Consider the following 72,089-nt stretch of genomic DNA (forward strand, 5'->3'; position numbering starts at 1 on the left):
TTCTGGGTCAAATGGTAATTCTATTTTTAGTTTTTTAAGGAACCTCCATACTGTTCTCCATAGTGGCTCTATCAATTTACATCCCACCAACAGTGCAAGAGGGTTCCCTTTTCTCCACACCCTCTCCAGCATTTGTTGTTTGTAGATTTTCTGATGATGGCCATTCTAACTGGCATGAGGTGATACCTCATTGTAGTTTTGATTTGCAGTTCTCTGATAGTTAGTGATGTTGAGCAGCTTTTCATGTGCCTCTTGGCCATCTGTATGTCTTCTTTAGAAAGATGTCTTTTTATGTCTTCTGCCCATTTTTTGATTGGGCTCTGTTTTTTTAATATTGAGCTGCATGAGCTGTTTATATATTTTGGAGATTAATCCTTTGTCTGTTGATTCATTTGCAAATATTTTCTCCCATTCTGAGGGTTGTCTTTTCATCTTGTTTATAGACTCCTTTGCTGTGCAGAAGCTTTTAAGTTTCATTAGGTCCCATTTGTTTGTTTTTATTTCAATTACTCTAGGAGGTGGATCAAAAAAGATCTTGCTGTGATTTATGTCAAAGAGTGTTCTTCCTATGTTTTCCTCTAAGAGTTTAATAGTGTCCAGTCTTACATTTAGGTTTTTAATCCATTTTGAGTTTATTTTTGTGTATGGTGTCAGGGAGTGTTCTAATTTCATTCTTTTACATGTAGCTGTCCAGTTTTCTCAGCACCACTTATTGAAGAGACTGTCTTTTCTCCATTGTATATCCTTGCCTCCTTTGTCATAGATTAGTTGACCATAGGTGCGTGGGTTTACCTCTGGGCTTTCTACCCTGTTCTGTTGATCTATATTTTTGTTTTTGTGCTAATACTATATTGTCTTGATTATTGTAGCTTTGTAGTATAGTCTGAAGTCAGGGAGTCTCATTCCTCAAGCTCCATTTTTTTCCCTCAAGATTGATTTGGCTATTCAGGGTCTTTTGTGTTTCCATACTAATTGTGAAATTTTTTGTTCTAGTTCTGTAAAAAGCACCATTGGTAATTTGATAGGTATTGCATTGAATCTGTAGATTGCTTTGGGTAGTATAGTCATTTTCACAATATTGATTCTTCCAATCCAAGAACATGGTGTATCTCTCCATCTGTTTTTGTCATCTCTGATTTCTTTTATCAGTGTCTTATTGTTTTCTGAGTACAGGTCTTTTACCTCCTTAAGTAGGTTTATTCCTAGATATTTTATTCTTTTTGTTGCAGTGATGAATGGGATTGTTTCCTTAATTTGTCTTTCTGATCTTTCATTGTTAGTGTATAGGGATGCAAGAGATTTCTGTGCATTAATTTTGTATCCTGCACCTTTACCAAATTCATTGATTAGCTCTAGTAGTTTTCTGGTGGCATCTTTATGATTCTCTATGTATAATATCATGTCATCTGCAAACAGTGACAGTTTTATTTCTTCCTTTCCAATTTGGATTCCTTTTATTTCTGTTTCTTCTGTTATTGCCATGGGTAAAACTTCCAAAACTATGTTGAATAATAGTGGTGAGAGTGGACATCCTTGTCTTGTTCCTGATTTAGAGGAAATGCTTTCAGTTTTTTTACCATTGAGAATGATGTTTGCTGTGGGTTCGTCATATATGGCCTTTATTATGTTGAGGTAGTTTCCCTCTATGCTCCCTTTCTGGAGAATTTTTTATCATAAATGGGTGTTGAATTTTGTCAAAAGCTTTTTCTGCATCTATTGACATGATCATATGGTTTTATTCTTCAATCTGTTAATATGGTGTATCACATTGATTGATTTGCATATATTGAAGAATCCTTGCATTCCTGGGATAAACCCCACTTGATCATGGTGTATGATCCTTTTAATGTGTTGTTAGATTCCATTTGGTAGTATTTTGTTGAGGATTTTTGCATCTATATTCATCAGTGATATTGGTTGGTAATTTTCTTTTTTTGTAGTATCTCTGTCTGGTTTTGGTATCAGGGTGATGGTGGCCTCGTAGATGAGTTTGGAAGTGTTCCTTCCTTTGTAATTTTTTGGAAGAGTTTGAGAAGGTTGGGTGTTAGCTCTTCTCTAAATGTTTAATAGAATTCACCTGTGAAGCCATCTGGAATTCACCTGTGAAGTCATCTGGTCCTGGACTTTTCTTTGTTGGAAGATTTTAAATCACAGTGTCAATTTCATTACTTGTGATTGGTCTGTTCATATTTTCTATTTCTTCCTGGTTCAGTCTTGGAAGGTTATACCTTTCTAAGAATTTGTCCACTTCTTCCAGGTTGTCCATTTTATTGGCATAGCGTTGTTTGTAGTAGTTTCTTATGATGCTTTGTATTTTTGTAGTGTCCATTGTAATTTCTCCTTTTTATTTCTAATTGTATTGATTTGAGTCCTCTCCCTGTTTTCCTTGATGAGTCTGCCTAAAGTTTTATCAATTTTGTTTATCTTCTCAACGAACCAGCTTTTAGTTTTATTGATCTTTGCTATTGCTTTCTTTGTTTCTATTTCATTTATTTCTGTTCTGATCTTTATGATTTCTTTCCTTCTACCAACTTTGCATTTTGTTTGTTCTTCTCCCTGTAGGTGTAAGCTTAGATTGTTTATTTGAGATTTTTCTTATTTCTTGATGTAGGATTGTATTGTTATAAAATTCCCTCTTAGAACTGCTTTTGCTGCATCCCGTAGGTTTTGGATTGTTGTGTTTTCGTTGTCATTTTTCTCTAGGTACTTTTTGATTTCCTCTTTGATTTCTTCAGTTATCTCCTGGTTATTTAGTAATGTATTGTTTAGCCTCCATGTGTTTGTGCATTTTACATTTTTCTTCCCAGTAATTGTTTTCTAATCTCATAGAGTTGTGGTAGGAAAAGATGCTTGATATGATTTTAATTTTCTTAAATTTGCCGAGGCTTGATTTGTGACCCAAGATGTGATCTATCCTGGAGAATGTTCCATGTGCCCTTGAGAAGAAAGTGTAATCTTCTGTTTTCGGATGGAATGTCCTATAAATATCAATTAAATCTATGTGGTCTATTGTGTCATTTAAAGCTTGTGTTTCCTTATTAATTTTCTGTCTGGATGATCTGTCCATTGGTGTAAGTGAGGTGTTAAAGTCCCCCACTATTATTGTGTTACTGTTGATTTCCTCTTTTATAAGCTGTTAGCATCTGCCTTATGTATTGAGGTTCTCCTATGTTGGGTGCATATATATTTATAATTGTTATATCTTCTTCTTGGATTGATTCCTTGATCATTATGTAGTGTCCTTCCTTGTCTCTTATAACATTCTTTATTTTAAAGTCTATTTTATCTGATATGAGTATTGCTACTCCATCTTTCTTTTGATTTCCATTTGCATGGAATATCTTTTTCCATCCCATCACTTTCAGTCTGTATGTGTCCCTAGGTCTGATGTGGGTCTCTTGTAGACAGCATATATATGGGCCTTGTTTTTGTATCCATTCAGTGAGCCTGTGTCTTTTGGTTGGAGCATTTAATCCATTCATGTTTAAGGTAATTATCGATATGTATGTTCCTATGACCATTTTCTTAATTGTTTTGGGTTTCTTTTTGTAGGTCCTTTTCTTCTGTTGTGTTTCCCACTTAGAGAAGTTCGTTTAGCATTTGTTGTAGAGCTGGTTTGGTGGTGCTGAATTCTCTTAGTTTTTGCTTGTATGTAAAGCTTTTGATTTCTCTGTCAAATCTGAATGAGATCCTTGCTGGGTAGTAATCTTGGTTGTAGCTTCTTCCCTTTCATCACTTTAAATATATTGTGCCACTCCCTTCTGGCTTGTAGAGTTCTGCTGAGAAATCAGCTGTTAATCTTTTGGGAGTTCCCTTGTATGTTATTTGTGTATTTTTCCCTTGTTGCTTTTAATAATTTTTCTTTGCCTTTAATTTTTGTTAATTTGATTACTATGTGTTTCAACGTGTTTCTCCTTGGGTTTATCCTGTATGGGACTCTCTACCCTTCCTGGACTTGGGTGGCTATTTCCTTTTCTAAGTTAGGGAAGTTTTCGAGTATAATCTCTTCAAATATTTTCTTGGGTCCTTTCTCTCTCTCTTCTCTTTCTGGGACCTCTATAATGTGAATGTTGGTGCATTTAATGTTTTCCCAGAGGTCTCTTAGGCTATCTTCATTTCTTTTTATTCTTTTTTCTTCATTGTGTTCCATGGCAGTGAATTCCACCATTCTGTCTTCCAGGTCACTTATCCGTTCTTCTGCCTCAGTTATCCTGCTATTGATTCCTTCTAGTGTGTTCTTGATTTCAGTTATTGTTCATCTCTGTTTGTTTGCTCTTTAATTCTTCTAGGTCTTTGTTAAACATTTCTTGCATTTTCTCAATCTTTGCCTCCATACTTTCTCCAAGGTCCTGGATCATCATCACTATCATTATTCTGAATTCTTTTACTGGAATGTTGCCTATCTCCACTTCATTTAGTTGCTTTTCTGGGGTTTTATCTTGTTCCTTTATCTGGTACATAGTCCTCTGCCTTTTCATTTTGTCTATCTTTCTATGAATGTGGTTTTTGTTCTGCAGGCTGCAGAATTGTAGTTCTTCTTGCTTGTGCTGTCTGCCCTCTGGTGGATGAGGCTATCTAAGAAGCTTGTGCAAGCTTCCTGATGGGAGGGCCTGGTTGTTGGTAAAGCTGGTCGTTGCTCTGGTGGGCAGAGCTCAGTAAAACTTTAATCTGCTTATCTGCTGATGGGTGCAACTGGGTTCCCTCCCTGTTGGTCGTTTGGCCCGAGCCGAGCCACCAGTGGAGCCTACCTTCTCTTTGGTGGGGATAATGGCGGATTCTAGGAGGGCTCATGCCAAGGAGTACTTTCCAGAACTTCTGCTGCCAGTGTCCCTGTCCCCGCGGTGAGCCATAGCCACCTGCTGCCTCTGCAGGAGACCCTCCAACACTAGCAGATATGTCTGTTTTTGTCTTCTATAGGGTCACTGCTCCTTCCCCTGTGTCCTGATGTGCACGCTACTTTGTGTGTGCCCTCCAAGAGTGAGGTCTCTTTTTCCCCCAATCCTGTTGAAATCCTGCAATCAAATCCCGCTAGCCTTCAAATTCTGAGGAGGAATTCCTCCTCCCATTGCTGGACCCCCAGGTTGGGAAGCCTGACATGGGGCTCAGAACCTTCACTTCACTCCAGTGGGTGGACTTCTGTGGTGTAGGCGTTCTCCAGTTTATGAGTCACCCACCCAGCAGTGATGGGATTTGATTTTATTGTGATTGCACTCCTCCTACCATCTCATTGTGGCTTCCCCTTTGTCTTTGAATGTGGAGTATCTTTTTTAGTGAGTTCCAGTGTCTCCTTGTCGATGATTATTCAGCAGTTAGTTGTGGTTCTGGTACTCTCGTAAGAGGGAGTGAGTGCACGTCCTTTTACTCCACCATCTTCGGAAGTCACCCCACTCCTTTTGTCTTTTAACCTTCCTACTAGCTTTATACATGCTTGATTAACTACCTTTACTGAATATTTGCTTTACCAATGATATTTTTCCTTTCATAATTTTAATTTTTCTAGTTTTGGCCTTTTCTTTTTCACTTAGAGAAGTCCTTTTAACATTTATTGTAAAGCTGGTTTGGTGGTGGTGTACTCTTTTAGGTTTTGCTTGTCTTTAAAACTTTTGATCTCTCTATCAAATCTAAATGAAAACCTTGCCAGGTAGAGTATTCTTGGTTGTAGTTTTTCCCTTTCATCCCTTTAAATATATTGTGCCACTCCCTTCTGGCCTGCAGGATTTCTGCTGAAAAGTCAGCTGATAACTTTATGGGTGTTTCCTTGTATGTAACTTGTTGCTTTTCCCTTGCCACTTTAATATTCTCTCTTTATCTTTAATATTTGCCATTTTAGTTATAATGTATCTTGGTGTGGATCTCCTTATGTTGATTCTGTCTGGGACTCTCTGTGCATCCTGGACCTGGATGTCTGCTGCTTTTCCTAGTTAGGGAAGTTTTCAGTTATTATGTCTTCAGATATATTCTATGTGCCTTTATTTCTCTGTTCTCCTTCTGGGACACCTATAATGTGAATATTAGTACACTTGATGTTGTCTCACAGGTCTCTTAAAGAGCCCTCATTTCTTTTTATTCTTTTTTCTTCAGCTTTAGTGCTTTCCACTGATTTGTCTTCTCGCTCACTGATCTGTTCCTCTGTATCATCTAATCTACTTTTGATTCCTTCTAGTGTATTTTTAATTTCAGTTATTCTTCATCTCTGTTTGGTTCTTTTTTAATAGTTTCTGTTTGTTAAAAACTTCTAACTTCTCAGTCTGTTCAGCCTATCTTCTCCCAAGTTCTTTGTACATCTTTTTGATCATTACCTTTATGAACTCTTTATCAGATAGATTGCCTGTCTCCACTTAGATTTTCCTCTGTAGTTTTATCTTGTTTGTTTTGAAAATATTCTTCTTTTGCCTCATGTTGCCTAATTTTCTATTTTTATTTCTATGTATTTGGTAAGTTGGTTACATTTCCCACCTTTGCAGTGGCCTTTTGTAGGAGATGTTCTATGCATTACAGCAGCACACTCCCCTCTGGTCACCAGAGCTATATTCTCTAGGGGTTCCCCCTGTGTGGGCTGTGTGGGTCCTTCTATTGTGGCAGACTACTCTGGGCAGTCTGGTAGGTGTAGCTGGCCCCTGATCCAGTTGTTTGCCAGTCCCTGTCTTGTGTGCAGGCTGCTGGCTGCTAGTGGGCAGGGCCAGGCCATGAAGTAACTGATTGCTGAGACCCCAGGGCTTCCAGGGCTAGTCCTGGCCCGCTGGTGGGCAGAGCCAGGTCCCAGGATCTCTGGTTGCAGAGCCCTGGGGATCCCAGCACTGGTGTTGACCTGGTGGTAGGCAGGTTCATTTTCTGACCCAGCTGGCTGTAAGGTCCAGGGTGTCCCAAAGCTTGTGTTGCACCGATGGTGTGTGGGGCTGGGTCCTGGTGCTAATAAGTTAGAGAAAGGGTTCCAAAGTGGCACTTGCCAGCACCAATGTCCTCATTTTATAGTGAGCTCCCCAAAATGGCTACCACTAGTGTCTGTGTCCCCAGAGTGAGCTCCAGTTGCCTCCTGAATCTCCAGGAGGCTCTCCAAGTAGGTGTTTCTGACCCAGGATCCTTTCAAATTACTGCTTCTCTCCTGAGTCCCAGAGCATGTGAGATTTTATGTGCAGCTTTAAGTGTGGTGTCTCCATTTCCTACAGCCATATGGCTCTCCTGAAAGTAAGCCTTGCTGGCCTTCAAAGACAAACATTCTGTGGGCTCATCTTCCTGGTGGAGGACCGGAGGCTGGGGAGCACGATGGGGAGCTCAAACCCCTTGCTCCTTGAGGAGAACCTCTGCAACCGTAATTATCCTCCCATTTGTGGGTTGCCCACCCAGAGGTATGGGTCTTAATTATACTGTGTTTCTGTTCCTCCTACCCATCTTATTGTGGTTCCTTCTTTATATCTTAAGTTGTATAAGATTTTTTCTGATAGTCTTCTGGTCTTATCAGTCGTTGCCCTGTAAATATTTGTAATTTTGGTGTTCTGGGGGCAGAGGTGAGCTCAGGGTTTTCTTACTCTGCCATCTTGGCCACCCCCTTTGGGGAAACATATTAATTTAAGAGTACTATATACTTGTAAGATAATATGATTAGAGACCATAAAGGCATTTTGGACAGAAAACATGATTTCAACATTTTAAATAGTAACAGAGGAATCAAAAAATAAAGATGACAACCAAGTTCATTTTCTGGAATAATTTAAGAAATGTAAAATCTTAACAAAGTACACAAGTACAAGGAAATAAAATTGTGATTATATTGATAAAAAAAGAGAATGATCTAGAAGAACGTATATTCCAATGGTAAGATTGTCATAAGGAGAAATAGATTATATGGAAACATATGTTGGTCAAGCTTCTTCCTGCAAACAACAGAATTCACTCTGGCTAGCTGAAGTAAGAGCAGTTATTAAAACATTTGGCAGAATCTGTGCAATATTGCTGGAGAGCTAGCCTGTGAAGCTACGGGGGTAAACATAGTGCCCAGGGAAAACTTGGGAGCTTCTTTAGCAAAAATGTAACTGCATTAACCACTGGCAACTTTGCCACTCATGACCATTTTCTGAAGCTCCACAGCTAAGCATCATGCTTAAACACAAAGGGGCTTCTGTGGTACAAATGGCACCACTACTTAAGACTGGGAGTAAAAGAAGCTCTGCCTTACTATTCCCTGAGTATGTGACGTCTCTAATACCATGTCTGCCAGATCAATTCCCTCTCTGAATATTTTGGTTTCTAACTTGGAGGGTGGAAATCACACTGTGAAGAATTACCAATATTCAGTGATAGTGTTACAAGATGTTAAACAGCTACAAGTGACCAATATCTACTGGAAGATAAAATATTACAAAAAAGGAAAGAGCTTATTTGAGATTAAAGGAAATTTTACATGGAAGGTGCATGTCACATCCCAGAAAGGATTAATTCAAAAAACATAGACAAAACCATACAGAGATATAATTCCTTTGCTTCATTGCCAGTTATATCATGCCCTGTAAGTTGAAAGTGATTGTGGGGTCATAATATCCTTTTTGTAGACCCATAAATAATCCCCCCATTTTTTGTCCTCATTTCTGCTTACTTGTATGTTTCTCCCTCTCTCTCTCTGACTTGTTGGTTCTGAGTTTCCACCTTCTCTGGGTCACTTTCCAGACCTTGGCTCATTTTCCAGACTGTAACTTCTGCTCTGCCTTGGTGGTCAGTATGCAGTCATTCACTTTTTATATTATTAAAATCACTTTTGATCTCATGGGCCCATTTCTCAATCTTTATTGCTGTTGTCAGTTTATACTATATTTATTCCTTTACTATTATTTCAGTGAGACTTCAGGAGGTAAGGGATATAAATCTGTTTTTAAGACTACCATCTTAACCTGTAAATCTGCTATAAGTGTTTTGTAAAAATTATCTTGTCGTTATGGTATAATCATAGTATTAAAAATCCATGTGAAATTATTTACTATTCTTTTTCTTGCATTAAATTAAAAATGATAATCTGTCCTTTTTAAGATAATAATGAAGCCCATCCAGTAGAGTGTTTAACACCTGTCACTATTTTTTATGCAATCTCATTCAGTTATTTCATTCATTTCCTTGGTTCATGTTGTTGTTTGAAAGGGAAAATAGCTGGCCACCCACAGAAAAAGGAAGAGAATTATAAAAGGTTTGTTCTGTAATTTTAGTGGTTTCATACCTTAAAGGCGTTACCTGGTCCAAGTATGTTTAAATAAGTAATGCAGACAGTGTAAAATAGGACCAGCCCACTGGGCTCCCCTCTTTCAGCTGAGTTCACCTGCAGCAAAGCAGGATCATTCATGTGTGTATTTCAGTCACCCCCTATTCACCCCATAGTTGGAGGATTCCAGCCCTAGGGTTATGGCAAAAGCTGAACACATGACGCCCGACACTGCACAAATCACAGCAGTTTACTGTCAAGTGTACTCACAACCTGGGGGAGAAGGACACGGCACACTGTGCTGGGCCACATGAGGGTTATCCTTGGGGACAGAGTGAACAACGAGGAGCTGTGTTAGGCAGGTTTCATGATAACAGTAGCAAAGGTGCTCCCTGGTTCCCACAGGAGGGTGTGATTTCTTCTTTGAATAATTCTGCAGGCTGTTAGGGAACTGAAACTGCTACTCAGGGATAAACAAGGACTGTACTTGGTCTGTTTGATAAGGAAGATTGTTTGGGTAGGGGAACTTATCCTTGGGAGCAGAGTGAGGAGGAGCCCCCTCGTGTAGGCCATTTGAGGCCCTCCCAACTTCACCAGGTATCAAGGCAACACATAACCTTAGACCTTAATTTTAGTCCTTTAACCATAGTGTGCTCCATATGTGAATAAATATTTTTTAGTTAAGAACACTGAGTATGATATTGGTTTGTTTACTTTTCCTCCTGTTAATTAAGTTTATTAGATTTGTTTTCTAAGTAGGCATAGTCTTCACATTCTTGAGAAGTCTTCAATCTGTAGTAGTTGATCCTGTGAAGAGGTGTAGTTTCCTAAAATCTCTTATCAAAGGTTTTCTGGGCTGAATGACTTGCCTTAGGGTTGACCATATATAAAATTAATTTATGGAGTTAAATAGATTAAGTGATGCAAGTAACCTGTCCTGACTACTCTCTCAGTTGAAATCAGGGTAATTGAACTCAGGCTCTTTGAGGAATAGAATTTCCAGTTCTCCTTAAGGAGATAATTGTTGATAGAAATCTCACATCTTTAGTTACTTATTGATGTCTTAGTTATGCACTAATAAATTTTGGAGACAGTCTATTATAAATCTTATAAGTAACTTGGAGTTCTGACTTTTGAAAGGAAGGGAGATTAGTTAGGAAAATGCAAAATAGTTTAAACAGTAACATTTGGATTAAGTCTCAATCAACTATTTTCAGTGATTAATGGAAACACTTCTGAATGAAAGTCTGTTTGAGCCATGGAAAAGTAAATTCAGCTGCAAGCTTAGGAACTATATTCAGGGAAGGAAAATCAACAAGAGAGGAAAACTAGCGTATGGGGGAAAAAAAATTGGACTGTGAGTCAAGAGGCCTAAGAACTTGTTTTGAGATCTGACTTTGAATAAGCTACTGAACTTCTCTTTGCCTTGGTTTCTTTCCACACCTGTAAAATGAGGAATAAGCAAAAACAACCTCATAGATATGGTCCAGCTACAAAATTTTATAATCCAAGAAATCTCTGGACTCTAACATTTTATGATCATGCCAGAGGCAGCATTTCCACAGTGCTCAGGACATCTGCATTCTATTAAAATACATATCAGTTTCCTTTGCCACTCACATTATCTGTTTATATGGAACCTTTCTCCCAATCATTATCCCTCTTGGAAATTAAAGTCTAGAAGGAGTGCCAAAGCATAAACACACTAATAAACATTTTAATGTAGTCACCTTGTTAATTTTCAGAGAACACCATAAAGAAGTCATAAAATACACTCCTCAGCTAGGAATACTCTCAGCCGCTGGCTAGGACATTTCTAACATAAGGGGAAGTATTCTCCTTACCAGCAGCTGAAAAAAACATGCAGTATTCTTGTACTGATACTTAGTAGAAAAGGGATGCAAGATGTCTTTGAAAATTAAGAAAAAACATGGGGAAAGGCTGTTTGTTAGTTAGCCAACTAGCCAACTAAATGGCTCCAAAAATGATTTCAGTTGTACTATCAATAGCCTTTCCCTTGGTGTCACAAAATTACCAAGGGTTTGTTTGCCCTTTGATCAGGATTAATAATAGTAATAGTAATAGTATTGGTAGCTAATGTGTACCTAGTATTTACTATTCAAAATCCTACATAGGCATTAAGTCATTTAATCTTCATAACTCTAGGATGAAAATAATACTGACAAAATTGTACTTATTTTACACGTGAGAAGTCCAGAACAAAGAGTGTTTACTCAAAGTGACACAACTAAGGGTTAAGTGGTAAGGCCATGATTTGAACCTGGCAGTCTCACTTCAGAGATGTCAGTTCTACCCATTACGTGGTGAAGCATTGAGGATAATTGTAGAAGACATTGTCAAAAGGCAAGCCAATGCTACCAAATTATTAAACAAATTGAGAAAGGTAAAAGAGAGAACCCTAATATAAATAGAAAAGTCAGACAATACTATCCCATTTTGGGCTTGGGTAGAGAGTAATCATTTTCTTCTTTCCTTTCTCCTTGTTTCTCCTAAATATTGGGTTGGCCAAAAAGTTTGTTTGGGTTTTCCATAAGATGTTACGGAAAAACCCGAACGAACTTTCTGGCCAACCTAATATATACATTGCAATATAGGCAAGGGGGCTTTTGAAAGGCAGAGGAAAGATTTTAGGGAGATTTGATGTTGAGTATCGTGGGGGAGATATGGCAACACACTATTGGTTGCCCCTCAGCAACCATCTTCTGTTCCTTTCTTCATTGCTGGCAGAGTCTGCCTCCCATGAGAGAAGTTGAGAAGGCCAAAAAGGGTGAAAGGGAACATTTTTAAACTACAGGTTCTATTCTCTAATTGACATAAGACCATGTCGATATCTATTTTTAGTTCAGTGTGCTTTGATAGTTTTTATCTTTCATGGAATTTGTTTATTTCATTTAAACTTTATAGTTTATTGACATAAAGTTGTACATAATACTCCCTTATTATCCTCTTAATGTCCATAGGATATATAGTCATGTTCCTCTTTTACTCCTGATATTAGGAATTTGTGTGTCCTCTCTCTCTCACTTTCTTCAATCTGGCTAAACGTTGATTAAATGTATTAATCTTTTCAAAGGATGAATTTTGGGTTTCATTGATTTTCTTTATTGTCTTTATATTTTACTTATTTCTGCCCATATTTTTATTTTCTTCTACTTATTTTGAATTTAATTTACCATTCCTTTTCCAATTTCATAGATTGAAAATTTTAATACTGGATTTGAGAACTTTCTTGTTTTCTAATATAATCAATTAATAATGCTTTAAGTACCTCTCTAAGTACTACTTTAGCTACATCCCACAAATTTTGATATGTGATGCTTTAAATATCATTTAGTTCAAAATATTTTCTAGTTTTCTTCATAATTTTTTGATTCATAGGTTCAAAGAGGTGATTTATTTAATTTCTATATAATTGGTGCTTTTGTTTTTGTTGATTCTAGTTTAATTTGTTGTGGTCAGAGAATATTCTCTGTAAGGTTTTAGTCTTTTGAAATCTATAAAGACTTGTTTATAGCCCTGCTGTTGTCTGTCTTGGTACTCATTTCCTGTGCATTTGAAAGGAATGTGTATTCTTCAATTGTTAAGTGGTAAATAGTCTATAAATGTCAAATAGATTAAAGTGGTTGATACTCTACCTTACTGATTTTATTTCTCTAGTTCTTGTATCATTTATTGAAACTGGTATGTTAAAGATTCCAACTGTGATTGTGCTTTTGTCTATTTCTCCCTTTGTTTCTGTAAATTTTTATTTCATGTATTTTGAAGCTCTGTTATTATGTGCATACAAATTATTATTATATCCTCTTGATGAATTATTCCTTTTGTTTTTATGAAATAATCTTTATCCCTGGTAATATTCTTTGATCTGAAATTTACTTTGCTTTATATTAAGAGTTACTCCAACTTTCTTTTATTACTGTTAGAATGGTATATGTCTTTCCATTGTTCTATTTTGAACCAATCTGTGTCCTTATATTTAAAATGGGATTCTTGTAGGTAGCATATATTTGGGTATTACTTTGTTTTTAAACCAGTCTGAGAAATTTTGCCTGTTATCTTGTGTCTTTAGATTATTTACATTTAATGTAATTATTATTCCTTCCAACACTTCAGGTAATTCTTACCCCAGCCTTGAGTAGTTTTCTCACATACATACACTGATCATTAATCAAATGAAAACCCAAGGAGATACTATACAGATCTTTGGACTTCCCATACTGTGGAGTGCTCTTTCCTTTTGGTACTCTGTTCTGCAAACTCTAACTGTCTTGGTCTTCCCAGGCTTTCAGTTCCACCTCAACTCAGAGAACCCACTGAGTTCTACCTGGATTATCCTTCCCTTTGCTGCAGTCTAAAAACTCCAGTCAGTAATCTGGACAATTGTAGGGCTTGCTTCTTTTGCTTCCAAAGTTTTGGGAAACACTGTCATATACTAATGATGTTCACATTTTGTCTGGACTTTTAGTTGTTTCAGGTGAGAGGGTAAATCCCGTCTTTGGTGCTCCATCTCAGTCACAAGTGGAAGTCTTAGAATAAATGAAAGAGGTGAAAACACTATGTATAGGCAGTCTAGTTGTCAGGTCTCACTTATTATATTTGTATATTTACTTTTTGAGATACAATTTACATATGATGAAGTGCCTAAATCTTAATGTAAAGCTTGAGGAATTTTACTTATGTATAAACATAGGAAAACATCACCCATATCAAGACACAGAACATTTATACTACCCTAGAAGATTCCTTCACACCCCTTCCCTGTTAATACCTGCATTCCTGCTCTGCAGAAGTAGCACTATTCTAACTTGTACCACTATAGATTACTTTTGCTTTCTTCAAATTTCATGAGTGGAATTGTATTTTATGTACCTTTTTGTGCATGGCATCTTTCACCCATAGTGATTTTGATATCCATATATGTTGTGTATATCAGTAATTCATTCATTCTTTTTATTGCTGTGTACTATTCTAGTATATGAATATATCATGATTTGTTTATCCATTCTCTTACTGATGGTTATTTGGATTGTTTCCAGTTTGGGATTTTTTGAATAAATTTGTTATGAATATTCTTGTAGTCAGCCATTGTTATAATAATATATTTTTCTAGGGAAATCAAAAAAATGAGCAAGAAAACATTTTACTGTAATTTGTAGTTGGTAGTAAGTTATGCCATTTAGAACTACTTAATCTTCAATATCTATTTATAGGATATTTCTGCATATCTTCATTATAATAATCATTTATATTGTATACAATGATGACCCAAATTATTACATATTTTGAACCAACTAATCTTCAAAGAAAGGTTTTTTTTTTTTTTTTTTTTTTTTTTTGCGGTACGCGGGCCTCTCCCTGTTGTGGCCTCTCCCATTGCGGAGCACAGGCTCCAGATGCGCAGGCTCAGCGGCCATGGCTCACGGGCCCAGCCGCTCCACGGCATGTGGCATCTTCCCAGACCGGGGCACGAACCCAGGCCCCTTGCATCGGCAGGCGGACTCTCAACCACTGCGCCACCAGGGAAGCCCCAAAGAAAGGTTTTTAAGTGATAATTTGTGCATGCCATAATGGTAATTCTAATATAACCTAAGATAATAAAATTAATACCTTATTAAGACTATGGGCTAACCTTTGCTGATCACTTATTAGGTACTGTTAATGTTAAAGGTGTTTAATTTGCACCACAGTCTTCAGAAGTAGAAAATATTATTCTATGTAATTTATGATATAAGTGAGACTAACTTATGTTGAGTGACTTGTTCTAGATTACACAGCTAATACGTAGGGTTGCTGGAATTGGAATTCAAGCTGGTCTGGCTTCAGTGCTTGAGATTTCTTTATCAAAGCAGAATTACTGATAGGTGTTGCTGACTAGAAAAAGAATAGGTAATTTATATGTATTACTGAAGTTTCCTGATTGTTAACCAATTTTATTATTATGATTTTGATTACCAAGTTAGTACTTTTAAGTACAGAACATATCATAATTCAAATTCATATTTCAGCAATGGGGTTATGTCAATAAAAAATTTATACGCTTGTTCACAAAGTAGTTTTTTTAGTGGTTCAGAGACTGATATATTGATGCCAGTCTTATGATAGCAGTTACACATATTCAGTAAGGTTATATTGGTCTCAATCAATCTTGATTATGACATCTTCAGACATCATCACACCCACAATGAATCCCTCTTAACCACATGCTTTTTTATGAGGAAAAAGCAATAAAGCAATTTTATTCCTCAGTCTTTAGTTTTATAAAAATGACAGATTTTAGTTCCTATGAAATTATTAAAAGTTTCTCTATGAAAGCCATTTAGTTGTGGTCTTGTTCTGTCAATTCAATCATTAGCTTATTTTAGCAATAATATAATAACCATAAAGGACAGGTAGCAAGGTAAGCACACACTAATTTCCTATGACACTAGCAGCATGATGATTATGGAAATGGCAAATGAAGCTCTTAAGATGCAGGAAGTCCATTACTAGGATGTAGTAGGATGTAGCTCATAAAGGCATTTATTTCAACTGCACCTGTTAGCCAAAATGCTTCTATCAGCATTTAATCATGTTTTCCAAGGTTACGGCTAGGCCATCTGAATGTTTTCTAGGGCCAGTCTCAAATTACAAGTGCCTAAGCTGACCTTGAAAAATAGACTCACACAAATAAATGCAGTACAAGTTGATTTGAGATTTAAGCCAAGAAGATATGATTAATAGTTCTTGGATTGGTAAGGGAATAATTTAAGGTTATCAGTGGATTAGGCACTGATAAAGCAACAGAACTGAACGTAGTTGGGTATGGATCATAAGGTGAATTTAACAAGTGAATATAAATTTAGAATGAAATAATAGTACTTCAGTTGGTTTTAAGGACCTTTTCTTCCAAAGACAGATAAAGGAAGGAATTAAGAGGAAGGATGACATGAAGAATCCTAGAAATGCAGAGGAGGGTGGTGTGAACCAGTGGAGAGGGAGCTGATGTGAAGTTAGGGGGTCTGGATGTGAGTGCCCTCATCTCTGTCTCTTACCACTGTGTGGCCCTCAGTATGTTGCAAAACTCTGACATCTAGTTTCCACACTCACAAAAGGAAGAGGTTGTAGTAAATGAGGCCTAAAGACCCTCTGGTCCTGATCCAGTGACTGACTTTCCTGCTTATTGGGAGCACAGATCAGAACTGTTGTCATTGGGAATAAAGGAACATGTCTAGTTCTCCAGTCTGTGGGAAAAAATTTAGGCATACTTACATATGAGGCTAGAAGAAATATGAGGATCCTTTTAACCATATCTTTCAGTCAAATTGAGGAGTGTGCTCCAATTACAATGGTGGAAATGGCTGTAGGGTCTTTTACTACCTGGTTCACTTGTAAATTAGAGTTGCAAAATTTCCTAGAGCCATTTTGCCACTGACCTTGTGGAAAATAGTCCTAATCTTAATTAATAGTCTCTAAGTAATCTATTTCTGGACTTTTGTAAGAAGTCCATGTTTAATTAAGATTATAAGAATTTTTTAAAAATTACGGTTTTCACCACATTAGCAAAGTGAAGAATAAAAATCACATGATCATCTCAATAAGTGCAAAAAAACTTTTGACAAAATTTAACATCAATTTTATCATAAAACTATCAACAAAGTAGGTGTGGAGAGAATGTACCTCAATATAATACAGGCTACATATGACAAGCACACAGCTAACATCATACTTAATGGTGAAAAGCTGAAAGCATTTCCTCTAAGATCAGGAACAAGACAAGAATGTCCAGTCTCACCACTTTTGTTCAACTTAGTACTAGAAATCCTAGCCAGAAGAAGGCATGAAAAAGAAATAAAAGGCATCCAAATTGGAAAAGAGGCAGTACAACTGTCACTATTTGCAGATGACGTGATATTATGTACAACAGACACATAGATTGGAACAGAATAGAAAGCCCAGAAATAAATCCATACATATATGGTCAAAATTAATTTACTACAAAGGAGCCAAGAATATACAATGGGGAAAGGACAGTCTCTTCAATAAATGGTATTGGGAAAACTGGACAGCCACATGCAAAAGAATGAAACTCAACCACTATCTTGTACCATACACAAAGATTAAATCAAAATTGATTAAACACTTGAATGTAAGACCCGAAGCCGTAAAAGTCCTAGAAGAATATATAGGCAGCAAACTACTTGGCATAGGTCTTGGCAATGCTTTTTTGAATCTGACACCAAAAGCAAAAGCAACAAAAGCAAAAATAAGCAAGTGGGACTACTAAATAAGCAAGTGAGACATCAAACTAAAAAGCTCTGCACAGCAAAGGAAATCAGCAAAATGAAAAGGCAACCTACTGAATGGGAGAAAATATTTGCAATTCATGTATCTGATGAGGGGCTAATATGCAAAATACATGAAGAACTCATATAACTCAATAGCAAAAAAATAAATTAAAAATGAGCTGAAGATCTGAATAGACATTTTTCTAAAGACATACAGATGGCCAACAGATAGATGAAAAGATTTTCAACATCATTAATCATCCAGAAAGTACAAATCAAAACTACAGTGAGATATTACCTCACACCTGTTAGAATGGCTATTAATCAAAAGACAAAAAGTAAGTGTTGGCAAGGATGTGGAGAAAAGGGAACCCTTGTGCATTGTTGGTGGGAATGTGAATTGGTGCAACCACTATGGGAAATAGTATGGAGGTTCCTCAAAAAGTTAAAAATAGAACTACCTTGTGATCCAGTAATTCTGCTTCTGGGTATTTATCTGAAGAAGTGAAAACAGTAACTCAGAATGATATATGAACCCCTATGTTCATTGCAGCATTATTTACAATAACCCAAGGTACAGAAACAACTGAAGTGTCCACCAATGGATGAATGGATAAAGAAACTGTGGTATATATACACAATGGAATATTATTCAGCCACAGAAAGAGTACAAGTCTTGCCATTTGTGATAACGTGGATGGACCTCAAGGGTATTATGCTAAGTTAAGTAAGTCAGAGAAAAACAAATAGCATATGATCTCTCTTATATGGGGAATCTAAAGAATGAACAAGAAAATTTAAAGAAGAAACTAAAAACAAGCTCCTAGATACAGAAAACAGATTGGTGGTGGGGGATAGGGTTGGGAGAAATGGATGAAGGGGTCAAAACTAAAAAGAAAAAAAAAACTTGGAGTGTAGTTAATTCAGAGACTATCAGGTCCTGAGAAGATTTATAGAGCTAAAGCTCATGATAGTCTGGGATCTACTGGCAGTAATAGTAAGTACTGGTGCAGTGTAATGGTAATATTTTCAGAATACCATTGACATACATTCCTGTGATCTGACTCACATGATCCTTCCATCAGGAAACACACATGATGTATTTTATTCTGGCCTAACAAATGTTATTAATAGATTTGTGTATTCTTTGAACAGTTCTCCCAAGATCATTTTTGTTGGGGCAATTTTTGCATTGATTAGTGATTTCACTTGGCAGTTGTTTTCCATGATATTGCATTGTGTTGTCAGTTATTTGGAGAGGCTCCAGTTTTTTTCTACTGGTTTAAATACCATTTGTGGCAACGAGGCCTGAGTCTGCCAAAGCTCCTTGAGCAGTTTTATTGTTGTCATGCATGCACCGTCCTTATCAATAATCAGAAAAACAAAGTGAAAAAGTGACAGTTTTATTAGTGGATCTGAGGTATACTGAAATTAAAATAAGTTTTCTATGGAAAGTGTTTCTTTTTTTTTTTTCTTCCTGCTTTTAATCAAAGTGGCAGACTACTTCATTCATTAACTAAAATAATATTTATTGAGAACCAACTATGGGTTAAGTGTTGTTCTAGGAACAGAGAATATAGCAGTGAACCATCTTGGACAAGGCTTCAGCTCTCACAAAGCATACGTGATAGTGTGGTCCATGTAATTTATAAAAAGAGAGATAGTAATATCATAGTCTCAAATAATAAGTACAAAGAATAGGTAATCACTAAATACGATTGTTGGCCCTCTCAGATAAGAGCAGTTAGAGGAGGATTCTCTGAGGAGGTGACTGTGAACTGAGATCTGAGTGAAAGGAAGTGAGCTAAGGCAAGGTCTGGGGTAAGGACATTCCAGCAGAGGATACAGCAAGCACAGAGACCTTGAGGAAAGCACGAGGTGTGAGAGAAGGTGAAGATGGCGAGAGTATCATGGGCAAATGGGGAGCTTGGCTCTCTGAACCTTAGTTTGCTGAGCATAAAGTAGAGATTATAATACCTCCCTCACATAAAAGAATGGGAGCACACCTACTGTGTGCCGGTGCCAGTGCTGTATATAAATACATGCTGTTGTTCAGTGCATGCAAAAAAGACCTGACTCATGTTCAGTATATAATTTTTGTAATTATGCTGTTTTACTCTTGAATAGATGAACAGTTTATAGTTACACTTTGCAAAACATTTCTATGTACCTTATACAATATATTTCTTAGATTTTGGAAGCAGTGTGTAGCATTCCTAGTCAGAATTTTATGTATCTGGTCATTTGCCAGTGAACGTACCATTATCTCTTTATGGCTGATCCTAAATCATAAGGTAATTATTGTTGAGACTGGCTTTAAAAACCAAAGGCAGCTGCTCAGAATCTTAAAGTACCCTTGTCAAAGGAAGTTGCTATTTAGGAATATTCTTCCCAGAAAATTTCCACTATATATGCATGCGTATTTGAAGGATTGAAGTGTATCCTAAGTCTATAGTGAAATAGAGTTATATTCTGGGCAGTGTATCCTAGACCTATAGTGAAATAGAATTATATCCTAAGAGTTCACATTCTTGTAGAGCATGTTATTTCACATTATATAACCCTAGAATCATAATAGCTTAGAGGAAGAAGGTACTTTAGAGATGATCTAGTCTATTAATTTTACATTTCACAAACTATGCTCCAAAGAATATTTCACTACATATTAACAAACATTACACACACACGCACGCACGCACACACACACACAGAATTGAAAAGCAGGGTTTTAAAAGAAGTTCTGTGGCTTTCTTTTCTGTAAGACTTAGAGCTTTCACACGCTAATACGCATTATGAATTCTCAAGTCAAGAATATAATTTATAGTATTTTTTAAACTCATTCAACCAATTACCATATCCTCATTCCCAACCCATGGAACAGTTTTCAAAATTTCATTTCACTACATTTCATGCAATACAATTTGGAAAAAAGATGACCTACTCTTAACTTTCTATACAATGCAGGAATCTTATTGCAAGCATCTTTTATGTGTGACTGTTTAACTTCGGTTTGAATAATTCTCGTAATGTAGATCTTCCAATCCCATATGTCCAGATATTTCCTTGTACCTAGTACTCAGTACTTTAGTTCAGCTTCCTATAGGTATAATGACAATAACGAGCATTTATGGAGTGCTTATTATAGCTAGAAATTTTTTAACACCCTTGATGGCTGTAAGTTCATTGAATGTGTATAACCTATGTGGTCGCGTACTACTTTTATCCTCATTTACAGTTAAGGAATTTGGGTACAGAGAAGTTAAATATCTCGCCCAAGGACATAGCTGGTGATTTGTCAGGCCAGTATTCAAACAGAGGCACTCCGGCTCCAGAGCCCAAGTTATTAATGACCATAGTGGAAAAAAATCCAGTCTAGTCTAGAGTCTTCTGCAATTTTCTTCAACAATGCAATTCAGTGCAGTTCAAACACCTTTAATCCACATTGCTTGTGTGACTTTCTCTTTTAACTTTTATACACCTGATCTAGCCCTCTTCCACATGACAACATTATCATATCTTCTCTAAGTCTTCCTTCTTTCAAGTTTATTATCCCCAATCCTTTCAACACTTCTTCAAAATAACATATTTCCCTCATCTGCTTCCTAGTTTAGTATTCCAGTTTGACAAATTTTCTCTTAAAAGTCTTTCTGATATTTTTGAATTAAGAAAAAATAATACAACATAAGCTTTGGAATCTGAGCTAGATACAGATGCTGGCCTACTATTGGGCTGGCCAAAAAGTTCGTTCGGTTTTAAGTAAGACATTTTTCATTTTCACCAAGAACTTTATTGAACAACGTATTCGTTAATCGAACAAACTTTTTGGCCAACCCAATACTTCATTAACTTGTATTGACAGAGCTCAGGTTTCCTCCCTTGTAAAACTGGGAGTATAATACATACTTTATTTATTGACTGTGAGGATTAAATGGGATGATGTATGTTTAGGGTATATTTATTTGGTCTGACACAGGGTAGGCAGCACAATAAATGTTGACTCTTTCCTCTTTTCCGTTGTTGATGCCAGTGTGGTCCATACATGTGGGCTCCCTCCTGGCCAGGTTGCATTTCTACTCTACATCTACCCATCAGTCATCATTTTCAGTTCACTGTCTTTCCTGGAAGAAGAATGCATTTTTTTATCCTTTGTTCAGATTCCTTCACCTTTTAATAAACTTCTTTTCATCTTGTCCCCCAAAAATGGGGGGCTCAAATTCTGGCTGTGTGTAGGCTGAATATGACTTCACAAAGATTACATCCTGATCTTCAGATCTTGTGAAAATATTACCTTATATGACAAAAGAGACTTTGCATGTGATTAAATTTACTGTCTGGAGATGGAGAGATTATCCTGGATTATTTTAGATGGTTTAGTGTAATCACAAGGGTTCTTGAAAGAGGACGGTAGTAAAGTCCAAGAGAAGATGCATGATGGAAGGAGAGCACAAAAATTAGATCGATATGCATTGAAGATGGAAAAAGGGGCCATGAGCCAAGCAATGTAGGCAGCCTTCAGAAGCTGGAAAAGGCAAGGAAACAGATTCTCCTTAAAGCCTCTAGAAGGAATACAGCCCTGTAGACACATTTCAGACTTCTGACCTTCAGAGGTGTGAGACAATAAAGTGTGTTAATCCACTCAGTTTGTGGTAATTGTTTATAACAACAGTAAGAAACTTAAATGCTGTATGACCATGTGACAAACTTTCTAAGGCTCAGTTTCCTGTCAGGACTGTGAATTCTCTACAAAATTCCTAGAACTTAATAAACACTTAATAAGTGTTAGAAGCAGGAATAGGGGAAATAGAGTTTCAAACACTTTTACTATTTAATTGGACCCCATATGTAAGCCCAGTATCACCAAAATTGTGAAACCTGTCTTGTGCCTGATCAGGGATCTTTATATAGCATTATTATGCCTTCTAGCTTCACTCATTAAAAATATTATATGTTATGTCTTTGCTTAAAACACTCAGCTTTTCCTGTCCCATTTAAAATACTATTTGAACAGGTAGCATGGTTCACAAGGCCCTAAGAATCTGGCCTCTGCCTGTATCTATAGCCACATGGCAGTCATCTGTGCTCCAACCAGCCTGGACTTCCTCACCTCAGGGAGTTTCATTTAATACTTCTGCTTAGAGTGTAGTACTGTCTCCTTCTGATCATACAGGTCAGCTCAAAAATCACATCTTCACAAAGGCCTTCCCTGATGGTACCAGCTCATGTTGTCCATCAACCAGGCACTCTCTCTCATATTCCCATTTCTTTGACTTCATCATACTTATATTTATGCCTGTGCTTACATGTTCACTGTCCATCTCCCTTATTTTATTCATGGGGTAAGCTCCATGAATGCAGGAAATTGTCTTATCTTGTTCACTACTGTAGATTTATTATACTTTGCTAGACACGAGGTATCAAAAAATAAAGCATGAATAGTAGCTTCTAGTTCTTTTGGCAGTTCCACTCTACTGAATACCAGACTTCCTGATGGTAGTCGTCTCCTTGTACATGCCTCGAGAGCAACTCTCCTACCTGTTGACGGTAGAGATTTCTCAGCATTAGCTGAAAATCCTAGTCTGACTCTATATAAACTCCAAGTCCTGGCTTTTCACTATGGTTTATCTTTAGTTTATTAAGCTCTAGACCTTTAGGGCTAAAATTCCAGCTACTGAGCTCTTGGCAGTATCTCTTGCTTCGAGCTTCTTGTTGGCTGTCTACAACTGAAATGTCTGTCCACTTCAGACAACTTAAACCAGGTCTACCGTTTAAGAAATGGGGAGGGGGAGGTAGTTGCCATATAGTTTACAATATTCGTCTTTACTTATCACTGTCTATATTGGGTATTATTACACCATTTCACATGCAGTATAAGAAGCTCATGACAATATAATTCCAAACCTTCTCTTTGATCCTTTTTGCTATTATTGTTATACATTTTAGTTTTATATATTTTATAAACCCCACAAGAGAATATTAATAATATAACTGTATAGAGTTAATTATTTTGTAGCAATTAAAATAAGGAAAATATTTATTCACCTTTGTTGTTCCATTTTCAGAGATCATCATTTCATCGTGTAGATCCAAATTTTGATCTCATATTGTTCTCTTTCTGCCTGAAGAACATCCTTTAATGTTTCTTTTAGTGTAAGTCTCTTGGCAGTGAGATATTTCTAAAATTTTGTTTTTTTGAAACATTTATTTTTGCTTTTATTTTTGGAAAGATATTTTCACTGAGTTTAGGATTTTAGGTTGACAGGGTTTTTTCCTTCAGCAATTTAAAGTTGTCACTCCATTGTGTAATGCTTTGCATGCTTGCTGACAAGAAGTCTGCTCTAATTCTTATTTTTGGGTTTTTTTTTTTGTTTATAATATGTAATAAGTCCTTTTTTTTCTTGGTTGCCTTCAAGGTTTTCTCTTAATGGTTCACTGCAGTTCAATTTGACTATCATGCGTGATGTGTCTGTTGTTTTATTTTTGTTTTGTTTTTAATTTTGTCCTTCTTGCAGTTCTCTAGTTTCCTGGATTTGTAGTTGGATGTACTTAACAATTAAAAAAAAAATCTTGGCCTTTGTCTCTTCAAATATTTCTATGTCTTGTTCTCTCTCATCTCCTGTATGACTCCATTTTTATATATTTTATATATATATAATATATATATTTTTTAGTCCACTTGATATCGTCCAACTGTTTGATCCTTTGTTATTTATTTTTTTCACTCTTTTCCCTCCTTTTTTATTAAAGAGGATAAGTTGTATTGATCTATCATCAGGTTCAATGATTCTTTCTTTCTTAAGTCATGTCAGGTCTTTGAGCCTATCAGAGTAATGCTTTGATACGTTTTTCATTTCTACCATTTCTGCTCGATTCTTGCTGATAGTTCCCATCTCTTTTCTAAACATTTTCATCTGCTTATGCATGATGTCCACCCTTTGCACTTGAGCTTTTAACATATTAATCAGTTATTTTACAGTCCCGATGTGATGGTTCAAATATCTGGGTCATCTCTGAGATTGGTTCCTATATATGAATTTTATTATCTCTTGACAGTAATTTGTTTTCTTCCTTATTGATACATCTTATATTATTTGAACGTAAAACATCAAGTATAAAACAGTTGAACTTGAGGTAAGTATTATTTATACCCAGAAAGAGGCTCTTCTTTTGTCAGATCATTGATGTGGGGCATTGAGTCAGTCTAGTTAGGAGCTGTGCTAAACTTGGTGTCTTTGTCTATTCAGGCTGCGATAACAGAAATGCCACAGAACTGGGGAGCTTATAAATAACAGAAATTTATTTATTACAATTCTAGAGGCTGGGAAGTCCAAGATCAAAGTGCTAGCAGATTTGGCTTCTGGTGAGAGCCCACTTACTGGTTAATAGTAGGTGTTTTTTCACTGTGTCCTCACATAGCAGAAGGGGCAAAAGATCTCTCTGGGGTCTCTTTTATAAAGGCACCCATCCGGGCTTCCCTGGTGGCGTGGTGGTTGGGGGTCCACCTACCGATGCAGGGGACACGGATTCGTGCCCCGATCCGGGAAGATCCCTCATGCCGCGGAGCGCCTGGGCCCGTGAGCTATGGCCGCTGAGCCTGCGCGTCCGGAGCCTGTGCCCCGCAACAGGAGAGGCCACAGCAGTGAGAGGCCCACGTACCACACAAAAAAATAAATAAATAAAATAATAAAGGCACCCATCCCATTCAGGTGGGCTTTGCCCTCATGGCCTAATAACCTCCCAAAGGCACAACCTCCACATATCATCACATTGGGGATTAGGATTTCAGCATATGAGTTTCAGGAGGAAAGAAACATTCAGTTCACAGCCCTTAGGTTTTGTTTTTCAACACCTCATGGGCTTTGAATTCCTCTAGTGGTGGGCTACCATTCCTTGTGCTTAGAGTGAGGGCTGTGATGCTGAAGAACATTCTGAGGGTTTGTACTCCATTCTCAGGGGGCACCCTTCTTGCACGCTTGCATGGGGTTTTTATCCATGCTGTGGCTCCTCACCCAGTGTAGACTGCTGCTGTTTGTCACTCACTGGGGGCATGACAGTGGGTTTCTGTTTTTCTGGTCCTAGTTTGGCCCTGTGCACCAGGCCTTGGGTTTGGACTTTCTTGGTATTCCTGCCTCTCCTTCCCATGGAAGTCAAAGTCTGCCCTATTTCTGTGGTTAATCTTGGGCAAAAGTTTATTGACCTTTCCTAAGTGTTAACGGATCACTGCTACTTGATACTGGAATAGGAACCTTGGGACTGGATGCTTTTCTTTTCCTCCCCCGAGCATAGAGAGATTTTTTTTTTCTACTTTAGCCTCAAACACAATAGGATCTTTTCTGTTCCTTAAAGAACATGGATTTTACTCCCCCTTCCATAGTGGCGTCAAGGCTTTGCTTCAAGTGAGAGAAGGGGCCAGGCATCTGCTAATCACTTCCAGGTCTGTTATGCCCATGGGTTCTCTCCCTGAACTACTCTGCTGCATTCTTTCTTATGAGCACCCAGAGGAGGTTCATGGAAGAAAAGAAGCAAAAAACCCACAACAAACAAACAAAGCCGCAAATCTGCTAGTGAGTAAAACAGGAAACCAACAATGTTTGGAGTCCACAGCTCTTCTAGATAGACACATTAGCCCATACTGTACAACAATTTGTGAAAATTGTAGGTGATTTCTTTTAATCTCACTTTAAGTGCAGCTTTCATGGTTTATTGTTAAGCAGGCTGTATGTTCTCTTTGGAGATGCTTGTCCCTCTTTGTAATTCAGCCAACTTATTGGCCCTGCTGTCAACTCTTTGATTGGTCAACTAAAGTTAGGATTTTGTGGTTTCTACCTTAGCCTTGTTAGGGAGTAACATCACTTTTTCCAGGTTTCTGCATACCAAGTAGAAGGGTGGAAACCTGGCCAGTTCTGTTTTTTTTTCCTGGCCAGTTTTAAGGCTGATTTTACTATCATGGAAATCAATCCACCTCATTCATGGCTCTGGCTTCTTTTCCTCAGAGGCTTCTTCTAGATCTTATGTATCATGTCAGCTACTTTCACAGCTGAAAACACTGCTATTCTAAAGGGATAGGGTTCATTGATCAGCTTGCAAGATTGTAGTTTCTTCTGTGAAGGATGCCTCCAGCTTGCATATCTGACAGGATAGAGGCAACTCGTTGTTTAGACTTTACAGTATGCTTCTTTCTTCTTCAGACTCCCTTTGCTGATTCATCATTCAGGTGTTCAAAGTCAGTGCTTTTCATAATCATGTTATCACAAGTTCAACAGAATAAAATATTCTGTGAGAAGAAAAAAAATCCATATACCTTAAAAGATGACAGACATGAGTCTTAGTAAGTGATAAAGGGGTAATTCATAATAGAATATAGTAATTCTAAGGATAATTTTTTAAAAGATTGGTCATGATTATTAATTATTAATGATTTTTAATTGGTTAATTTTGTCTTTTAGACCAGGAATTGGTGCCCAGTAGTGAGAGCCACATTTAGGAAAAATGTAAGTCAGGAGGTTAAGTGTCTGTTGGGGGTAGAGTCACTGTAAGTTCAGAGGTAACAGGTAAAGATAAATCTAACACACCTCACAAGGGATAGATTTTAAAATAATAATTTAAAAGCATTAACCAGAAAAACAGGCTTTCTTTGACTAGGAAGGAATTAAAAGAAGGCAAAGACTGTATATGGATACTGCTTTTATTGCAAAAGTACACAGAGATTAACTCATCCCTTGAGGGGTATTCCCTAGCTGGATGAAGGGATGGTATGCAACAAAGGAGTCTTAATAATAATGAGCAATAATCGGCTCTTACAGCTGACCTTTCCCATAAAATCCCCTAAGGGCTTATTGCATGTTGAATATTATACCACTCTGAAATAATAAAGAGGATTGTTAGGCATAAAAAGTATTTCGGATATTGGCAGGATCCATAAACTATAACAGAGAGAATTTTTAAAGGCTATCCAGGGATTACAAAGCAAAGTCATACCTTCAAGTATTGGGTAGGTAACATAAATGGGTGAAGCTAGCCTACTGTTAGACAATAGGAAGTAGTAAGCTTTGAGTGCCCTGTGTAAAGATTTTCAAATATAAATTAAAAAAAAAAAATTTCAGGCAAATTAAATGAACCTGTGGGCTCCCAGTCCTCCTTCCCCACCATGCCCACAACAATGACATTTTACCAGGAAGGTAACCAAAATGGTCAGTTTCATAACTTGCATCTACATATCTTATGATGTCACATAGCCAATTCTTATGACATATTTACTTGCCAGCTAGAAATTTGAGTCTAAATCCTAAGATCTTCCTAGACATCTTTTGCAGCTAAGAGTACAGCGATGCCCAAAAATCTCTTGTGAATTTGGTAAATTATCAGGCAGTACTCCTCAGATCAGAACAGTGTTCATCATCTAATGGAGGCTTATCTGGATTACATCGAATCTATGAACCAGGCAGCAAGTTCCCATCCGCAAGCCTAAGTGAGATAGTTAAGAGGGAAGATGAGGAAGCAAAGATAAGTCTTTTCTCTCTTCTTGTTCTTAGGAAAACATTGGCCCAAGAGAATGTATTTTATCTAACAAGTGTTGTTTAACACACTGTAGAGTGATGGAGAATATGACTTGCCTACTCATCTGGAAGATAGCAGGGCCCATTTCTCTCTATAGGAAGAAAAACACCTACTATCAAGTAAATAGGTGTAGAGAAGAAAATGTTTAGAAGTAAACAAAATGGTCAGTTCTATGGCTGGTAGGAATAGAAATTTTGTGCTGTTTTCTGGGAGACTAAACACAACTCCTGGATTTGGGTAGGTGTGTGAGACTGAAAGCTGTGTTAAATAAAATCACAATTCCAGTTGATGCATTGAAGGAAGGTGAAATACTTGCATCATTTGTTTGACCAGTATCTGAGAAGGCAAAACTCTTAGGCTGGTTTATTATCTACAGAGTAAACACAATAATGCTTCCTGAGACTTCACTGCATGAATTCCACTAGATTAAAAGTAAGTAATAGTGGGAAATCTTTACACATTTTCTGATATTTTTCTTAATTAAGATCTGTCATTTTTAAATTAATTTTTATTGGAGTATAGTTGCTTTACAATGTTGTCATAGTTTCTACAGTACAGCAAAGTGGATCAGCTATATGAACACATATATCCCCTCTTTTTTTGGATTTCCTTCCCATTTAGGTCACCACAGAACATTGAGTAGAGTTCCCTGAGCTATACGGTATGTTCTCATTAGTTATCTATTTCATAGATAGTATCAGTAGTGTATATATGTCATCCCAATCTCCCAATTCATCCCCTCTCCACCTTGGTGTCCATAATTTTGTTCTCTACGTCTGTGTCTCTATTTCTGCTTTGCAATCTATACCATTTTTCTAGATTCCACATGTATGTGTTAATATACGATATTTGTTTTTTTCTTTCTGACTTCACTCTGTATGACAATCTTTATGTCCATCCACATCTCTACAAATGACCCTATTTCATTCCTTTTTACAGCTGAGTAGTATTCCACTGTATATATGTACCACATCTTCTTTATCCCTTCCTCTGTTATGGACATTTGGGTTGCTTCCATGTCCTGGCTATTGTAAATAGTGCTGCAATGAACATTGAGGTACATGTGTCTTTTTGAATTATGGTTTTCTCCAGGTATATGCCCAGGAGTGGGATTGCTGGGTCATATGGTAGTTCTATTGTTAGTTTTTTAAGGAACCTCCATACTGTTCTCCATAGTGGCTGTATCAGTTTACATTCCCACCAACAGTGCAAGAGGGTTCCCTTTTCTCCACACCCTCTCCAGCACTTATTGTTTATAGATTTTTTGACGATGGCCATTCTGACTGGTGTGAGATGATATCTCATTGTAGTCTTGATTTGCATTCCTCTAATAATTAGTGATGTTGAACATCTTTTCATGTGCTTGTTGGCCATCTGTATGTCTTCTTTGGAGAAATGTCTATTTAGGTCTTCCGCCAAACAAGTAAAAATACCCAGGAATAAACCTACCTAAGGAGGTAAAAGACCTCTACACAGAAAGCTATAAGATACTGATAAAAGAAATCAAAGATGACACAAACAGATGGAGAGATATATTATGTTCTTGGACTGGAAGAATCAGTATTGTGAAAATGACTGTACTACCCAAAGCAATCTACAGATTCAATGTAATCCCTATCAAATTACCAGTGGCGTTTTTCACAGAACAAGATCTATGATTAATGCATCACTTTGATTTAGTCCCTTGGGGGTCTGAGTTGATTTTTACCATCATAAAAAGGTAATTCTATTATTTGATATGGCTGAATCTAAACGCTTCTTATTATTTGTACTGCTTTCGAAGCTCCCCTCCAAATATGTATAGAACTCTATATTGACTTAACTTGGTTTTAATATAATGTTAATTAAACATGTTCAAACATAAAATAGATAAAATCCCAAATGCTGATAGCTCTTACACAAACATAAAATCCAAGTAAATGTAGTGGTTCAAGATATGAAAAACTATAAACATAATAAAATTTAAACAAAAATATAATAAGCTAAATGATACTGCTTTGCTGAATGACATTTCTGTTTAAAATGTGAATAGAGTACTGATTGCATCATAGTCCAGCATCTTTATCCTACTGTGTATGCTGTGTTGACTCAATATGCCACAGCTTTTCCCACCCCAAACTAAAATTTATTCTAGAGCACTTCACAGAGCCCTCAGGATCTGTTCACACTCTACAGTTTGAGAAAGGCTGGCACATAGGCTATGGTACTTGCTCAGTGCTTTACACTAATTGTGACACATTTTAAAGACCCCATGTAAATAAATGAAGAGGGAGAAATAAAGCAAATATAAATACGGCTTGTACTTCTAAAAAAGCAAAACATTATAACAAAAGCGCTGAAGGAAACTTTTTTTAAATATAGAATTTTCTCAAGGGAGTCAAACTATTGAAAGCATTGCTAGTACCCCTCTCCCCACTAGTTGTTATTATTTTTTCTTGTAAACATTTCACTAGTTCTTAGAGTATGGTCTCATGGGAAGCTGGCTCTGAAGTGCTTTTTCAGTGACTTGAGTCCACGACCAGTGGTAAGTTGCTGGCAGCCATTTTGGTGAAAGACCAATCCATAGTTAGGAAAACTGAGGCCAGTGGGTGGGTTCTAAACCTACATTGATTGCTCAATCTGAGGAAGATTATTCAGGGAAATTACTTCTGTATTTTGGGAGTTAGGAAGAACACCTTGAGATATTGCTTTAATTTACCTCCTCCTATTACTGCAGCTTCAGTTGATGTGATGTTACAGCCTTATGGGGATTAAAGATGATTTACTCTTAACTTGTAATGTTTCCCAGGAATTGAAATGAAGGATTATACACTTAGCAATTTTACTCTTTCATTCATGGAGTGGATTTTTTAGAAAGCAGCCCCACCCAAAGTTGAACTTTGTATTATGTGCTGTGACCATGAATCAGGAAACTGAGGCTGATTTCTGACTGATTCCCACTTCTGTGGCTTTTGGCTCAATATTCCTTCCCAAGACCCCCCATAGACTGAATATTGTTACATCCTTTCTTAAATAGTGTTAAAATGTCTTCCAGAATATAGAATATACTAGATTTCTTTCCTATGTCATTAAGGTATTTTCTTTTTGACAATTTCATGGATATTTGGTGAGTAAGGAGAATGGTAATCTCTGGCCCTTAAAATCTGTACATGTTGTTGACATCTGTCTAGAATTCAGAATTAAGCAACCCACAAATTTTAGGATGAACTTAAACATTTATGTCTATCTTCTGTAATATTCAGTACAGTTAAGCTGAAACATGTAAAAATGTTTATCAGTTTTATCATTACCATTCAGTTACCATCTATTAAAATGCACTTGTTACAGTACATTAGGAAGAAAGATACATGTTTCTTCAAATATAAAGCTGTTGGAAGTGAGAAAATGCTCTATCTGTGTTGAATTTTGCATAGCAGTTTTCACAGAGATGCTCCTCTCCTTATACATGACTTCTGAAAGGCTTCTTAAGACCATTCTCCTCTGACTAAATTCCTTTTCAGAGAAGAGCTGGTTATTTTTTAAAACAAGCCCTACAGAGTAGTTTTATTTTGAAATTTATTGTCTCAGAATTAAAAACAAAAAACTGTAAACCTTAAATTCAAGGAATTTTTTTGGATAGCAGGACTTTTAACTTAATCACTGTATGGACTGAAACAATACAGATACCTGAACTAAATTAAATATCACCCCTAGAATGTCTAAAAATACTGTTGTGCTATTGCTGCCTTCATCAACTAGGATTAGCCTCATTGTTCTAAATCACCTTTTGTTAGTAAAGAGAAACCTAATCACAGGATCTGCTAAGTTAAAGAGTATGTGTACATGTCAGATTTTATCTGGAGGTATTGCTTGGGATAAACCCACTGCTGATGTAAATTAAATAAAAACACTTAAGATGCAAAAGAGGGACAATGATATAATAAGTTTTTGTTTATTTATCATACTTCAGACTTACTCTCAAGTGAGATTTTCTTTAAAAATTGCATTAATGAGCAAGAACCATATGGCTTGAGATAAAGATATTGCAAGAGTGGCATAAATCCAGCTGTCCATTTCCAGCACATAAGCATATTTTATTTGCTGTTTAATTGTTTCTAGTAAAAGAATTTGCTTATGTGGTAAGTATACACAAACTATTTCATTTTCTTTTTATATGGTTAATAATGGATATTCCATCATCATTATTATTTCACATTTATACAGCACCTTTCATTTGAGTACTTCAGGTAATTTACAACCAAATCACAAGACCATTTATGTAAATATTTTGTATGCCTATTTAGCAACCTTGAAGTTTGCCATGTGTTCATATCTGTGGAGTCACAAATAATTTATAGGAGGTCAGTTATAATGAAAGGAAATTTATTGATTTAATTTTCTGTATATTCAAGCTGTGGAATTGGGAACAGGAGGTAAAGGAGGCTAAGTAAAGGGGGAAAATGTAACATGTCAACCTCAATTTTTTGCTAATTGTATGAAATACATCTGTTGGGGAGGGGAGGAAAAGGAAGGGAATTTAGGAAACGTTTTAAATGTACTCTGAATGAAAACAGTGAATTAACACAACACCTTTATTACTTTTAAAGTCCCGAAATATTTCAAATATTTTTTCAACTACCTTTTAAACTGATATATTAATAACATTGTGTCCTATTCTATACATATGCAAAAATCCTTTATTGAGGCCCACTGTGTGTCAGATACTTTATTAGACATTAGAATTTGCTCTTATATTAGAACAAGTGTTAGTTCAGAACTCATAAGCTTTCAGCCCATAGTCTGACCCATAATATATGTATAGTTTGGTTTGCAGAGTATTTTATAATTTTTTAAGTTAGCAATGTTTAAAAATTGGAAAATTGCACACAATAATCTGGATTTGGGGCTTATTTCAGAAAATCAGAAAATTTTGCAATACTGGATTCATATTTCTTCATAGCGATGGTTTGCTGGAGCCTAGTAGCCTGGCCCCTTTTAGATGGGCATGCCTACTTTAGTTGTCAGTCTCTCTCACACTCCCTACCTGGAGGTAGTTACCAGAGCATTATGTCTGAGGTGATGGAAGAGGAAACAGCAGGAGATGAAAAGGGGAATTAAGCAGGGACCAAATCTTGATGAATCTTATAGAATATCTGAAGGAGTTTGGACTTTATTTTGTGGACAATAGGAAGCCTCTGATAGACTATAAATAAGGAAATATTGAGATTTTATTTATGTTTTAGAAAAAAACACTGATAATAGCATGAAGGATGGATGAAGGGATTAAGAATAATGGAGAAAGACTGGTTAAAGGGCCTATGGTAACAATCTATGGAGTAATGATTGAATAGAAAGCCAAATGAATAGGGTTTTATGTTAAACTAGATATGACCAGTGAGAGACAGGTCATAGTCTAGAATGAATGCCATAATCTTTTTTGTGTGTGAGACTAAGTGGCTGGTGGTGCCACCAACCAAGTTGGAGAAGAGGTGAAGAGAAGAGGAGGTAATTTAGTTTTGAATATATTGAAGTCAAGGTTTTTGTGGGACATGCAGTTTGGAAATACATTGTAGGCAGATGGAAATATGACTCTGAAGCTCATGGGAGTGGAGGGCATTGATACCTAAGTTGGAGTTAATACACTAGTGGAAGACAAAGGCAGGAGGAAAGCCAAGACAGAATCTTGTGGAACACCAAAGAGAGAGTAGTGAAATATAATTAAAAAGACAGTTTTTAAAATGAGGAATTGTTTAAAAGCATTTAAAAGTCAGGCATAAACAACTGTTCATTAGATTTGGCAATTGGATAAGAACAGTACATTACCGTATAAAGTAGGAAAAGTCTGATTGTATTGTGTATTAGTAGATAAAAGGAAGTTGAGAAAATGTAGACTACATGTCCGTTTCCAGTAATATGGCAGGTTAGATAAATTGGAAACTCATGTTCATAAGCCATTTGGGAAGGTTAGATAAAAAATAGTTACTATTTTAAATGTATAATTGGATTCTTAAAAATGTAAAGGTAATCCCCCCCCAGCCCCCAGGGCCAAAACCAAGAAGGTAACTGAAAATTGAAGTGGTGAAATGGTACAGCAGGTTCTATGAGGTTTGTTAATCTATTAACCAAGGCGCTTGGCAATTAATGCTCCTATAGGGACAAGTGATAAGGCTGTGGGCCCAACAAAGGTGGTATCTGAAAGTGAAAACACTCATAGAAAGCTGAATTCTTTAAGGAATAACACTCAGTAAAAGGGCCTACTTAAAAAAAAATAAGTCCACCCACTAGCACAGGGAGATGTTTTGCATTTATCTGGACATTTATGGAAAAACATTTTTCCATAAGACTTTATAACAACAGACTTGTCTTCATACCAGTTTGGAGTTCTAATTTGTACTACCCACATGAGTGAAGAGCCCCAAGCCTTGCTATTGATATAAAAAGGTAGTCACAGCCTGGTAAAACCTCTTGATATGGAACAAAATCAAATGTAAAATCCTTCTGAATTATATAAGTTCGACCCAAAAGTTGTAGAATACCAACAATGAAGTTTCATCTAACATATGATGAAAATCCAAAATGACAAAATACATGTGGAAGCAATCCATCAGGAATGGAGTCAGAAGATATGACAAACAATAGGAGTAAACCATTAAAACTATTGAATTGAGACTATAAAATAAGTATGTTACTAATAACTAAAACATAAGAAAAAACATGATACTATCAAAAAGAGAAGTAAGAATAAACATAAATCTTCTAGAAATGGAAAATAAAATCATTAACTTAAAAACTATTCAGTAGATTAAACAGTTGATTAGATACAGTTAAAGAAGATGTAAGAGAACTAGAAGATGGATCTTAGGAAATTGCTCAAAATGCAGCAAATAGAGATAAAGAGAAGGCCCAGTATATGTCTACTCGGAATTCTAAAAGATGAGACCAGAGTGAAGTGAGTGTAACACCATTTGAAAGAATAATGGCTAAGAATTGGCCAGAATTGTTGAACACAAGAATTCTCAAGTTCAAGAAACCCAATAAATCCCAAACATGATAAATATAATCAAATTCTTACCTAAATAAATCATCATAAAAATGTAGAACAATGGAAAAGAAAATGTCTTATAAGTATTTGGAGACAAAAGTGATATTACCTACAATAGCTAGAAAATTAGGCTGAAAGTATTCTTCTCTATAATAACAGAAATTAGAATGTAATAATAAATTCAAAGCATTGTGATAAATGCCAAGCTATAATTCTATGCCAAAGTGAACTATCGTTCAAGAGGGAGGGTGAAATTATATTATAAAACAAAGAAAAACCAAACATTCAAAAAATTTGACATGAAGAAAAGGAGAGTCTGGATAGGAACAAGAGGGAATACAGGGTCTGAGAATAAATATTAAGATTGGAGAAACTTGATAAAGTTGATAGACTGAATGAAAGGAAGGAGATAGTCAAGTAGCCAATGATATAAAAGGCAAGAGAGAGTTAGAGAATCATTGTTAGAAGAATGTGGAAAGGTTATGAGGCAGGGTGGAATTAAGGTTGTGAGAGAGTTAGAATGGATGCATACATGAATATGTGAGAGAGGCAAAAGCAACTTTGAGAAATTGAGGGAAAAAAGAAAATAGAGCTAACCAAAAGCCAGTAAAATAACAGATAAAGGATGCTGAGAGCCCAGCTGAAGTCTTAAATAATGAATTGCTTATAGCGTGACTCTTACCATTTCTATTTTTGAAATAAAGAATTATATATCTAAAACCACAGCAATATCTTAACTAGAGTGAAAGCTAAAGGACAAGTCTTTGTTGAGATTTTTAGTCATGCAGTATTCCTACTCATGGCTTTGGAAATCTAAAATCAGTGATTCCAAAAGAAGATATGTTAGTTTGGAGTGTTAAACAATTTATTCAGTTATCTAAAATATTACTTATTTTCATAGTTGGCAGATATTACAATATTAACTTATTTTTGCTTTCTTTGGTAAGGCTTAGAGACTGGCTGGGATGCTGGACCTTGAGAAAAAGCACATAAATAGGTACACTCAAGTTGGTCTATGGAAAATGCAGGCCCAAAGACTAGGATGGGAGGTTGGAATTCAGAAGAGTGATGGTTTTTATTGAATTTTCTGTGTAAGAGCATAATAAGGAGACCCTTGGGGCCATGAATTTTGTGTCAATGATATCTCATATTTAGTTTTAAAATTTCTTTTCATCCCTATATCTTATTGTCAATCTACATGTGCTTGGGAGACTGAAGCAAGTGATTGATGTGTAGGCATTGGGACCAAGGAGAACTAAAGAGAGGAGTAGCTTCATTGAGAAGAAATTATGGAATGGCCAGAGGTGATTGGGGCTGGGGGTTTCCCAGAGCATTGATCTGGAGCATGACATCTGATGAGAATGGCTTTGGGGAGAAAACAGTCTCCAATTTAAATTATAGCTGATTTGGATATTGGGGGAAAAGATTACCTTTAGAAAACTGGATACTTGAGATCAGAGATTTCAGAATTACCTTTCAAACTTTCCATTTTTAATAAAAATATATTTTTTCATATCCAGAAGACTTAGAATGCCTAGCATACTCTTTGTAGTGCATTTTTATTGATAATAAACTCTCTTAGATTTAATTTTATCTTCTCAGATGTATTCATTACTCCTAGGTTAAGCTACTAAAGGAGAGAAATACATTTTACTTACCTTTTATCCCCCTTTAATATCAATGCCAGTACTACCAATACCAGGGTTCAAATCTTGAATCAAAGTCTGCTTTTCACATTACATGTTATTTCTTCTCAGTTGATTTGTTTTCCAAAACTCCCCAAATCTGCTTCCATTTTGTTTAGACCATGTGATCTCTAGCCATCTCTAGGTATCTCAACCACAGAAACTCTCACTCCCTTGAGCACTGCCTCTCATTTTTCCTTTAATATCGTCTATTCATTTCCACCTCATTACTCCACTCCTGCCTTTCCTGTTGTCTGGAATTCGCTCGCTGATTATTTGAGTCCTACATTCATTTACACCTCAATTTCCACATCCTTCTCACCTACTGGATATCATATATCTGCAATCTTGGACCTTAGGGAGGAGAAATATCTCAGTGCTTTCTTTGCATTTTTTTTTTTATCATATTGGCACTTACTAAGAACCCCAATGTACTTAATACACTCAATAACTATTTGTTGAATTGAATCCATATAATGTCCACCTAGGCAATTCCACGTTCTTTAATAAAGAAAGGATAGCATAGGAAAATACCATATATCATGATTCAACTGATAGTATTCATATCGCTATTTTTTTTTAAGTTTTTATTAAAGTTTTCACAATATTGCTTCTGTTTTATGTTTTGGTTTTTTGGCCACGAGGCATGTGGGATCTTAGCTCCCCGACCAGGGATCCAACCCGCACCCCCTGCATTGGAAGGCGAAGTCCCAACCACTGGACTACCAGGGAAGTCCCCCATATCTCTAATCTTAGCTATAGGCACTGAAACTAATAGATCAGTATTCTTTTTTATTCTAAACTCTCATGGGCTTGACTAAAGGAGTTTTAAATTACACCAGTGGATCTCAATGGAATCACTATTTAGAATAAGAAGACTGAAACCATGAAATTAATTTTTGCCTTAATAGACTGTTCCACATTATCTTTCAACAATAGTTTTAATACATGGAGTTAAAATGGCCATTGAGTACAGTAACTGTGAATTTTATTAGGATTCCTGTGTATTTCTCTCTCTCTCTCTATATATATATATAATATATATATATTTTTTTAATATATAATATATATATAAAATATAGATATATAATATATATAATTTGTGTGTATATTTATCCAACACCCATCTACCTGGTGTATCATCTTTAGTAATAATTTAATATCTGACTTTTTTTCCTCATAAATCATGTTTATTTACAATCCCTCTGCCCAGTATCCTTCTTACCTGTTTCTATCACTCTTGGGTTAGTCCCATTTTCAAGTCTCAACTTAATTCTTTCCTTCTCCATCAAGCCCATAGCGCTACCCCCCACTCCCCCATATTTCTCACTCACTGATCCAACATTGCTGTAGTCTGAATCACACAATTCAGTGCTAGCTGCATAGTGTTTTACATAGTTTTTTACTTGATGTATGAATATTTCTGTTTTGTCTTTACTATCTTATACATTGTGAGTACTTCTAAAACTTAGTTTTTTATCCCTCACTTTTTCAATCTGAATGAAAACAATGTGTGTAATAAAATTCTTGTTGGCTGATTATTAATTAGTATATTCTTAGCTAATACAATAAAGTTTACCATTGATCAAAGTTGAAAATAAACAGGAATGTAGTGATGCTACTAGGAAACAAAAAAGATGTCATCATTCTATTATTATTACAGTACATTATGTAAATTATAACATTTATTTTGAAAAACAGTTGATGATAATGATACTACCCCAAAAGAATTACCCATGTGTACTTCTGAAAATTTCTATTATTTATTGTGTAGTTTTTGTTATATAGTCACTAGTATTTAATTTACCATTTATACCTTAATGGTGAGTTTTAAAAAAAACCCTCTATTGATGTGTTACAGTATTGATTTCTCCAAATAGCCTAATGGTCTATTTGAATTACCGGAAAACTCTACTGATCTTGTTCTGTTGACAAGCTTCTTTTTAATCAATCTTTCAGATACTCAGCAGTCAGATTATTACCCATCTCAGTTTAAAAGGATTTATGCTCTTCAATGCCAATTTACATTCAGGTGTAAAGTGTCAAAGAAAAATTTGAGTACAGAAGTTGATGGAGGCAATTCAATATTACTATGTTTAAAAAGAGATTACTGGTTATATTCATAGCCATTGTATTTCAACAGGATTCTGACTTGAAAATCAGGACATTAGTCAATTCTATAATGACACAGTAACTAGAAGACTATAGAGACAAGTTCACGGCAGATCAATAATATTACACAAACAATAAATTTCAGTAATAATATAAACATAATATTTGAGAAACATTACCAAATCAAAGGTACGCCATGTTTCCACTAGAGCACTACAAATATAATTTCAAGGACTGAAGAATTAAAAGTCTGATAGAAATGAATATTATGAGGCATTGCATCCAACAGATCAGGAAGGAAGCAGATTTTTGAGCCTTTATTAGACACATCTGAGATACAAATATAGACTCTTAAATAAGATAAAATTTAATTTTAGTATATACCATCAAGTTCTATCTGTGTCACTTAGAAAAAGACTAATGTGTAAACAAGGTCAGTGGCTTTTGGAAAGGAATCATAACTAGTAAACTGAAAATTGTCAACACAATGCAACATGTTAGTCAAATATTCTTGACCCCGATAGAAGATTTTCTGCCACTTGCTATTGATATTTGGACCATCTGTAAAGTAAGAATGTCCAAATTAGAGTTAAAACTGCCAAGATTTTTATAACAGAAAATGTCTGTGATAAGTTTCAGTAGCAGTCCTGCTTCATGATAGAAACTATGAAGGAAGCAAAGGGACCTCTCCATGCAAGGTCTGTGTGTAACTCTCACTAGAGGGAAAAAAAACATACCCTTGGCAGAGTGGTGGGCTATTAGGAGTCTCTCTGTAGTAACAGAAACTTGGATGAGGTGGTCTCTTAAGGCCTTCTCTTCAAGTTTTAATGCTTTATGTGGTATCCTCTGAGTCATCCCATGAGTTTAGTGCCTGGCATGGGTCTAATCTCTGAAGTCAATTTTCTAATAAAAATATGCAGTTATTCTTTTTTTTAATGACATAGTTGTGGAAATAGTATAGGGTTTATATTTACATGAAATATGGTAAAGACTACATTATATTTCAAGTGCTCTAGCATGTGTCTTCCTTAAGATATTATTTTACTTAGTACATAAGCTAACTGATCACTGGGAACTTAGTTTCCTCTGAGTAGTTGTTGCTTGGCAAAGAGACATATGGTTGCAGGCATTTAAATTCTTCATTAAAAATATCTACAGGACGGAAAAAGTAATATACTCTAAAATGGGAAACATTATAGACAGTTGCAGAATTCAGCTCCAAAGACTTTTATGTCATTACTTTACTACTTAGAAATAAACATTATGCCTAAACAAGTTAGTTATACAAACGACAAGTAACTCACTTCCCTGAGTAAATACTTAGGTTGAAAGTATTCCCCAAGCATTCCATTATTCTAATTTACATGGTGTGCAGGGAACATGTGTATTTAATCATACAATTATATAGAATTTTAAAGAAGAAAGCATTTTTTTGTGTTTTATTCTTTTAGTTGAAAAAATATAGATTATTTTATTTTGTTAGTTCTGTGGTTAAATATGACTGTATTGGTTGTCAGCAATTAAATAATTTGATTTTGATTTAGAATTTGAATTTGATTAATGTCCCATCCACTTTAGCAGTCAGAGTTGGCAATACAGTGTTCATTCTGAGGTGGGTAGGAGTAATTGCAGTGTTCCTCCTACCATCTTCTTCTGGTCCACTCCTGTTCATACAAGAGTCAGAATACTAAGAAAGAATGACTAACCTGGACCAATAAATAGGCCAATTCAACAGCTCTTGGGGATACTAAAACCCCATCTTGTTTTAAAAAAAGAATAGTTTAAAACAATCCAGTTCATCTAGAGGAGGACAATAAAAAGCAGTGGTTGAAATACTTGCTGGTGAAAGAGGGAGGTGGTATTACTCTTTTTTTTTTCTCAAAAAAAAAAAATCAGATAAAGTTCCAGGCACTATGCTAGATAAGCATTTGGATGAAGCACAGAGGATGATAGAATACCAAAGGGAGCTCTAAGCTGGTTAAGGGTGTAACTGATATTCACATTAGCAGTGGGATTAATAGCAGTAAGTCTCTTTCCTATTGGAATTTATGATCCAGTGACAATACCAAATAGAGAAACATTTCTTGATAGTCGGGGACAGAAATTTAATCAAGGGCATGCCATCAATTGAACTACAGTTTTTCCACTTAGATTGCCTATCCACATCCTTTAAAAATAATGGTAAGCCCATATGTTACTCTAGGCATGGTTCCTTTTAGACTTCTTAGGCTTAATAAATATCTGTGAAATTTATTTCACTGCCCAGATCTAGCTCAGTAGTCATGCCAGCAGTTCTGATGTCATAGTTTTAGAATATAGGTCATTACCAACTCGGCTTCTGATTTCTAAATATCTGAATTCCTTAGCATGACATTCAAGGCCATTTATGATCTTTGGGAAAAAAAAACAGAATGTTTCTAATCTCAGCTCCAATTATTCTTATTAACCTTTTCTATAGTCCTGCCAAATAAATTACTCAATCGTTTTTTATTCTGAAGTTTTATATGGAGGTTATACAAAGCAATATTTTAAATAGATAGGAAAATTGATCCAGGAATATAAACAGGAAATTAACAAGAGAACTCCCCACACTCTGCTTCAACATGCACGCGCGCGTGCACACACACACACACACACATACACATACATATACATACACACACACCCTTCCTCTAAACAAAATAAGACAACACAGCACAATAAGTTCCCATTCAACATCTGAAGAGACTTTAAAGTTAAAGAGATACAAATCAAAACACTGATTTCATTTTCACTTCAGATTGGAAAATAATAAAATTTTTCTATTTCCCAGTGTTAACCAGAACATTAACCAGAACATGAAAAGGAGACATTCTCATATCATACACTGTTAATAGAAATGCAGTGGGGTTATTTATTTGGGCAACCACTCTGGGGGTATATTTTTAATTTTTAAAATTATCATACAACCAATTTGACTTCTGTGTGTGTAGAGTTCTATGGATCTTAACTTGTATATTGATTCATGAAAATACCATCATATTCAAGAAAAAAAATCAGTTCAGTCATCCCCCCAAACTCCCTTATGCTATCACTTTATAATTATTCCTTCTCTCCCTCATAACTCTGGGCAACTGCTGATGTTTTCCATCACTATAGATTCTAGAATGTCATATAAATGGAATCATACAGTATGTAACCTTTGAGACAGGCTTCTTTTCCTGAGCATAATGTCTTTAAAATCCAACCAAGTGTGTATAACAGTGCTACTCAACAGTAGTCTCTTTTGAAGAATAAAATGTCTTAATTTTGATGAAGTCCAATTTATCAGTTGTTTTTTATGTTTCATACTTTCGGTATTCTAAGAAACTGTTGTGTGCTTCAAGAAAACAATAATTTTCCCCATGTTATCTTTAAAAGTTTTACAGTTGTAGATTTTAGATTTTGGTCTTTAATCCATTTTGAGTTAAGTTTTGTGTGTTGTGTGAGTTGTGTTCTTCCCCGCCCCCCCCCCACTGGAATATCCAGTTTATTCAGGATCATTTGTTTTCATTTTATTTCATTTCATTTGTTTCAGGATCATTTGCTTCTCCATTTAACTGCCTTGATTCTTTTGTCACAACTCGGTTGAGCATACTGTATTGGTCTGTTTCTTGACTCTCTATTCTGTTGCATTGATCTATGGAACAGATTTTCAAAACTTTCAAACTGTCTTGATTATATGATAGCTTTATAATAAGTCTTGAAATAAGGTAGTCTAAATCCTTCAACTTTGTTGTATTCTAAAATTGCTTTGTTTACTCTAGAAGCTTTTTAAAACTTTCAGCAACTATTTTTCAGTTTTAAAATTTCTACTGTGTGTGTTTATAATTTCAGTTTTACTGATGTATAATTGTACACTTATCTTACAGTTTTATGTGTCATACATCATGGTGTTTTGATATACATATAGATTGTAAGAGGATTCTGTCCATTGAGTTCATTAATACATCCATATCCTCACATATTTATCCTTTTTTTGGTGAAATTTTATACTCTTAGCAAATCTTAATTATATGGGACAGTGTTATCAAGTATAGTCACTGTGTTTTACATAAGATCCTAAGAACTTATTCATCTTACAGCTGAAAGTTTATATCCTTTTACTGCCCTCTCCCTCTCCAGCCCCTGACAACCACTTTTTTACTTTCTGCTTCTGGGTTTGATATTCACTTTTTATTTTATTATTATTATTTTTTTAGATTTCACATGTAAGTGATACCATGTAATATTGTATTTCTTTGGTTTATTTCAGGTCCATCCATATTGTTGCTAATGGTAGAATTTCCTTCTTTCCTGTGGCTGAATAATATTCCATTTTATACATATATATACACACACACACACACCATATCTTCTTTATCCATTCATCCATTGATGGGTACTTAGATTGTTTCCGAATCTTGACTATTTTGAATAATACTGCTATGAACATAGGAGTGCAAATACCTCTTTGAGATCTTGGTTGGCAGGTTTTTTCTTTCAGTACTTTGAATATGTCATGCCACTCCCATCTGTCATTCAAAGTTTCTGCTGAAAATCTGCTGATGGTCTTATGGGGGTTCACTTGTGTGAACAAGTTGTTTTTATGCTACTGCTCTTAAGATTCTCTCCTTGTCTTTAACTTTTCAGAATCTGTGTGTCTTGGTGTGGGTCTCTTTGGGTTCTTCTTATTTGGAATCTTCTGGGCTTCCTGGATCTGGATGTCTGTTTTCTTCCCCAGGTTAGGGAAGTTTCCAGACATTATTTCTTTGAATAAACTTTCTGCCCATTTCCCTCTCTTTTCTTCTGGGATCCCTATAATGCAAATATTGATCTGTTGGCTGATATCCCATGATTCTCTTAAGCTATCTTCACCCTTTTGCACTGTTTTTTCTTTTGCTACTCTGATTGGATGAATTCAGCTGCCCTTTCTTTAAGTTTGCTGATCATCTAGTCTGCTGTTGAATCCCTTTCTTGAATTTTTCAGTTCAGTTATTGTATTCTTGAGCTGTGTGACTTATGTTTGATACTTTCTTATATTTTCTACTTCTTTGTTGTAATTCTCACTTTATTCATGTATTGTTCTCCTGACCTTGGTGAGCATATTTATGACCATTATTTTGAACTCTCTATTAGGTAAATCACTTATGTCCATTTCATTAAGGTCTGTTTCTGGACTGTTATCTTGTTCTTTTGTTTGGAACATTTTCTCTGTTTCTTCATTTTCCTTGACTCTCTTGGTTGGTTTCTGGCCTTAGGTAAAACAGCCACCTCTCCCAGTCTTGATAGAATGATCTTGTGTACAGTTGAATGCTATTATTTAGCCCAGTCTGAGCTCTAGGTTGTCTCTCGAATCTTTTGATTGTCTAAACTGCCATTTTTGTTTCAGTGGCTCCCAGTAGTTGAAGGTGGGCCAAGACCTGTCATTGTCTTAAAGGAGAGGATCTCAGTCAGTACTTAGATGCAGGCTGATTGCAAGCCAGACCCTCAGACAGCAGCTTTTGAAGTATAGAAATATACCTGTTTCAGAGGAAGACTGGAAAATGGCCACTTCTGTCTGTTCCCTCTGTGATGAGTCCTGGGGGATAGCCAGTTAATAACCATTTGTTTGTTATAGTCCTGTGGGACTATATTGAACACAGGTTCTGCTTTGAGTGGGCCAGAGGGAGAATGTGGAGACGGCACCTGCTGGCCTCATGGAGAAGCTGAGAGTTGTGTGTGTCTCCTCCTGACTGTATATCACTGCACTGGGGGCGGGGTTTTTGGTAAGAGTGTGTCTCAGCCTTTCCTACCCATATCCATGTAGGTATGTTTTCATTTACCCAATGTGTAGGAGTCTCTTAGCTATTTTCTGGATTTCTTTCAGAGGAATTTGTTCCATGTGTAGCTGTTGATTTGCTGTGTCCACGAGACTAGGTCATTTCAGGAGCTTCCCATGTTACCATATGGGATCATAACTCCATGTATTCTCTTTGTAATGTCTATTATTCTGCTGAGAATGCATATTTTTTCATTCACTTTAAGTATTTTTCCTTTATCTCATGAAGCTCAGTTATAATAGACTATTTTAAAGAGTTCGACTAATAGTTCTAATATCTGGGACATCTCAGGGTTTTTATCTCTTGATTATCTTTTCCCTTGAGATTTCCCTTGACATTTTCTGCTTTTTATGTCAAGTGATTTTGGATTGTGTCTTGGACATTGTTCAGATTTCCTTTGACATTTTCTGCTTTTTATGTCAAGTGATTTTGGATTGTGTCTTGGACATTGTTCAGACTCTGAGTGCTAATATAGGTATCTAGAAAATATTATTGTTTTCATGTTAGCCAGGCCATCAACCTGGCTAGGGTTGTGTAATAACACCTGTTTGTGTCTTCTGTGGGCAGTCATTCAAATTTCAGTTAACTTTTCTAAGTCTTTTCTATGACGGTTTCGGTCTGTCTTATGAATGCATTACTGAGGGGTTAGGCTGAGCCTTGCATGGATTCATATACAGAATTAGGCAATCTCCTTGTGGAGGTTTCTCTCCTTCAGACTTCCTAGCTGTCCCCCTCCCCAAACTATCTGTCCATAAGGACTCTTTTCCTGATTATTCTGGACAAAAAAGATGAATTTTCTATCCAGTTTTTTAAAGCCCACAATGACATGTTGCTCTGCAACTGGGACCTTTCTCAAGGCAAAGTTGGGAGAGAAGAAAATAACATAATAGTCATTTCTGTAGGTTTTTCACTCCCCTGTACAGTCTTCCTGTCTCTGTTTACTTGTAGAATTTTCAGCCAGGTAGTTATTTGTTGGTTTTCTGTTTTGTACAGAATTTTTAGTTTCAATCAGAGGGAGGGATGGACATTAGTGTGCTATGCCATCCTACTAGAGCCAACCTCCTTCCTCTTTTGATTATTATATTTAAAAATAAATGATAGGCACTATTTCTATAATTGGACCATTTTAATTAGGGATACATCAGTTAAAATCTAGATGTGCAGGTTGTAAATCTATTTATCTTTCTAAAATGGCCTCTCTTTTTCTTTCTCTGTTTTAACCTGGATTTGAAATTGTTGGGCAAGTCAGAGCTATTTCAATCCCCTAAATACATAATTTTGTGCAATTTCCTAATCTTTTAATGTCATGTTTCTCAAAAGAACTGCTCCATGATGATGCTTTTGCTAATTCTTTGTTAATTCAGACTTGCTCTCTGATGATTTAATGAATATTAAATAGAAAAGATTCTATTACTGTTTTGAACAAGGATTGCTTTTTTGCATTGTCTGCTATTTGCTTTGCCTTTCACTTTAGTAAGCAGCCAGTTCACTAGTAGGGTCTGCCTCCTGTTCTTTCACACTTGATTGTGTTCATTGCCACTTACTGTGGGGTGCTCTCGTTAATTAAATCCTTGGTAATGGACTGACAGCTTACCTCACAACCAAAACATACCTTAAATGCTTCATCAGTTTGTCAGATATTTATACTCTGCCTTACAGCTTCTCAGTTTACCTTTTTGCTATGGCTGTTACTGACTGCACACAATGTAATCTGACAATCCCCATATTCTCCCAAGCCCTCCAGGTTAGGAACAGCAACTTCCTCCCTTTGCCTAGAGACCTACAACAACCTTGGCAGTGAATGGCTGCCTCACAAATGATCCTTATTGTCAACATTGTCCCCTCCCCTCCCCCAACTGACTCAAGATCATTAATTAGGACCAGATAATAGCACAGCCCAGAAGGAAACAATATACTGACCCAAAGGACTGTAAGGTCTGGCTAATGCATACCAGGTGGAACTGGGGAAACATGTGGGAGAGGGTGTTGAGGGAATCGGACCAGAGAGGGGAGATATAAGGCTGGGTAGGGAGGAATGTATTGGCAGCAGTCTCCTGTGACTCATGGTTTAATGTCCTGGCAAGGACAGTTGGAGTTGGCCCTAATATGCTGCTGGGACTCCTTGAAGCATGGCCACACTTATGTGCAGTTAATTGGGTAGAGATTCTAGAACTGCCTTGGCAGAGTATTAAGAAAGGGATTTGAAGGCTTGAGGAGGGAAGCTTTTAGATTGGGTTGATTATGTGAGAACAGAGTACCCACTAGCTGACTAGATTCCTCGGCAAGGCCAGGAAGAAACTTCCTTCATTAAGCCATCAAGAAATAAAGTCCTGGTGAGTACTTGCATTTTTGAAAAGCTCACTGGGGGTTGTCATCTTCTACTGCTAAGCCAGTATTGACAGTAGGGAAGATTGCCATTTAACTAGACTCTTTAGTGTTAGTTGGATAGATAGGGTTCTAAAACAGAAAAGGATCAAATGGCAGAATTTACCTGATGGCAACAAGGTATAATATAGGCAGTAAAGCGAGAGTGGCAACCAGGAGCCTTGACTTGCTGGAAGCTGTGTCAGTGACTAATAGAGCATTATGTTTTTAGGAATGAAATAGAGAGGTAGCTGACTAGGGTTTTGCTTAACCTGTTTAGCCTAAAAATAATAATAATAAAAATCCAGGAGGCTTCCCTGGTGGCGCAGTGGTTGAGAGTCCACCTGCCGATGCAGGGGACACGGGTTCGTGCCCTGGTCCGGGAAGATCCCACATGCCACGGAGCCTGCGCGTCCGGAGCCTGTGCTCCGCAATGGGAGAGGCCACAACGGGGAGAGACCCGTGTATTGCAAAAAAAAAAAAAAAAAATCCAGGGCTGACAAACAGAAAGCTGATGTCAGCCATTGCAATGGAAAATTATCCCTCACCAGCTTCCAGACATAACTGAGTTCTGATAGTCACAGCACATTAATTGAAGCCAAAGCAGGTCCCTTATGACTGGAAATTAAAGCTCAATAAAATGGGGTATGCCTGTATAACAAAGGTTAAGTTGTGGGGTCAGAATGAGTGAATACATGGCTTTTGACAAGATTTGATAGATAAATTAAGGAAATGAGGTTGAAATGAGCTAAGTTCAGGTGTGAAAATGTGCTACTAATATTCGCCTCAGTAATTCAAGTTAAACTTTTCTTGGAATTTCTTTTATAGGGTTAATCATACTGTTTATTAATAACACAAACATTACCTCTACACTTACAATATAATCACATTCTTTTTCATTTGGTATTTATTTTTTGTTTATTCCTGGAAAACACAACTCTCCAAGGTTGGGGGTTAGGTATATTATGATTTCTGTTATTGGGGGGGTGGGAAAACAAACTGGCAGACGTCTCTGGATTTCCTTCTCCTCTTACTGAGCTTAATCTCTAACAATTTACTTGCAAAAATAATAACTAAAAAATATAATGGCAAAAATTAATCATTTTTAGTAATGACATCAACAACAATTACGACAATATGTCAGAATAAACGTAACAAAAATGGCCAGGACCTATGTAAAAATGGTTGTAGAACTTTAGGAGGCACAAAAGAAAACATTCCTTGGTGGAAAAACCTCAACATTTCAAACACTTAAATCATCCCCGAATTAATCTACGCATTTAAGTATTTACATCTCTTTCAAGACCCCAGGTTCTTTTTTTTTTAAAAGAAAATCTAATATGATTATAAATTTCACCTGAAAGAATAGTAATACCCATTCCCCATTGGTCAAGGACTCCCACTCATGATGCCGTGGTGGATGTTGCTCAGGAAGACTTTCACAAGCTGCTGCTGGTCTCAGCTAGGGCTAGATGCTGTTAGGTAATGCCTTCTGTTTCTTTTCTTTCCAAGCCTCCTGCAGCTACATCTCATGGGAGAATCCAAGCCAGACTCTATGGGGAAACTGTAATTTTAGACTTTTACTCTGTAATGCAGTAGAGAATACAGGTAGGATCAGAGATGATGCCAAGTTGAAAATAGATAATCTGACATAGCATTCTACCTCTGAAAATTGTGTTGTGTGAGTGTGGCAGGTGGTATTTTCTCAAAATGGCCACAATAAGACCTTCTAACTCACATAGTCTTCTTACAGTGTAACTTAAATACTCCCCCTAGTAAGAAGTGGTGTCCCTATTTCCTCCTTGAACCTAAAAGAGCTTGTGACTACAGTGGAAGTTACTGTATAACTTTTGAAGCTACATGATGAACAGTGATATAGCGTCCACCTGGCTCCCTTGAGACACTCTTAGACTCCAACCACCATTTTGTGGGGAAGCTTAACCCTCCCCACGTGAGGCATGCTTCACTGGGGATTGTCAGCAATTGAGAATTACACATATGGTCAGGTGTTTGCCTTTCCCTTTGATGTCAAATACATTGCTGCTATCTGGTTCCCTTCTGTCCTTAGCAAATATGGCTTCCTTGGGATCCTGGAATAGTATAGAAAAGATAAAGACTAATGTGGTCTGCAAGGTCTTAGAAAATTATTAACCTCAGGATATCACTGCATCATGGATGCAAACAGCATGATATTTCAGCCCTCTCAAAGCAAAACATTTTTACAAGGTTTTGTAAGTCATACTGACTTCCTGCATAGTGAAGTCTTTCATAATCTCTTCTGGAATTGGCAGTTATCATCATAAAAAGCTTCCTTTCCTTCTGGGCATACAGGAAGAACTAACTGAAGGAATAAGCCTGAAAATGAGATCTTTTTGTACAGTTTCCTGGTTCAGATTTTTGTCCTAGGTCTCATATGTGTAAGCTCTTGGTGTCTTATAATATTCAACACTTGCTCATTAGCTTTGGAAAATTTCCTAGGTGAATCTGGGTAATTCCAACACTTTGCAGTCGCAGGTACCCCGAAGTCCAATATATCCTGAAAAAAGTTTAGATGAGAGGAGCTCCTAGAATTTGTTATCAACAGATGGCTCTATCTACAAGTAAGGAAATTAAGATGGTGGAAGCCTATGTAAATAATGTCTAGGAAGAGAAAAAAGAAGAGGGATAGAAGTGTGTGCACACATTGTGCTTGAAACTCAAACGTTTATTGAATTAAAGGATGAATGAGTAAAATGAAATACCCACTCCTTTCTCATCTGTACTCTAAGTATCCAATGTAGAGCATATCTGTCATTTTAATATCTACTCTTAGAGCATTTGTAGATTCCTTTTGCTCATGCTTTAAATTAGTGTTCCTAAATGTATGGTGAGGATAAAGCTTAACATTTTGAGATACTGATGTTCACATGCATGTGTATTATTAAAATGAATAATATGTATATTGTGGCTAAAAAACAAAACATTTCAAAGAGCTAGCACTCTTCCCTCTGATGTGGCCCCTTCATACCTCATCCTGTGTAGCAAGCCATATGTGATCCATTCCTCATTTAGAGTTTTCCTCAGAACTCAGTGACTTTTCCTTCAGTCCACAATGTAGCAGTCCTCTCCTGAGCCTCTTTCGGCACTTCTGTCCTTCTGTGCCATTTTAGATTGACCTTAATAGAACAAATTGGTTTTACAATTCTGCTCCACAGAGTTGAGAGCTATCCCCAGTCAGCTCACATGCCACCAAAAGGCTAAAGTGGTTGCTTGAAAGGTGCATATTGGATTAAGAGCTGACGTGGTTGGTCATTTGAAAGATATATGCCAGAAATCGTGCTTTATGCTGTGATTGCCTCATATACTCATTAAAAAGAAATGATCAGGAGCTTAGTTATAACTAGAAATTGTATCACAAGAATTTAGATCAACAAAGTCCGTTACATTTTTCTATTTATGCAATATTTATTTCTTGACATTTTTACTCTGAAAATAGTCACATCATCAGAAAAGTTAGCATTTGGCTATATTTGCTTTATCCTTTTTTCCTTTCTTCCTTCCTATTTTTTTCCCTAGAACTTATCCCTGATTACTTCAGCATACATTTCCTAAGTGTAAGGACATTCTTGTACATAATTTCAGTATTTTATCACACCTAAGAAAATTAATGATACTTTCCTAACGTCATTTAGTATTTAGTGCAACCCAAACTTTCCCAATTGCCCCCAAAATATTTTTTTCCTTTCTCAAACACTTTTCTTCAGAGAAATATCAGGAGGAAAAATAAGAATATTTTCATCTTGGTGATACCTTCCGATGTTGTCTGGATGGGATTCCTCTCCTTCTCTATCTTAGATTGTGTTTTCAACGCTTCTTTCTACACACAGTTAAGACTAGGTGACTAGAAGGCAGCCATGATGTGGGCTTGTCATCTTCTGTGCAGGAATATCTATGTATGTTAACTATCTCTATGTAGGGGTGCTTGAGAAAATGTTGCATGATGCCTGTCCTCTGACTGCAGAAGAGGGGAAAGGATCTGATTTTTATTCCTAGTGCTCTGGGCACATTTGAGCACTTATTTTAGATTTACCTTGATATAACAAATTGGTTGTGCAATTCCTCTCCACAGAGTTTGGATCTCATCCAACTGCTAATAATAAACATTTTATATCTGGAGGCACTTCAGATATTTGTGGCGTTTTTCTTTATATAAATTGAGAAGTATACAGCTTAACTCCTTCTCATTGCTGACTGCAGTGTTTTTTTTTTTTATTAGTTTCTGCTTTATAACAAAGTGAATCAGTCATACATATACATCTGTTCCCACATCCCTTCCCTCATGCATCTCCCTCCCTCCCACCCTCCCCATCCCACCCCTCCAGGCGGTCACAAAGCACCGAGCTGATCTCCCTGTGCTCTGCGGCTGCTTCCCACTATCTATCTACCTTACGTTTGGTAGTGTATATATGTCCATGCCTCTCTTTCCCTTTGTCACAGCTTACCCTTCCCCCTCCCCATATCCTCAAGTCCATTCTCAAGTAGGTCTGTGTCTTTATTCCCGTTTTACCCCTAGGTTCTTCATGACATTTTTTTTTTTTAATTCCATATATATGTGTTAGCATACGGTATTTGTCTTTCTCTTTCTGACTTACTTCACTCTGTATGACAGACTCTAGGTCTATCCACCTCATTACAAATAGCTCAGTTTCGTTTCTTTTTATGGCTGAGTAATATTCCATTGTATATATGTGCCACATCTTCTTTATCCATTCATCCGATGATGGACACTTAGGTTGTTTCCAGCTCTGGGCTATTGTGAATAGAGCTGCAATGAACATTTTGGTACATGTCTCTTTTTGAATCATGGTTTTCTCAGGGTATATGCCTAGTAGTGGGATTGCTGGGTCATATGGTAGTTCTATTTGTAGTTTTTTAAGGAACCTCCATACTGTTCTCCATAGTGGCTGTACCAATTCACATTCCCACCAGCAGTGCAAGAGTGTTCCCTTTTCTCCACACCCTCTCCAGCATTTATTGTTTCTAGATTTCTTGATGATGGCCATTCTGACTGGTGTGAGATGATATCTCATTGTAGTTTTGATTTGCATTTCTCTAATGATTAATGATGTTGAGCATTCTTTCATGTGTTTGTTGGCAGTCTGTATATCTTCTTTGGAGAAATGCCTATTTAAGTCTTCTGCCCATTTTTGGATTGGGTTGTTTGTTTTTTTGCTATTGAGCTGCATGAGCTGTTTATAAATTTTGGAGATTAATCCTTTGTCAGTTGCTTCATTTGCAAATATTTTCTCCCATTCTGAGGGTTGTCTTTTGGTCTTGTTTATGGTTTCCTTTGCTGTGCAAAAGCTTTGAAGTTTCATTAGGTCCCATTTGTTTATCTTTGTTTTTAGTTCCATTTCTCTAGGAGGTGGGTCCAAAAGGATCTTGCTGTGATTTATGTCATAGAGTGTTCTACCTATGTTTTCCTCTAAGAGTTTGATAGTTTCTGGCCTTACATTTAGGTCTTTAATCCATTTTGAGCTTATTTTTGTGTATGGTGTTAGGGAATGATCTAGTCTGAAACTTTTACATGTCCCTGTCCAGTTTTCCCAGCACCACTTATTGAAGAGGCTGTCCTTTCTCCACTGTACATTCCTGCCTCCTTTATCAAAGATAAGTTGACCATATGTGCGTGGGTTTATCTCTGGGCTTTCTATCCTGATCCACTGATCTATCTTTCTGTTTTTATGCCAGTACCACACTGTCTTAATTACTGTAGCTTTGTAGTATAGTCTGAAGTCAGGGAGCCTGATTCTTCCAGCTCCGTTTTTCGTTCTCAAGATTGCTTTGGCTATTCGGGGTCTTTTGTTTTTCCAAACAAATTTTGAAATTTTTTGTTCTAGTTCTGTGAAAAATGCCAGTGGTAGTTTGATAGGGATTGCTTTGAATCTGTAGATTGCTTTGGGTAGTAGAGTCATTTTCACAATATTGATTCTTCCAATCCAGGAGCATGGTATATCTCTCCATCTATTTATATCATCTTTAATTTCTTTCATCAGTGTCTTATAATTTTCTGCATACAGGTCTTTTGTCTCCTTAGGTAGGTTTATTCCTAGATATTTTATTCTTTTTGTTGCAATGGTAAATGGGAGTGTTTTCTTGATTTCATTTTCAGATTTTTCATCATTAGTGTACAGGAATGCCAGAGATTTCTGTGCATTAATTTTGTATCCTGCTACTTTACCAAATTCATTGATTAGCTCTAGTAGTTTTTCGGTAGCATCTTTAGGATTCTCTAGGTATAGTATCATTTTAAAGCGTATGCTATTTTTTCTTTGAATCGTTTTTTTATTTCAGTTCTTAGTTTTGAAAGTGTCAGTGTCCCCCATACCTTTCTTTCTAGATGCTTTTTAGATATGGTGCATTTCCTCCTTGCTAGAATATTTTCCTAAAACCAAAAGCATGCTATTGATGTCTACTTTTGTGATGTGTGAAATTTACTTTTCAAAGCCTTTTAACAGATTTTTAAATTACAAAACAAAGAAGGAGAGTAACTGCTAATTTTAGAATAGAATCATTTGGAGAAATGTCAACAGGTTAATTTGCAGGGGAAATTAATGGTGAGGCTACTGGACTGTGAAAATAAAAGGAGAAAATTTGACTGGGTTAAATATTCAACTGTGACCTTGTAGAATAGCCCTTCAATTTGGCACTGAAACGACAGACCAGTGACCCAAATTGGACTCTTTTTAAAAATTTTCTTTAGACTAATGGAGTTAAATTGTGATTTTGCTGAGGACCATCCTTTCCAACTTAAGGGCAAGAATGTTCTTTCTAAGTAGGCCCAGCTTTGGCTTGTGTAGTAACTGAGCCTCAGATAGAACTTTCTCCTTTGAGTATGGTAATAGGATTAAGTGGGAAGCTCTTAAGAAAACCAAATAATAAGAGCAAATATAAGCTTGAAATATAATGATGCACATTACATTTTAATATAATACTTTAATGAAACTAATGATATTTAAGCTTTGGCAAATGTATTATGGCATTTCAGCATCTGAATGGATTATTTATTCTCTAGTGCTGTGTTAGGTACACAAATAAAACCTCATCTTTGTAAACATTTATTAACTTTAATACTAAAACTGAGTTCTACTAGAAAAATGTTCCTAATTTATATGGAAAAGCATGTGGAGAATGCGCTTCACATTTCAAAAGATCACGGCAGGACTGTAACTTGTCTTGTTATTCATGAGTTTCGGATTTTACAAGCCAAAGAATGGCATCCACCTTCACATGATGAGGATACTATTCTGCAAGCTGCTAGGGATGATGTCATTCCTCTCCCATAGCATCAGCTCCTCAGAGACTACACGCCATTAATTGAAACCTTTGAAGCTTCATTGCAAAACATGGACTAAGGGCATTAGAACTTTTCTGTTTTACTCAATAAGCAGTGGTGGAACATCCCTCTTACTAAGGGAGGTACTACGAAATAAAACCTCCATCATCTCCCTACCCTGACCTTGGCATAATTGGGCATTAAAAGTATGTGTAATCTTAATGTGCAAGACACAGTTTAAAATGTTGGCTGCTGATAGGGGCTATAATGTAGACTGTTAGAAATGCCCTACTCTGACATCCAACCCCCAGCTGGCTGGTCCTTTGTGCACCAGCTGGTGTCTGTAGCAAGTAGGTATTACCCTCTGTCTTCTTTCTCCTAGATCACTAAGCTCTCTACCTTGACCGATGCTTAGAACTTCTACAGGCTCACTGAAGAGTTAAAGGATAAAAAGTTCCTCCTGGCCATAAGAGACTTTTCATGACACTAATCTTTCCCTAGTAGAGGCATGGAGGTGGAGCTTTTGCTGTGCCTGCTGCTTAGATAGAAAGCTTGACCTCCTTGAGCTGCTAGTGTTGCATCTGAGGCTATAAATCTGTTTAGCCTGGCATTTGCGTGTTGCCCCACTTCTTATTTCTTGACACTACGGGCGATCTGCGGTTCCTATCTGGGGATGTTGCTGAGAGCCCATTAAATAAGGCTTCTCAGGTTGTGCTCTTTTATTTACATTCCCAGACTAGTGTTCTCTCCATGCACGCACCAATCTTCCTTTGTGTTAAAGATGGGAACCTTTGCTTTCTCTAATAATAGGTTTTAAATCAGGAGTAAGAGAACTTTAACTCAGTCCGCGTGGAGGTCAGAACATATGGTGCGGTGAATAAACAAAGACCTAGAAGGCTTTTGTCAGCCTAAAATACTCCCTGCGATTGTGTTTGATAAAATAATAATAATTACAGCGATGGCTGACTCTTGTTACTGAAAACCTGTAATTTCTAACAGCTGTGGCATGACCATGACAACACCAGCACATGTAAAATAAAATGTGTGTTTCTCTGAACTGAGATTGCCCATATATGTAAATATCCTACTTACCTGCTTTTTTAAATTAGTGATTTACCTGAAACACCATCAAACTTTATACATTTTCAAAAGTTTTACCTTTTGAGCTTTTAAGAAATTTTGAAGCCAATGAATTCTTTTAAATAAATAAATTAATATGGCTTGTCATAATATGTAGTTAGATGAGTTGGTCATGCCACGGCTCATATTATACAGATGCTGCAAATCTAATATTAACTAAACAGTTATTCAGTAGGCAGAAATTTGCCCTTTTCCCCAGCATTAGTACCATCAAGGAACGATAGAAGGAGAGGGGTTACACAGGTGATTTTCATAATAACCAACTAGTATCTTACCAACTTTGCATTTCCACTGCCATTACAGTTTATTAAGAGGAAGAGTAGATCCCCTGCAGTTCACTCTTTTACATTTTGACAGATTTTATATTGTTTAACATTATTTGCTAAATAAATACCTACTAAGTGCAAGGAAGACACGGTGCTTGGTCTCAGGGTGAGTAAACGAATCAGGTACCTGCCACAAGGAACATCTAATTTATTACAAGTTAACTTGAAATAAGAACTTTAAGACTGGAATATAACTATATAACTATAGGTATTCAAAGGTGACAGTTTGCAGTTTGAGACAGGAAAAGCTTCCAAAGGAAGAAGCCAGGACTTATGTGGTTGCAAGTGATGACAGAAATCGACCCTGGTTAGTTTCAAAGAAATGTGATTTATTTTGCTGCAGTTGTGCAGATACTTAGGAGTCAGAGTGAGGAGGGGGACAGGGCTTGCGTAGAAAGAGAGCACTATTTCTCAGAATTAAAAGGAGGTGTTCAAGGCAGACAAACCCATGGGTGGGCATTACAGACCTGGTATTTAGCTGTCTCGTTGATTTCAAGAGGCAGAAATAAGGAGGCAGGGAGGGAACCTAGGCGAAGAAGGGATAGGGGCAAGAGTGTGGACTTGGGAGGCTTCAGGTGAGAACACACACTGTTCACTTGGGTGAGGCAATCATGTGCATACTTTCTACACTTCCAACTCAGGGCAGAATCCGAATTTGGAGACAAAACTTTTCTCATAGGTAAATTTGTATCAGAATGTGATTATATTCCTTTAATTCTTTTTTTTTCTCCCGCAGTTTCTGATATTATATATGTAAATGTAAAATTATGTGTCCATCAACAAAATGAATTAAATCCTTCCTGAGTTGGTGTGAAATCATAAATATGTTTGAAAACAATACTACATGCTGAGTTTTTCATAAACAATTTGATATCCCTTCATAGCTTGGATGGAGCTGCTTGGCTCAACAGGGAGGAAGAGAAGAAAACACAATACTGTGGCCTCTGGTCCTGAAAAAAAATAGTGGTTGATTAAATGCCAGTTGGTTGTAAACGATAACCCACATAAACAGTGGGAAGTCATTATGCTTAAGCGGTGAATTCTAATTTAATTTTATGGCTTTTGGAAAGAAAATCCCCTCGGCCAGTCCACAGAAGCTAAGGAGCGGTGACTGAGCTGAGTGTTAGAAAGGCTGTAATGCTGGTAGGCCAGCTCTGAGGTGACCTACCCCTGCAGTAGGTAACTGTCTACCTAGATCCTTTCCTCATTCTCCTAATGGTGTAATTTTATTGTGTAATCACTAATGTATAGATCCTACATTCGTACAAAAGCCACACCACCAAATTTGTGTTTGATGTCCATGTGTTTCAGTTGTCTATTGTATTGCTGTATGGAGAAATTCTTCAAAATTTAGTACCCTTGGGCTTCGCTGGTGGCGCAGTGGTTGAGAGTCTGCCTGCCGATGCAGGGGACACAGGTTCGTGCCCCGGTCCGGGAGGATCCCACATGCCGCGGAGCAGCTGGGCCCATGAGCCATGGCCGCTGAGCCTGCGCGTCCGGAGCCTGTGCTCCGCAACGGGAGAGGCCACAGCAGTGAGAGGCCCCCGTACCGCAAAAAAAAAACCAAAAAAACTTAGTACCCTTACATCTAAGAAGTTTGTATGTCAGGATTCCATCAGGGGTTAGCTGGCTGATTCTTCTGCTTCATATGATATCATGTGGGGTCCCTTGGTGGTACCCAGTTGGTGTCTTGGCCAGTTTGAAGGAAGCAAGACAGCTTCACTCACAAGCTTGGTGTTTTGATGGTGGCAGTTGGAAGGCTGGGCTCGACTCTTTTTCTCCATGTAGTTGTAGGACCTTTTCATGTAGTCTCTCCAGTGGGATTATGAAACGTCTTACAAGGAGGGTCAGGTCTCCAAGAGACCAATGTGGAAGCTGCCAGTCATCCTAAAGATTAGGTCTGAGGCTGAAATAGCATCACTTCCACTGTGCACTGTTGGTGAAAATAGTCACAAGGCAGCCCAGATTGAAAAGGAGAGTAAATAGAATTTACCTCTTGATGAGAAGGATATCCAAGAATCTGTGGTCCTCTTTAATCCACCCTTTCATGCACAAACAGAATATACTATAGAAATGAATCTTGCAAAAAACCAAAACTATGAATATGTATAGTTACATGACCTTTACAGGTCACTGGAAAATTTTTACTTATGGTCAAACTGTTCCTTCGTCTCAGTGAACAAGTGCTGTCTAGAGCAGATTACCACTGGGTCAAAGAACACTTTAAAAAGTAAGAGATCTTTATAGATTTCTCCCTATGAAAATCTGATGTACCGAACTGGTATTTCACTAGTGCCTTGGCCTCTATTCCTTTTGCGACTACTTGGATTGTCCTCGTCATCTAAGGCAATTCCTCCTCAATTATTTGCTCGATATGCACATTCTTGGCTTTTCTCAAACACTAAACTGTATAGCTTATTTGTTGGATGTTGTAGATGTGTATCTCAGGCGACAGATGCAATACACCCTGTTGTCCTGGCAGCACACATACTTTAAGCACCGCAGTGCTTCTCCGAACCCTGTTAAGATTGTCTGTTGTGGCACTGACTGACAATAAGTGCGATAACATGAAAGATGCCTTTTGGTATTGGTTTGGCTTTATAGTCAGAAGACTAAAAGGTATTATCTTTCAGCATCGTGTGTTGGGGTTGTTGATCTAATCTGATCTACACAGGGGCTCATATAATGATGCAAGTTATATTAGGCAGGCATCTGGAACTGTCTGGCTCAAAGAAAGTTATTGAAAATCAGAACACATCAGGCAAAATTAGCGTAGCAGTCAAATGGTGCCAATACAGGTGCAATATTGGCTGACTGCTAGAATATGTCACATAGCAACACAGTCACAGTCAAGGAAGAAAAAGTTACATAGACACGGTGTGAGGACAGAAAATATCAGAGACTATTGATTAGATAGCCTTGACAGAGTTGAATTTATTCAAGCACTTACAAAGCCTCCTGAGATTCACTTCTCAGTATTTTAAAATGTTTTGTATCAGAAGAGGAAAGACAAAATGAGAAGTGAAAGGTAGTTTCTAAATTTTACTTTTGGATTTCCTTCTCTGCTTCTGTGCTTCAATTCAATAAGCATTAATTGGGAACCCTCCTACACGGTTGGTGGGAATGTAAATTGGTACAGCCACTATGGAAAACAGTATGGAGGCTCCTTAAAAAACTAAAAATACAACTGTCATATGATCCAGCACTTCTACCCCTGGATATATATCCGGAGAAAACCATAATTCAAAAAGATACATGCGGGGGCTTCCCTGGTGGCGCAGTGGTTGAGAGTCCACCTGCCGATGCAGGGGACACGGGTTCGTGCCCCGGTCCGGGAAGATCCCACATGCTGCGGAGCGGCTGGGCCCGTGAGCCATGGCTGCTGAGCCTGCGTGTCCGGAGCCTGTGCTCCGCAACAGGAGAGACCACAACAGTGAGAGACCCGCATACCGCAAAAAAAAAAAAAAAATATATATATATATATATACATGCACCCCAATATTCATTGCAGCACTGTTTACAATAGCCAAGACACAGAAGTAACCTAAATGTCTATCTACAGATGAATGGGTAAAGAAGATGTGGTACATATATACAATGGGATATTACTCAGCCATAAAATGAATGAAATAATGCCATTTGCAGCAATAAGGATGGACCTAGAGATTATCATACTAAGTGAAGTAAGTCAGACAGACAAAGACAAATATCATATATCACTTATGTGTGGAATCTAAAAAAGTGATACAAGTGAACTTATTTACAAAATAGAAACAGACACACAGACTTAGAAAACAAACTTATGATTACCAAAGGGGAAAGGTGGGGGAGGGATAAATTAGGAGGTTGGGATTAACATACACACACTACTATATATAAAATAGATAATCAACAAGGACCTACTGTATAACACAGGGAACTCTACTCAGTACTCTGTAATAACCTATATGGGAAAATAATCTGAAAAAGAATACGTACATGTATAACTGAATCACTTTGCTGTACACCTATAACTAACACAACATTGTAAATCAACTATACTCCAATATAAAACAAACAAAAACAATACAGTAAGTACCCTACATATGAACCCTCAAGTTAAGTACCCTACACACAAACCTTCAAGTTGAGAACTTTCTTTATATATATATATATATATATCTTTATTGGTGTATGATTGCTTTACAATGTTGTATTAGTTTCTTCTGTACAACAAACAAAGTGAATCAGCTATATGTATATATATATATGCCCATATCCCTTCCCTCTGGAGCGTCCCTCCCACCCTCCCTATCCCAGCCCTCTAGGTCGTCACAAAGCGTCAAGTTGATCTCCTTGTGCTATGCAGCAACTTCCCACTAACCATCCATTTTACATTTGGTAGTGTATATATGTCAGTGCTGCTCTCTCACTTTGTCCCAACTTACCCTTCCCCCCATGTGTCCTCAGGTACGTTCTCTACATCTGTGTGTTTATTCCTGCCCTGCCACTAGATTCATCAGTACCATTTTTTTAGATTCCGTATATGTGCATTAGCGTACATTATTTGTTTTTCTCTTTCTGACATACTTCACTCTGCATGACAGACTCTAGGTCCATCCACCTCACTACAAATAACTCAATTTCATTCCTTTTTATGGCTGAGTAATATTTCATTGTATATATATATATATATATATGTGCTACATCTTATCTATTCATCTGTCGATGGACATTTAGGTTGCTATCATGTCCTGGCTATTGTAAATAATGCTGCAATGAACATTGTGGTGCATGTATCTTTTTGAATAATGGTTTTCTCAGGGTATATGCCCAGTAATAGGATTGCTGGGTCATATGGTAATTCTATTTTTAGTTTTTAAAGGAACCTCCATACTGTTCTCCATAGTGGCTGTATCAATTTACATTCCCACCAACAGTGCAAGAGGGTTCCCTTTTCTCCACACCCTCTCCAGCATTTATTGTTTGTAGATTTTTTGATGATGGCCTTTCTGACCGGTCTGAGGTGATACCTTATTGTGGTTTTGATTTGCAGTTCTCTAATGATGAGTGATGTTAAGCATCTTTTCAGGTGTTTGTCGGCAATCTGTATGTCTTCTTTGGAGAAATGTCTATTTAGGTCTTCTGCCCATTGTTGTATTGGGTTGTTTGTTTTTTTGATATCGAGCTGCATGAGCTGCTTCTATATTTTGGAGATTAATTCTTTGTCAGTCGCTTCATTTGCAAGTATTTTCTTCCATTCTGAGGGTTGTCTTTTAGTCTTGTTTATGGTTTCCTTTGCTGTGCAAGAGCTTTTAAGTTTCATTAGGTCCCATTTGTTTATTTTTTATTTTATTTCCATTACTCTAGGAGGTGGGTCAAAAAGGATCTTGCTGTGATTTATGTCATAGAGTGTTCTGCCTATGTTTTCCTCTGAGAGTTTTATAATGTCTGGCCTTACATTTAGGTCTTTAATCCATTTTGAGTTTATTTTTGTGTATGGTGTTAAGAAGTGTTCTAATTTCATTCTTTTACATGTAGCTGTCCAGTTTTCCCAGCACCACTTATTGAAGAGGCTGTCTTTTCTCCATTGTATATTCTTGCCTCCTTTGTCAAAGATAAGGTGACCATTTGTGTGTGGGTTTATCTCTGGGCTTTATATCCTGTTCCATTGATCTATATTTCTGTTTTTGTGCCAGTACTTTGTAGTATAGTCTGAAATCAGGGAACCTGATTCCTCCAGCTCCGTTTTTCTTTCTCAAGATTGCTTTGGCTATTTGGGGTCTTTTGTGTTTCCATACAATTTTTTTGTTCCAGTTCTGTGAAAAATGCCATTGGTAATGGGATAGGGATTGCATTGAATCTTTAGATTGCTTTGGGTAGTATAATCATTTTCCTAAGGTTGATTCTTTCAGTCAAAGAACATGGTATATCTCTCCATCTGTTTGTATCATCTTTGATTTCTTTCATCAGTGTCTTATAGTTTTCTGAATATAGGTCTTTTGCCTCCTTAGGTAGGTTTATTCCTAGGTATTTTATTCTTTTTGTTGCAGTAGTAAATGGGAGTGTTTCCTTAAATTCTCTTTCTGATTTTTCATTGTTGGTATATAAGAATGCAAGTGTATTCTGTGCATTAATTTTGTGTCCTGCTACTTTACCTAATTCATTGATTAGATTTAGCAGTTTTGTGGCATCCTTAGGATTTTCTATGTATAGTGTCATGTCATCTGCAAACAGTGACAGTTTTACTTCTTCTTTTCCAATTTGTATTCCTTTTATTTCTTTTTCTTCTCTGATTGCCAACGCTAAAAATTCCAAAACTATGTTGAATAATAGTGGTGAGAGTGCGCACCCTTGTCTTGCTCCTGATCTTAGAGGAAGTGCTTTCAGTTTTTCACCATTGAGAATGATGTGGGCTGTGTGTTTGTCATACATGGCTTTTATTATGTTGAGTTAGGTTCCCTCTGTGCCCACTTTCTGGAATGTTTATCATAAATGGGTGCTGAATTTTGTCAAAATCTTATTCTGCATCTGTTGAGATGATCATATGGTTTTTATCCTTCAGTTTGCTAATATGGTGTATCACATTGATAGATTTGCATATGTTGAAGAATCCTTGCATTCCTGGGATAAACCCCACTTGGTCATGGTGTATGATCCTTTTAATGTGTTGTTGGATTCTGTTTGCTAGTATTTTGTTGAGGATTTTTGCATCTATGTTCATCAGTAATATTGGCCTGTAGTTTTCTTTTTTTTTTTGACATCTTTGTCTGGTTTTGGTGTCAGGGCGATGGTGGCCTTGTAGAATGAGTTTGGGAGTGTTCCTCCCTCTGCTATATTTTGGAAGACTTTGAGAAGGATAGGTGTTAGCTCTTCTCTAAATGTTTGATAGAATTCACCTGTGAAGCCATCTGGTCCCAGGCTTTTGTTTGTTGGAAAATTTTTAATCACAGTTTCAATTGCAGTGCTTGTGATTGGTCTGTTTATATTTCCTATTTCTTCCTGGTTTGGTCTCAGAATGTTGTGCTTTTCTAAGAATTTTTCCATTTCTTCCAGGTTGTCCATTTTATTGGCATATAGTTGCTTGTAGTAGTATCTCATGATCCTTTGTATTTCTGCAATGTCAGTTGTTACTTCTCCTTTTTCATTTCTAATTCTGTTGGTTTGTGCCTTCTCTGTTTTTTTCCTGATGAGTCCAGCTAATGGTTTACTAATGTTGTTTATCTTCTCAGATAACCAGCTTTTAGTTTTATCGACTTTGCGATTGCTTCCTTCATTTCTTTATCATTTATTTCTGATCTGATCTTCATGATTTCTTTCCTTCTGCTAAATGTGGGGTTTTTTTTGTTCTTCTTCCTTTAATTTCGTTAGCTGTAAAGTTAGGTTGTTTATTTGAGATTATTCTTGTTTCTTAAGGTAGGATTGTATTGCTATAAACTTCCCTCTTAGAACTGCTTTTGCTGCATCCCATAGGTTTTGGGTTGTCCTGTTTTCATTGTCATTTGTTTCTAGGTATTTTTTGATTTCCTCTTTGTTTTTTTCAGTGATCTCTTGCTTATTTAGTAGCATATTGTTTCGCCTCCATTTGTTTGTATATTTTACAGTTTTTATCCTGTGATTGATATCTAGTATCATAGCGTTGTGGTCAGAAAAGATGCTTGATACTATTTTAATTTTCTTAAATTTACTGAGGCTTGATTTGTGACCCTTGAGAGATCTATCCTGGAGAATGTTCCGTGTGCACTTGAGAAGATTGTTGTTTTTGAATGGAATGTCCTATAAATATCATTTAAGTCCGTCTGGTCTGATGTGTCATTTTAAGCCTGTGTTTTCTGTTTATTTTTATTTTCAAGGGTCTGTTCATTGGTGAAAGTGGGGTGTTAAAGTCCCCTACTATGATTGTGTTACTGTCGATTTCCCCTTTTATGGCTGTTAGCATTTGCCTTATGTATTGAAGTGCTCCTATGTTGGGTGCATAAATATTTACAATTATTATATCTTCTTCTTGGATTGATCCCTTGTTCATTATATAGTGTCCTTCCTTGTCTCTTGTAATAGATTTATTTTAAAGTCTATTTTGTCAGATATGAGTATTGCTACTCCAGCTTTCTGTTGATTTCCATTTCCATGGAATATCTTTTTCCATCTTGTGACTTAGAGTCTGTATGTGTCCCTAGGTCTGAAGTGGGTCTCTTGTAGGCAGCATATATGTGGGTCTTGTTTTTGTATCCATTCAGCCAGTGTGTGTCTTTTGGTTGGGGCATTTAATCCATTTACATTTAAGATAATTATTGATATGTATGTTCCTACTGCCATTTTCTTAATTGTTTTGGTTTGTTTTTGTAAGTCTTTTCTTTCTCTTGTGTTTCCTGCCTAGAGAAGTTCCTTTAGCATTTGTTGTAAAGCTGGTTTGGTGGTGCTGAATTCTCTTTACTTTTGCTTGCTGTAAAGCTTTTGATTTCTCCATGGAATCTGAATGAGATCCTTACTGGGTAGAGTAATGTTGGTTGTAGGTTTTTCCCTTTCATCACTTAAAATATATCTTGCTACTTCTTTATGGACTGTAGAGTTTCTGCTGAAAGATCAGCTGTTAACCTTATGGGCATTCCCTTGTATATTATTTGTTGCTTTTCCCTTGCTGCTTTTAATATTTTTTTGTGTTTAATTTTTTTAGTTTGATTAATATGTTTCTCGGTGTGTTTCACCTTGGGTTTATCCTGTATGGGACTCTCTGTGCTTCCTGGACTTGATTGACTCTTTCCTTTTCCATGTTAGGCAAGTTTTCAACTATAATCTCTTCAGATATTTTCTCAGGCCCTTTCTTTTCTTTCTTCTTCTTCTGGGAAGACTGTAATTCAAATATTATTGCGCTTAATGTTGTCCCAGAGGCCTCAGAGACTCTCCTCCATTCTTTTCATTCTTTTTCTTTTATTCTGCTCTGTGGCAATTATTTCCACCATTCTGTCTTCCAATTCATTTATCTGTTCTTCTCCCTCAGTTATTCTGCTATTGATTCCTTCTAGAATACTTTTAATTTCAGTTATATGGTGTGCATCATTGTTTGTTTGCTCTTCTAGGTCCTTTTTAAACATTTCTTGTATTTTCTCTATTCTGTTCCCAAGATTTTGGATCATCTTTACTATCATTACTCTGAATTCTTTTCCAGGTAGTTTTCCTATTTCCTCTTCATTTATTTAGTCTTGTGGGTTTTTATTTTGCTCCTTGACTGTAAAGTATTTCTCTGTCTTCTCATTTTTTCTAATTTACAGTGTTTGATGTCTCCTTTCTCTAGGCTACATGATCATAGTTCCTCTTGCTTCTGTTCTCTGCCCCCCGTGGTGTTGTTGGTCCAGTGTCTTGCGTAGGCTTCCTGATCGGAGGGACTGTTGCCTGCATTCTGGTGGGTGGGGCTAAGTCTTTTCCCTCTGATGAGCAGGGCCGTGTCAGGTGGTGTGTTTTGGGGTGTCTATGAGCTTACTGTGACTTTAGGTAGTCTGTGTGCTGATGGGTGGGTTTGTGTTCCTGTCTTGTTTGTTGTTTGGTGTGAAGCATCCAGACTGGGAGCTGCTGGCAGTTCGGTGGAGCCGGGTCTTGGATTCAGATGGAGGCCTCCGTGAGAGCTCTTGGTGATTCATCTTCCCTGGGACTGGGAATTCTCTAGTGGTCCAGCATCCTGAGCTCGGTGCTCCCATCTCAGAGCCTCAGGCCCGACTTCTGGTCGAGGGACCAAGGCCCCACATGTCACTCATCCCATCAATAAAGGGGATAAGAAAAAAAAGATTAAGAAGACCCCAGATAAATGGTAAAAAGTAAAATCAAACAAACAGAAACAAGGAAACACACACACACAAAAGAAACAAAAACAGAACCAAATAAATCAAAAAGCAAGAGAATAACCAAACAAAAGAACCCAAGAATGAAATCAAACAATTGAGAAGAAAGCTGACAAAAACACAAAACCAAAAACAAAACCAAAGCAGAGTGCTAACTGAATAATGAAGCAAAGAAACAAAACAAACTGACAAAAATGATAAAAAAAAAAAGAAAAAGAAAAGAGAAAGGGGAAAGAAGACAGAACAGAAAGGCAACATAGAAACAGAAATTTAAAAAAAATAAAATAGAAAATATATTTAAAAAAAAGAAAAAAACCCAGAGCAATGGTAAAAACAAAATCAAGCAAACAAAAACAGAGACAAGGAAACAAATACACGTAATAGAAATAAAAACAACCAAATAGAAAGAAAGAGAACAGCAAGACAAATAGAACTCAAAAATGAAATCAAACAATTAGGATTAAAACAACAGAAACACATAACCTAAAAAGAAAACCAAAGCAGCATGCCAACTGAAGAATAAAGCAAGGAAACAGAACAAACTGATAAAAATAATTTTTAAAAATAATAAAATAAAGTAAAATGGGAAAAAACACAGGACATCAGAAAAGCAAAGTACAAATGGAAATATTTTAAAGAAGCAAAATATATTAAAGAAAAAAACAGTGGAAGAGAACACAGAACCACAGAAAAGCAAAGTAAAAATAGAAACGTATAAAGGAAAAAAAAAATGTTATAAAACACGGAGATCCCAAAAGACTAAAAAAACAAACAAAAAAAACTAAAACACCACCACCAAACAAAGAAAAGAAAGAAAAAGAAACCAAAAAAACCCCACTAGAACCAACAACAGAATGAATCAAAACATAATAAAATTAATAGTAATAATTATGCCTCCCTGGGGTCTCTGCTGTAAGTGTCCTTGCACATGCTGTGAGACACAGCCCACCTTCGCCTCCCTAAGAGGCCCTCCTTTGCCTCTGAACTGGTCTCTGGACCTGCTGTGGGCCCTGTGGGGACCACTCAGCCTCTGATCTGGCCCAATTCCTGCGTGTGCTGCCCCCAAAGTCCACAGCTGCCACAGCTAGACCGTTTTCATTTGTGGGAACCCTCATTGTCTACTCAGATATTCCATAGATGCAGAGTCTACCTAGCTGATTGCAGGGATTTAATCTGTGGCTTGTACAGCTGATGGAAAGATTTTTGATATTCTTCCTTAGTCACCCTGTCCCTGGGGTTCAGCTTTGGTTTTATCCCCACCTCTGCATGTGGTCCACCCACAGAAGTCTGGTCCTGAGGCTGCCTTAGAGCTCTTGGGTCTGCCCCTGTGAGGACCAGGCACAGAGGTGGTATGACTGTTTGGATCTCCAGTGGAGCCCTGGCAGTACCAAGTGTGCAGGGAAGCCAGCAGCCATGGGCACAAGAAATATGGCCCTAGTGAGGACCTTTTCTGGTGCCTGGTGTAAAGTGTGTGAAGGCCAGCCCTGGCCCAGCTTTTCCTGGCATGCAGCAGCAGGCCCGCAAGGGCCAGCCCTGAGGGTTTTTTTTTTTTTTTTAATTGCCCTGCCGCTAGCATGTGAGGGCCAGCTCTGAGTGGGCTTATTTTATCGCTCAGCACCCAGCGTGCAAGAGCCTGCCCTGAGTGGGCTTCTTTTATTTTTGTTGGCAGGCACCGCCATGTGGACAGAGAGGCTACAATAGCAGCTCCTCCTCCTGCATGTGACTCAGCAATAGCGCCCTGCTTCCATGGCAGTCTGGTCTTCCTCCATAGGCATTCCCTGCTGCAGATTGCCTCCCTTCTATCCCCTCAATTCGTCTCCCCACAGCCAACAGGAGTTCTCACTCTGGGCCTGTTCTCCAATCCCCATGCACCAGCTCCCAGCCCCCTTGCACGCCTGTGAACCCACATCCCAGTCTGGGGCACATAGGGCCATGGTATGGACCATCTGCCACAGATCGGCCTCTACATCCTCTTCTGACAGCCTCTCATGCTTCCCTTCTGTCCCAATCAATTTCCCCACAAGAGAGGGGTTTTCCCAGAATTCGGGAGTCTCTCCTGTGCTTCAGCTCCTCTGTCCTGGGGTGCAGGTCCCATCCTGCTTCCTCTCCTCGTCCTTCTCCCTTCTTTTTTTCTGTCCTACCCAGTTATGCAGGGATCTTTATAGTCCTTCCTGGTGTCTAAGATGTTCTGTTAGTTTTCAGCCGGTGTTCTGTGAGAATTGTTGCATCTATAGATGTATTCCTGATGCATCTGTGAAGAGAGATGATCTGCACATCCACCTGCTCTTTTGCCATCTTGAATCTCCCACCGAGAACTTCCAAAGATGTGAATATGCCGTTTGCGTGTCCAATCACGTAAATTAGTTCACATGTCTGGCATATTGTCACGTGCGTATAAGTGACAAGTGGTTGTGCTTTTTTGTACTATACAGTACTGTATAGAGTACAGTAGCACATTATCTTTATTTCCAGCCTAGGATGTCTGGAAGCAAGTGTAAAAGCATCAGTGATGTAGCTGGTACTGCTACTAAGGGCCAAGCGATAACGAGCAACTTAGTGACCCTCAGCAAGAAGCTGGAGCTAGACCTGCAAGAGGATGACTTCACTGAACTTGCTGTGCAACGTGAGGAGCTTATTAATGAAGACCTGATGGAATTGTAGGCCCAGAGAAAAGATGAAAAGAGGAAGAAGTAGTAACTGAAGAACTGATGAGATTTATGACACAAGAAATGGCAAGGGGATTTTCTTTATTTGAGGAGTCACTGTTAGTTTCTCAGGCACAGGATCTGAACATAGAACAATACACAGAGGTTGCAGCAGCTGTTCAGAATACAGTCCAGTGCTACTGTATCACCTATGACTAGAGAAGAAGAGCTACTACCCAGACATCAGTGAATCATTTTTTTCAAGGGGTAGACAGAATTGAATCCAGCAAGGAACCAGAACCTGTGCCATCAACATCAGGCATGGTTAAATTGAAGCTTGCCCTCCATCTCCTATTGCTGATGATCCTTCAGCTCTACCATCTCCCACCTCCTCTCCCTCCTCCAGTCAGTAACTCTTCTTGCCTGTTCATTTGATGCCAGCCCCTGTATGCCAGCTGTTGTACTGTACTACTGTACTTTTCAAGGTATTGTACTGTAAGGTTAAAAATGTTTTCTTTATTTTTTGTGTTTGTTTTTTAATATATTATTTGTGTGAAAAGTATTATAAACCTGTTATAGTACAGTACTATATAGCTGATTGTGTTAGTTGGGTACCTAGGCTAACTTTGTTGGACTTATGAACAAAGTGGACTTACAAACACACTCTCAGAATGGAACTCGTTTGTATGTAGGAGACTTACTGTAAGCATTTATTAACTTATACCTGTTGAGCATGTTTTTCTTTATTCATACATTCAACAGGATTTACTGAGAAATTGCTACATACCAGGCACTGGGCCAGGAGCTAGAGACTTGCTGGTGAGCAAAAACAGGCATAGTGCCAGGCTCTAAGGAGCTTTTAGACTATTTAGGGGGATAAATAAATAAATAAACAGTGTATTATTACAGTTGAGATAAGTGCTAGTATTAGGTGCCTAAATGCTCATATTTTAAAAACTGCATTTCAGAGTGTTTACAGTTACAGAGTTTATTTCTTACTCACTCTACAGCTCAGCATAGTTGTTCCTGTATTAGGTAGCAATCTAGGTATCTTTTCATGGGCAGCAACTTGGGGACAGAAGTTCCTTTCGTCTTGCAGCTCAGTTCTTTTCTAGACCTTCAAGTTTTCTTTTTTTTAGCTGGAATGTGGGGGAAAAAGAGTGGAGGACTGTGTGTGGGAGGGTTTTATGGGCCTGGCTTAGAAATGGCATACCTCACTTCTGTTCACATTCTGTTGTTCACAATTCGGTCACATGATCAAGGGGAGGATAGAAAATAGAATCTAGTTGTGTCCCCCAGAGGAGGAGAGAAATTTTTAACCTATCTACTAAAACCAATGAATGAAAAGAACAGGGTGCTTTCAGATGTGATAAAGGAAAAAGAAGTATAAGACATAATATCATGAAGCTTACAGTTTTGTTGTTGAAATACACTAATGAGATATTTAAATAATACTGCAAGGTAATCTGTATTTGAATGAAACAGAGCATCAGAGGAGGAATCTTTTGCCATCATTGATTCTAATTCCATTCTTTATATAGAAAATGGAAGTCCAAGTTCTTATGATCCATGAACATGGGATATCTTTCCATTTGTTTGTGTCATCAATTTCTTTTATTGAAGTCTTGTAGTTTTTATTGTACAAATCTTTCATTTCCTTGGGTAAATTTATTCCTAAGTGTTTTATTGTCTTTGTTGCTATCGTGAATGAAATTGTTTTATTTCTTTTTCAGATATTTCATTGTTAGTGTGTAGACATATAATTGATTTCTGAATATTGATTTTATATTCTGCAACTCCACTGAGTTTGTTGATTATTTCCAACAATTTTTTAGTTGAGTCTTCAGGATCTTCTATATGTAAGATCATATCATCTGCAAACAAAGGCAATTTTACTCCTTCCTTTCTGATGTGATTGTCTTTTATTTTCTTTATCTTGCTTGATTGCTCTAGCTAGGACTTCCAGTACTATGTTGAATAAGAGCAGTGATAGTGGACACCCTTGTTAAAGTATTTGCTAAGGTAAAATGGCTAGTTAGTATCATAACTGGGTCCCATATTTTTCAGAGAAGTTTATAATGCTCAGTGTCCACACACACACACACACACACATACACACACACACACACACACACACACACACACACGTCCTTACCTACATAATTGACTCCTATTTTCTGTTTACCAGCAGATAAGCCAAAATTTCCAGTTAAAGGTACTTATTCCCAGTGCTTAACTTTCTTTGGAGGAATCCAATCAAAGTGGCTTGGATCCACAGTCAAATAACTGCCCACAACTGGGAAATACTATTTGCCAGAGAAACTCATGCATGAAGTCTGACCTTGAGTAATTGGTCTGGTAGGTTAGCGCCAAAACTCTTACAAATACATTTTAGAGCTATCTTTCTTGGAGGCTTGGCAGTGTGCCATCTGGCCATGGAGTCTGACTGAGAGTTGAGCTCTTTGTACCCTCAGGTATGGTGGGAGCTGAAGCCTGGGCTAGCTTCAAGGCCACTCTTATATAGGAGAGAGTAGCAACTTTCATTGCATATCTCTGTATATCAGTTAAAAATAAAAAGCCCTTGTGTTGGAAAAAAATCAGAGTTTGGCCAGTTTTTTTGGATTCAGTTTCTGAGGTGGGAACAGAAGCAATTGGAGGTTGGCTAATAGAGACTATCAGTCACTAAACAAATTGGTGCCTATGTCTTGTCCAGTCTTCCATATATTATGTTTTCTGAAAGTGATGTGAATATTATGTAATGGGCAAATCAAGGGGTTAGAGAATTGAGGGTGGGTACAGTTTTGATATGAGTAACACTTAGGGAAATGGTAGGAATTAGACAGCGTCTCTCAAAATACACTTTGCAGATGTCATGCTTCCTAATACCCTAGGGAGCCTAATAAAATGCGGATTCCTGGGCCACTTGTAGATTGAAGAGTGAAACTCTTGGGCTTTTGACCTGTGAAACTGTATGTTAAACAGAGCTCCCTTTATCTTAAAGGATGACTGCTAGAGAGGGATGGAGGAAAACCTGAGCAATGGTATTGGAATATAAAGCATCAAATTACTCTTGTGTATTTGCCTATGTCAGTTTACTAAGTAAAAGTTTACTTAGTAATTCCAGATTTGGATCTAATGAAAGGCTATCTCTATACATGATCAGATCAAATATATAATTTTTTCTTGCTTCTTTCAGACAACTAATCAAAAATAATTGTCTGCTGTGACTGCTGTTCTCTAGAATCAGCTGTCATGGATTATGTTTGGTATGTCAGAGGCCTTGTGAGAATCAGCTGTCAGGCATGGAATAGAATTGTACAGTTGCTATAGGTCAAAGAAGAGAGCGTTTTTGCTCATGGAATTTTGACTTTGTGTCAAGGGTTGTATAACTAGTTATATTTAACAAAAGTGTGGTTCCCAGAAAATCTCATGAAAAATCCTAAAGCACTGAAATGTCTCCTAATTATGACAGATTCATATTATGAGTCTAAAATTCCTTATGGTGATTATGAGATACTAAGTAAACATTTTTCGTGCTAAATCCTGATCCTAAGATTTTTATTAAGGCTTTTAGAGGGACTCATACTTGAAACTCTGAATTTGACTTTCTTGAAATTATTCTGTATTTGTGGTAGATGCTAATATGTTGATTATGTTGATTTTTTTCATTGATAATATTAAAGAGTATAGAAGGAGTTCAATAAGTACTTTTACAATTAATGCTCAGTAGAGAATCCAGAGTTCTTTGTGAACTGTTAATAAATGCAAAACTATGAAATTGCCAATTGTGACATGCCATCAATCATAGGGAGTTGGATACTAAGACT

The sequence above is a fragment of the Hyperoodon ampullatus genome (assembly GCF_949752795.1).
Source record: "Hyperoodon ampullatus genome assembly, chromosome: 8".
Classification (NCBI taxonomy): domain Eukaryota; kingdom Metazoa; phylum Chordata; class Mammalia; order Artiodactyla; family Ziphiidae; genus Hyperoodon; species Hyperoodon ampullatus.